General features: G+C 48.9%; 2 protein-coding genes and 2 pseudogenes across 2 annotated transcripts; all 4 read left to right on the top strand.

Moving 5' to 3' along the window:
- Window positions 1-25,914: 25,914 nt before the first annotated feature.
- On the top strand, window positions 25,915-27,434 carry LOC144130271 (uncharacterized; annotated as a pseudogene).
- Window positions 27,345-27,496, top strand: LOC144130683 (U2 spliceosomal RNA; annotated as a pseudogene).
- A 5,864-nt stretch (window positions 27,497-33,360) lies between these two features.
- LOC144129695 (uncharacterized) lies at window positions 33,361-38,254 on the top strand. The gene is made up of 4 exons (XM_077663795.1): window positions 33,361-33,451; window positions 35,195-35,341; window positions 37,000-37,124; window positions 37,334-38,254. Exons 1-4 carry the CDS (start codon window positions 33,361-33,363, stop codon window positions 38,252-38,254), a joined length of 1,284 nt encoding a protein of 427 aa, XP_077519921.1.
- Window positions 38,255-52,630: 14,376 nt separating this feature from the next.
- On the top strand, window positions 52,631-57,464 carry LOC144129694 (uncharacterized). The gene is made up of 4 exons (XM_077663794.1): window positions 52,631-52,658; window positions 54,413-54,559; window positions 56,211-56,335; window positions 56,550-57,464. The coding sequence occupies exons 1-4, from the start codon at window positions 52,631-52,633 to the stop codon at window positions 57,462-57,464; spliced, it is 1,215 nt and encodes a 404-aa protein (XP_077519920.1).
- Window positions 57,465-71,501: the final 14,037 nt, after the last annotated feature.

Here is a 71,501-nt window from a genome sequence, read left to right as displayed (position 1 = left end):
TTATAGCACGTAGCGGAAAGCACAATGTCAGCAAATTACCATGAATGAAGGGGAAGCCTTCGTAACGATAACACTCATGGGAAGTGATCTGTTACGTTTACAGTAATATTCGAAGCACTGGAGGTTATATTTCTCTTCTCCTTTGCACCTTTGGGGAGGAAATCGAGCAAATGTAATAGGGCTATTTTCATGGCGTCGCTGTCAATAAACTTGCACTTGTCACACTATCTGATAGCTGATGCAGAACGGGTTATAACATCCCCGCAAAAAGGCAAGGACAAGGGCTATAGTGCCGACATAAAATATTTTATTATACTGTTTTTATACAACATTTGGAAACAAAATGTGTACAATCAGAATCACATAGTGTCATTACCTTGTGTTCATGTTACATGTACAACCAGAACGATGCACTCCAAACGAAACGAATATGAATATAACTAAACACACTTCACAGCAACATGGCATACAAAAGAAGCAATACTTTGCGAAAACAATAAAGAACAAGGCAAAATTTTAATCGGTTGCCAAACAAAATGAGTCAGCAAAGAAGGACATACAAATGAACATAAATGATGGCATTGAATGTGCGTAGTACTACTGTCGTCACTTTTCTCGAGCCTGTTTGTGTGCATTGTGCACTTGATGCCAGTATCATACGATCTACGCCCGATACGCCCAATCAGTTTTCTTCAATTCGCTGCAAAAGTTTTTCCTGCTGCCCAGCAGAACTTAAAGGCGTGTGTGCATGTTCATTTTCAAAGCACTCCCCCCCCGCCCCCCCCCCCCCCCATGTACTTTTACTAGCTGTACTGATTGCGTTATAAATCGGTTATCCATGGTTTGTTTACATAAAAGAATTCTTACGCAAAAGACAAGCCAAAAGATCATTTTAAAAGTGACAACGGCAATACTTACAAAACACACATATCACATTCATATTACACCTAAAAATTGCTCAGGGCATATATGGCAGGTAAGCAGTCACATAATACAAATACACTATTTTTAGTACACACCGAACACTCCTTTAGGGGCAGGTTACATAAGGAATCAGGAACAGTACTCTTCATCTTCAAGCAGTGAGGCACTTTCTAACCTAGAGGTACACACAGCACTATAAATATAGGAGGAAACACGCAAAACTAAAAGGCACATCTCACCACATAACTGTTATCTCCTCCAATGGTTACAATCTTTGCTTTTCTCTTTCTTTCCTTACAAGGTTGCGAAGTTTTTCTATTGATTTGACTTTCGTAGACATTCCCATAGCCCTGAGATCCGTGCGCAATTCTCCTGCATCCATGTCGTCCACATTATGTAGACAGTTTCCTTCCTTCACTTTTTCTTCTGCGCAGCGTAGCCTCTTCGCCCGTGTCTCTTGAATAAGTCCCTCAAACCAATACTCTTGGTCCCGCTTTTTATATGCACGGCTTAGTCTGATATTCTCACTCACTTCAAGCCTTTTCGCCAGCTTGAGAGCGTCAGCGGCTGCATTCCACTTGTTAGACTTCCCATGGTGTAGATGCTTTAGCACGTCGTTTTTTTCTCTAACCCTTAGCTTAAAAACCAACCATGGCACTTGAACCTTTCGTGCTTTGCGGAATCGTGGTGCGCGAGAATATGAATGTACGGCCTAACTCTATCGCCACCATAGCCTTTGCAATCTTGGGCTCCTAATTCTAAGAACATGTGAAAGAATTATGAGGTTTCTCTTTCTATACTGCGACCTTCAACATCATTTTCCAGGTGGTACAAAATTTTCCGCATAAGATTCCAAAGAAGCAGTTTTTTCCTCTGTTTGAGGGTGCAATTTCCCGGCCAGGTTTTCAGGCAAAGCCTTCAGCAGGCGCTCACAATCGCCCCCCGATACCGACGTGAATGTTTTTCCCTTGTTTCCTTCATTGGCTTCCCAGACGTGAAATTTAATCCCACAGTTATTTTTGACATCAACGATGTCCTGAACGTGTATGGTCATACAACGTGGGTTGCGGACTTTTTCACGGTAATCTCTGTCTTCTGCTTCTGCATGAAAGCAATCCATCTAAAAGGCGGTTAACTATTCTTAACTTCATGTGCAATACATCAGGGATTATTAAATCAGAGACGAAGTTAAACAATGGCACGTTTTTCATCCCGTTCGCTTCTGGGCAGCAATCTGCTTTCATGTTCTCAAGAGTGCGGATCAAAGGAGGCTCGTTAAAGCTCCTGTTACTTGTCAGAACTGAGCGCCTTGTCTGTGGGTTTGCTCGACAAAATGGACAAGGATAGTGGGATGGAGCAGACTGCAGACCCTGAACAACAAGCAAAAATTTCAAATCTGACCCTAGACAGATGCGAATCGGAATCTCGTGGTCCCCTACAGATATGCTACCCCTTCGTGCCACAACATTAATTTCTTTTATCAAATCCCGGAAAGCCTCTCTTATTTCAAAATAACCCTCCGAGATCTCCGCCACACCAAGAAGGCGATGAAGGTTATGGCTTTGTTGCTGCCGCATTTTGCAAATGATGACGAATGATAATGTTGTCCAGGTCGTGCGTCTACTCACAACGCAGCCTTCACCCTCTATTTTTACAAGGAGTGAATCGGTGGAGATCTCTGTCACACTTATGCCTACATCTTTAGCTAGCTCTTGCGCAGCTAACGCCAAGCCTTCCTGAAATGAAACCTGAGCGCCAGGTGAGGTACCTGGTGTCTTGAAGAATGTAATCCTGCTATCTAAGTGCTCTCAGTAAGAATTTATTAGCCTTATGGTAGGCAGATTAGGGACGCTCGCGGAGAGGTATTCCCAGAAAACGTTACTGACAAAATGTACGTCCAAGAGGGCTGCAACTTCTCGCAAGCTTTGTTTGTTTGGAGAAGAAAGGGCATTATCGTTAACTTGACCATTGCTGCAGAAACCTCTTTTTACACCGCAATTACAAATAATTTCTCCATTTTCCTTGAATGTTACTTTATGCAGCAGGCCTTTTAAGTCAGTTACGAGAAGCTGGCATACATCTAAGCCGTAGCTCTCCAGTACAGCGTCAAGTGCTTGCGCGATGGAATATCCAGCGGAATTAAGCTTCCTTCGGTCTGTTTTTTTTTTTTTGCACCCCTCGCCGACCATTATTCCTTTGTTCAGTAGCATTGTAGTTTTTTTTCGGATTTCAGCTTTTCATTCTCCTGCTCTTGGTTAAGAAGCTTAGCCTTATAGGCAGAGACGGTGTCTCTGAGCTCATTTATGGCCTTTTCTGAAACTGTTCCTACTCTTTCGAGTTCTTTTTGCAGAGCAGAAATTATGATGTTCTCTATGGATCCTCCGGTATTCGTTTCAGGTGGGCTAGATTGAGACTCGAAGTGAATCTTTATAAACCTTTTATTTTTTAAGAAGGACGCTTTCGCACGGCCTGTCAAATTCCTGTAGCGCCTATCCGCAATATTGCACAGTGGCGAAAACCGGTCCTCAAAATATTTACCTATAATGGGAAGCCTTACATTCGGGGGCAATAATGATTGCACAGTTTCAAAGTATGTCTTTCGAAGAAGGTCCTTCTCGTGTCTTGTCTTTATAGCTGTCTCATTGGTCAGTGTGAATGTGACACTGCAACTGTCAAAGGTAGCAGACAAGATTATATGGTTATCTGGCGTTGCCATTTCGTGGAGCTATAAACAACAAACTAAATAAAAACTAGAAAATTTGACGAACAAGAAGTCATAGCAGTGGAATAGAGACAGTAACACTCAGTGAGCTAAACAGGTCACACGTTGTACAAAACAAACCAAAATAACGCAAAAACAAAACAAATAGAACAAAAGTACAACTCCATGGGAATAAAGACTTATCACTGGATTACGATGCGCCAGCAATGATCTTTGTCACGATAAAAACCTGCAAGGTCTCAAGAGGAAATCCGCAAGGAAACCTCTTGCAGGACTTCTGAAGTGTTACCCCACCCTTAATTCTGATTGGAAACTCAATCGGCACCGTGTTCCCAAGTTTCGTTTCCCGTATCGACCATGCAGACGGAAGTTGGAGCATGGAGAAGTCTTGTTCCTCACAGAGTAGTGCAGTGAATGGCTAATGACACTTAACACAAGTAAATGCAAATATATGTCGTTCCATCGTCGCCGTTACCCTCTTCTGTTCCAATACAGCATATCTAACGTTCCTCTCGATCTTGTCCAATCATACAAATACCTTGGTGTTCATATTTGTCATGATCTTACATGGAATACGCATATTTCAAACATCATATCATCCGCCAACAGAACACTAGGATTCTTAAAGCGTCACCTACGCTCTGCACCTCAGCATGTCAAGCTCCTCGCATACAAATCATTAGTCCGATCAAAACTAGAATACGCATCTCCCATCTGGTCTCCAAAGCAAGCATATCTCTGTAATTCAATTGAAGCAGTTCAAAACCGAGCAACTAGATTCATTCATTCATCGTATTCTTTTGATATCAGCATATCATCCCTCAAATCACAGTCCAGCCTACCTACCCTTGCTCATCGCTGCTACATTGCTAGTTTATGTTTGTTTCACAAGTTTTTTTACTCTGAGCTACGACAGGAACCCTACATCTGCGCACCACCACCACGCATCTCCCTCCGCACCGGCCATCGGCAGCAAGTGTCACGACCTCGCGCCCGCACCACTACATTTTCTTCATCATTCTTCCCCCGGACCGCGAACGACTGGAACGGCCTTCCCCGTGAACTTGCTTCTATCACATGCCAATCATTGTTCATCGAAGAAATCACGCGTGTACTTGCTTAGTGATAATCTTATATTTGTATAACTTTCAACTTATCTGTTAGTCTTTCTGTTTTTCATTTCTGTGTGCCCCACCCCTTATGTAATACCCTCTAACGAGGGTTTTTAAGGTATTAAAGTGAAGTGAAGTGAAGTGAAGTAGCCATTTTTTTTCTAATGGTTGGCCTTTCCCGTGAAAAGCCCATCGATAAATGTCCTGGTCAAGTTTCACCTTCAGGAGACCGCTTGATCGACGGCAGTTGGAAAACTCTTTTTGAATTTCGTACACGATCTCTTCAGAGGCAGACTGGAGGCGTCGATTCGATGGTTTCCTTGGGGATGTGAACTCGCGCAGACAGGCCTCGTTGAGATTCCTCTTAGGCTCCAGGGTACAATGCCATTTGGAGTACCCTTTCCAATGGATCAGGTATCCTTTGCGCTAAATGAAAGGCAAATGGAGACATTTTGTCAACACTTTAGGAAACGACTTCATTTATCTGAAGATAGCGGGAGGGGGGGCGGGGGTGAAACCAAAAGTAGGGAAACTGAAACTGAGTCTCAGGATTTTATTTGCTGTGGTACTTATTAGGTTTATAAGATCCGCAAGCGCACGTGCACCTTATTACGAGGAAAATTGGCATGTTATCTCTATGAAACAAAAAATGCTGCTGCTAATATGAAGGCGGCAGAGCGTCATCACGACAAACGCTAATAGAAATCGTCCTTGGCAATCGCGAGAAAGGCCAATACCTGTGCTACACGGGCAAGTTCGAATGACACCTGAGTCGAATGACATTCGTAACTTGGAATGGCATTCGGACTCGACGGACTTCCGCGGCGCTACACGGCACTTTCCAAACGCATTTCAAATTTCCTCAGCTCGTTTTCAGTGTACGATGACGACGGTGGCGGTGGTCACACTAGTGCGACAACGACACTATCACGGTCACCAGCAGAATATATGACTGTAGTGGGACAAGTGTTTGAGGCCAACAACACCGACGAATCCGACCGGCGGACTGTCAGCCTTCATGCCCTCGGCAGGCCGGCGGCTGAGCGAAAACACGCTGATGAGGCGACGGTGTGAATATATTCGCCCTTTTACCTTATCCATATTGTTAATAAGCGAAAGGAACGCGTATATTTCACATGTGCAGACTCCAACACTCACCAGCTATAAGCGCTTGCCAAATTAATTTTAATCGACGGCGACTCCCTTCCCTTCCGCGACGACTAGGCCTAGCGAGTCCGCAGGGTTACGTCTTCGAATTCGGCGGTTGTGAAGAGCGAATTCAGAAGTTTGAGCGAACGCAAATGATCGACGAGTGTAGTTTTGACAACAGTGACCTCAAATCAACTATTGCTCACATCGCAGGGCGCGCATACGATGAACGGGAAGCGCCCGTGTGACCCAAACCGCCGAGCACTGCTTTACGACCAGCAGCAGTCGTCGCCATTGCTATTTTGTGGATAACAAGTTATGCCTTTTCAATTACCGCGAAGGGTCCCCAAGCATACTTCTGAATAAAGCAGTTTAATAAAGTACTGATCGCGTCGGACGAAGTCGGGACAATTAGCGACAAGCGCCGATCGTTCACGATGGCAGTAGCCCAGCTGTGAAGTGTTTCTCAGGCGAGCGTCGGAACCGCGCTTCCTCCCACAGATTGTCGCACTGCCTTAACAATGATGATGATGATGATGGGTTTTTATGGCGCAAGGGCATCTATGGCCAAAGAGCGCCATGACACAAGGTATTTTTCAAATTCTCAAGGTGGGGTCAAAGACCCATTTCCCAAGCATTTCACCCTAAATAAGCCGAGCACCAGACCAGGGGAAAGCTTGTACCCATGGTATCACCGGTGGGTACCCGGCGGCACTGGGGATCGAACCCCGCACCTCCCGCATGCGAGGCGGATGCTCAACCACTTGGCCACCGCTGCAGTCACTTCCTTAACAAGCCACGGGTACAACCAGTACAAAAAAGATAAGAAGTCATGCAAACGAGCGCTAGCTGTTCGTACGCAGCGATGTAAACAATTGTATATACGCGCAGGCGTCCTCATCGGCACAGTGCTGGAGAAATTTCATGCTCACGCGGTAAATGTTCTTTGGTGCACTGTTATCTTCAAGCACTTATGTAGACAGAACACCAGCTATTTGCTAAGCAAAGAGCAGGAAAAAGCGAGCAGCAGGTATCAAAATGAGCAGCCAGAGAGCCGAAAGCACTCGCGCGGCTGTGGGCGGGGCGAAGCGATGGCGGCGGCAACGCCTGTTGGTCGGTTCGGGCTGCGTTCGCGTTTCGACGGCATTCCAAAATCTGGAATGTCTCCGCCGAGCTCCGTCGACTCGAATGTCATCCTAACCGAATGCTGTTGAGAAACTTCATGTAGCAGCGTAAGTTCGGCAGTCGAGTCGAATGACATTAGGTTGGAAGGCATTCAAAGCCCCCGTGTAGCAGGGGTATTATACTAAATTCGGTATACTAAGGTCGGTGCGACTTACTAATATCAAATACTAAATTGAACAACTATTTGCCGGCACGCAATACTACGCGAAAATGTTGTGACCCATAACAGAAGCGCGACAAACATTTTTATAACAACATTACAGAAAACGATATGTACATGAACTTGTACATTTTTGTGAATGATACGATGTTGCCTTGCTCGGGACTAGTCCGGTGCAAAGTGGAGCAAGTGCATTTGAATATGGGAATGCAGTTTGCACCTCGTTCCTAAACCGGGTGAAAACAGTCCCATATATTAGACTAAATGATGCGTGAGCGGAGTAAATATAAGTGACCCTCAATGTTGTTTTATTCCCTACCATATGCATACTGTCCTTAACAAGTCTGTGTGTTCGGTGATAGATGAATCATCCACACTTAAAGCAGATAATCTAATACAATACGTAATTATTTCTTGTTCTTGCGTTGCCGTTATTTTAAATGGAGCGAGTTTTCCAGGGTACCTTTTTAACAATCTCTGAAAGACCATTACTTAGGTTTCAAACTTAGTGCTGCGGATGGAATTAATGCACTGATGAAGTATATGGCTTCACATACCAAAATCAAACCACAGGTAATGACTAAATGTACCCAGCAGTGCGTTACAAATATAAAAAAAAGGTTTTAATGTTACAATATTCAAACAAAAAGTTAAAATTACCGTTTTCGCGATGACTCTCTCGACGGAGTGGTACATCAGTTGCTTCTGGCAGAAAGGTGAGGCTGCAGTTGCTGGGTGTGGACGAATGGTGTTCAGCATCTCGACGGTACTGTATTTATAGTACGCCAGCGAACAACCTAGCATAAAAACAGCGTCAAGGATTCGGGATCACGTGCAAGGCTCACGTGCTTTCCCTTTTGTCCCAAGACGCCTCCAGGAAACTAAACATCGCGAAAGAATTCCTTTTTTTGGAATTTTGCTTTACCTTCCGACGAAACCGGTTGTGTAAACCAAAGCATTGTCACTTTCTTTACAGCGGGGAGAGACCTATCCCTGGGGTAAACAGCGTGACGTCAAAGGGGAAAGGCCCGATGAGCAGAATCGTCAAGTTTCTCTTCTAAACTGGCTTTGCACGTGACGAGCACCTGCTACCCATCCATGTCAAAACGCGCTTTTCAGCCGCCTGAGTCGAAGCGACAAAAGCGGCTACGAGAAAAGCCAAATACCTATGTGTCCCCCTCATTCCCATCCCATCTTCCTTCAGCTGGTTGCCGACGCCATTTATTATTCGCCATTTTTTTTCTACTTTATTGCAGTGCTCCCTGTTTTCCTCTTTTTTTTTTACTTTGGTGCGTCTCTGTCAGGTACTCTGTCAGGCGCGTCAGTCCTATACTAGTACTGTCGAATGTGGGCGAGTAATTCTCACTATCCAAGCGGCTTTGCCTCCCAAAATCTCTCGCGGCGCACAGAAGAAGGCAGCTGGTCGGCCCGATGATTAAGTATCGCTGTTTAGTTATTGCGGCGATAAACTCATCCCCATGGCATAAAGTGGAGATGTGCTACTACCGGCGCATTTCGCGAGTGACTTTGGCAATTGGATCCTTTTAAAGACTTTGTATCCATTAAGGAATTTTGAAGACTTGGTTAACTTTCGATGTTTACAGCCTTCAATTTATAGTTCATTAATAGTCTTTTAAATGAACTTTATCACGGACACAATGTCCGCCTTGGCGCACAATCCACCTGCACGGACCACGACGATGCATCTTTTACGGCTTTTAAAAGAAAAATCTGTATACATTCGAAAAAAAAGCACGCGCTATTTTCTGCAGCCGACACGATATTAATGAACGTCCGTCACGTCTGCAGCTTGGCAGCGTTCATAACAAGGCACAAAACAAAGAAAAAATACAATATACACGCAAAAAATTTTGAAAAGAGAATGATACAAGCAAGAACGCGAATTCAGCTTCTCATAACGAGATGAAGGGTAAATGCTTACCCATGTATTCTTTCTAGTGAGGCTATCTGTTTAGTTATTTTTTTGTTAAAAGATTTCAAGAGTGAGTTATGAATGAATTCTTCTCACAAGCGAGACACTATCCTGAAATCGGGTCGCAAACAGTCATACATAGCAGTGCATTGACAAGGAATCACCGTTCGAAGTCTTTACTTTATTGTTATGGTGTCGCCGCCGGCAACTAATACAGCAAACGGTTTCATCACTTTTGCAGGAGCATAATAGTATGAATGCAAGCATGGAAATACTCAGAGAGTAGTTCTACCATCCTTCCGTTCCGCAACCAAGTGTGCTAACGACTATGCTACTTCCTGCCAAAGCATATATTGTTCTGCTTGTCTAGGACGCTGGAGAGTGTTTGCAGAAGGGCGTCGAATCAGATGGATGCCTCCCAAATGCCCTGCAGTGTCTGCAGCCTTTAAGATTCACAAGCAATTGTGTACTTAATTAACATCTTAACCCCACATCAGGGACACAAGCAGCAACACCGCGCTAAAGGCTTTCGCCTCACCGCACTTTAGTTCAACAAAGTGTCCCCTGAATTTTTTTTTCTGGTTCTAACGTGATAATTGTTTGCAGCCTGAGACTCCGATGCAAATGTTACATTTGCGCAGGTAAGAAGCGTATTACACTCCGCGTATTCTGTATAGCAACGTTGTGTCCATTTTCGGGCGGTTACGTTGTTGCATGTCAAAATTTTATCCACAGATTCCCTTCTGAAAGTATGCTGCAAATGTACAAACTGCATGCCGTGGGAGACCGAGACAGGCAACCATAGAGGGACATAAAGTCGGAACCCGTCGCATGGCGTTGCAGCGCTTCTAATATTGTCGCAACACTGAAGTCAGTGTTCTGAATAACTGTCCGGCCAAATGACGATGTACTAGAGCTGTAGTACACAAAACATGGTGAGGACGGTTAGTTTTTTCTTTTGCTTCGGGCTAGTCTGGTTTGGTTCATTGGGTTTTAACGTCCCAAACGACTCAGGCTATGAGGGACGCTGTAGTAAAGGACTCCGGAAATTTCGACCACCTGGGGTTCTTGAACGTGCAGTGACATCGCACAGTACACGGGCCTCTAGAATTTCGCCTCCATCGAAATTCGACCGCCGCGGCCGGGATCTAACCCGCGTCTTTCGGGCCAGCAGCCGAGCGCCATAACCACTAAGCCACCGCGGCGACTCTTCGGGCTAGGATCATTTAACAAACGAGCGCAAACAATGGTTCATGGATTTGTTTGATAACTACGTAACATAACCAAGAAACAATCCAACTCAAGCTCTGTGCAGCTTGTTGGGAGAGCAGTGGCGGTGGTTTCAATGTACATGCGGGATTACCCTTACTGTGGTCTGTCGGCAATTGCTCCATCTGAGCCCCTTAATTTAAACAATGTGTTTCTGCCACTGTCCCGCAAAGTCCCAGATTGCACAGGAGTGTCTCACTACGGTCACAAAAAAAAAAACATGGAGTGCGCCGCCATTCGTGGTTTCACCAGTTGATGTTAGATACGCTAAGTTCTGGACACGAAGTCCTGTATTTATTTATTTATTTATTTATTTATTTATTTACTTATTTACCCAATACTGCAGACCTCTTGCTTGAGTGCAAGCAGGAAGGGCACAAAGATATAACATACAAGGGCAATAAGTCAGTAACAAAAGCATGCACGACAAATAAAACTGAAGAATATCTATATGCAATAACTAAAATACATCATCAAAGGCCTTCAGAAAGTCAACAGCGGATATCACTCTCTCAGGGAGAGCATTGCAGTCTGTAACCGTCTTCGGAAAAAAAAAGAAAGAAAATTTATAACCGTTACTTTTCGCGAAATATAGCGCTGAACTAGAGTCGTGCTGATGAAGAGTTCCACGTGTTTCTGAAAACTGTACATGGCATTACGCCGATAGAGGAGCTGGTTCACTGATCCGCCACAAAGATATATAGGCGACAGCAATTACACAACCAAGACGGCATCTTGCAACTAACTCCCCAAATGATTGTTGAGATTGGCCTTTTGGACGCTTCCATTGCGTTCGCCCAAAAAATTCTTCTACAACCATCTGACATCCCTGCATTCGGCGTCCTTGATTTTTTTATTTTTATACATATTAATTTGGCTTCTAATCACGAGCCTAAATCCAGGAGTTCACTAAGGTGGCGCTTTGGGCTAGTTGTAATGCAGCGAAAAGATACGGCGCCGGTGAGACATGACACACTGTATCACTGCGTCCTGCTTCTGCTGGGATGTATCTCTTCTCTACCTTAAAACTCGTCAACAAGAACCACGCGTTTTCACTCCACACAGCGTCCCTATCGAACGGCCTCCACAAGCCCTTCAGCCATGGAAGGAAGGAAGGAAGGAAGGAAGGAAGGAAGGAAGGAAGGAAGGAAGGAAGGAAGGAAGGAAGGAAGGAAGGAAGGAAGGAAGGAAGGAAGGAAGGAAGGAAGGAAGGCCTCAGACGTTGCCCTCTTGCCTTTTCCGTCCCCTCTTTCTCTTCTAACTAGGCGCCTTTCTCAATATCCTGCTACTGAACATTCGTTCCTTAGCGAAGGCCTCATGCCGCATTGATAGTTTTTTTTCGCCCACAATGCCCTACTTGCTCCTTCCTCCTCCTACAGTGTGGAATCCGAACAATGGTTAACCGCCCAACCCAACCCCGCAGCTGTGCGCCCTCCCGTCTGCCTGCGTGCGGCTATGCGATTCAGGAAAGGGGAAAAGAAAAGAGAAAGAAGGAGTTCAGGGTGAAGCGGCCCGTGGTGGCAGTTTGCCGAACTAAACGGCCATGTTCCTGAAAGCTGGGCTTGCCAACGTGCTTATGTCGCAAGCCGAAAGTCATGGGTTCGATTACCACGCAAACCAAATTTTCGTTTCAGCTCAATTTTATTAAACCTTTGCTTCCATTGGGATTTTTCACTCAGACGACGACACCGACTTTTCTGTGACTTGGGACCCTTAACGCTGTCGCGTTCAAACGACACCCGCGGCGCCGTAACTGCGGCTACGAGGAAGGTGGTCAAAGAGCAAATACATGGCCGTTGGACAAATCGTGCATGAAGGCCCATCGGCGAGAGGAGGCTGGAAGTGGAAGGGGGGAGGGTGTACTTGGCGAGCGCATGGCACCAGCGTTGCGGCGGGCTAGAGTCGTCGCTCCTGTCTTATTCGTGATGGCATCGCATGCTTGGTTTATGTTATGCTCTTAAAAGGCTAAGAACACAATCGTAAGAACACTCGAAGATGTTCAGCAGTGTCATAAAGACTGGAAACGTCGCAGTCTTGCATGGGAGGCAACAGCGCTGCGCCAGCTTCTCAGCACCCCCCCCCCCTCCTCCCCCTTGAAAAGCAGCCACCGCAGCGCGCCGGTTGGAAGAGTATGAAGGCGCCCTAAAGTGGCTCGAAAATGGGTTCCTAACAAGATCTGTGGCTTTGGGTTCGTTGTTGCATGATCACTTCATCCCGACAACATGAGTTTAGGCTTTATTGTTACCAGTAGTATCCTATGTTCTTTATTTATTGCCATTATATTTTACGCCTTTTACGTTCTAGATGCTTTGCTATTGTCGGGTTTGTATAATTGGTAGCTTTTTAGAAGGACTGAGCGCCTGTTTTTGAATTGCTCAGGTATTTTGTTGCCAATAAACACTGCCTCATTTACTGCACATATGGCCTTGTTTCTTCTTCTTCTGCCCCAAAATTGTGATATGATCATTTGCCCAACGTTACACTGGAACGTACAGGTAGAAGCAATATGAGAGGAAACACGGGAGCGCGTGGTTTCCGGGCTTCGCAAAGCACTGCTGCCGACAGACTATATGAGAAAGGACGGCACCAAGGGCATGCGCGGAAAGTCTCAGCCAGCCATGCTTACTGGGCGTGCGCCTTTGCCGCCGATTTTCGCCGCCTTTCGGCGACAGCGGTCCGCAAAGTGCGGCGGCCACGCGCTCCCGTGTTCCCTCTCATATTGCTTCTAGAGTAAGCCCCTACAAAAATGTTATTGCCATTGATGCTAACGAGCGGAGCGCACTTGAAAACTTGACCGCAATTACCAAACTCGGCGGTATCAGCGTACGCCCTCTTATCCTTTAAGACAGCGGCACTAGGACCGGCGTACTAAATTTACAACGTCGACACCGCGATCTGTAACGCCTGTTTGTCCATCTTTAACAAGCCGGCGACCAACAGCATTTCGATAATCCACGTTTAGCACCTCGGAAGGCCTAAATGCGTCAAGCTGACCTCGAAGGGTGACTATATACCATCACACGTGAAGTCTGGGCATTTTCGGCACCCAGTTCGACATTTCGTACCTAAGCCGCTACAGTGAAGGAAGTGCATGAGGAGTGCTCACGTGAGCGGCGTCTGCAACAACTCCATCGTGTGCCCGAGATTCTCCGAGCCGCACAGCGGCGACATTTGCCGCGCGACTGCCTTGAAGTGCGCCAACTGCCGTGGCCCTCACGACTCTGCCTCGAAAGACTGCCCCCGTCTATATATTAAACGGGCGGTACTGGAACAAATGGTGCGAGACCATTCCACGCACATAGCCGCCGCGGTGGCTGTGGTGCTCGGCTGTTGACCCTAAAGATGCGGGTTCGATCCCGGCCGCGGTGGTCGAATTTCGATGGAGGCGAAATTCTAGAGGCCCGTGTTTGACCACCTAGGGTTCTTTAACATGCAATATCAGTGCATGTTAAAAAACCCCAGGTGGTAAAAATTTCTGGAGCCCTTCACTACGGCGTCTCTCATAGCCTAAGTTGTTTTGGGACTTTAAACCCCATAAACAAAACAAAACCATTGCATGCACAAAGAGGCCGCTGCAAAGGTGCGATGACGTCGTTTGCGCCGCCGAAGGTCCTCAAGGAATGCAATCAGCTTTGATGGGAAGGCCTCGAACACCACTTCAGCTTGCCGCCTCCTCCAACAACCGCACTAAATAAAGGAAGCCCGGCGTCTGGTGACGCCGCACCTACTGCCTCTGAAATTATATGGCCACCACTATATCGAAGTCTTGCACGCCCACAGGGTCAGGGACGGTGCCGCACTCACATCATCCGACGCATATACGACTGAACTAGACAAAAGCCATGATCGGGACCGTGGCCAAGATCTCCGAGTGATTTCGGTGCACACATCCTTTATGAATGCATGCGTGCTGTGCTTGCTAGTACACAACGCACTGCAAGTACTTGGTGCGCTACATCCACTTCTTGCGGCTCGGCTGTAGTTGAGTTCATCAGCCAAGGATTCCCACATGAATGGACACTGCGGTACCAAAGAAAACCGCACTGTTTTGCTACCTGAGAGCGACTGGCTTGGGGGTCACTTTTGACTGCGCTCCTCACCCCTTCTCTCTTTCCCTTTTCAATCCCATCATTCCTCTTCCCCAGTGCAGGGTCGCCAACCGGGACACCCTTCTGGTTAACATCCCTGCCTTCACTCTCCTCTTTATCTCTCTGCCTCTGGCTTCACAAGGTTAAAGAAGTAAATCGCGCTTACCAGATAGGTCAAAGCAGGGACAAACTTTTTATGTGGACTTGAATTAAAAATAATATGCCTTGACGCTTGCTGCCCTTTAACGCAGCGGCCTATGTGCATGTGAGCCGCCGAAGAAAAAAAAACACGGCAAGGCACGCAGCTCTTATGATTAAGAAGATGATTGAAGGAAGAAGATATTAAGTGAGAAAAAAAACGAAGTTTAATAAAGGAGGTCCGGAAAGTTCTACGAGCTCTTCTTTTTTCACCAAAATGCTGTCTGTTATTTAACTGTCAATATTCTTCTCTTGTTTTTATTCATTGACTTTTCAAAATTCACGATTGGTGCTGCAATTTTGTCATCATCTTCCATGGAAACTTCTTTGTTTATTTAACTACACCTTGGCCAATCCCCCGCGTGGGTATGTGCCATATACCTGGGGTGAAGAAGAAGAAGAAGAAGAGGTCCGCTCGGCCTTTTGGCTAAGATCAAAGTGTAGTGCTGGGGGCACGCCTTGCTACATCTTGCGATTCTGTTGTATCCCGTACCGTTGGGGAACTGCCCGGTCCGACTGCCCGGAGCAGCCGGAGCACCACCACGTCAAGCACCCGCCACGTACCTCTTCGACCAACTCCCCTTTATTCCAGTTCAATGATGAATATATATACAGATGTGCGAGTCAGCTGACCAGATAGGGCGCATGCCTAGCGCCACCTAGTTTATACAAACATAACTACAGAATACAATACCACATTATTCCCCCTCAAAAGAGTTAGCAGGGATGCAGCGATGGCGTAGAGGTAGAACATCCGCCTCGCGTGCAGGAGGACCGGGGTTCAAATCCTGGTGCCGCGCAATTCTCCACCGGGTTTTAAAAAAAAAAACCGCGTGTCGATGGAATTGCACAACCAGGCCTGGAGTGCGGCCTTATCTCGGTGACCAGAACCGACAACGCACTCTCTCACCAGAACAGGATTTGGCCACCCTGGTGTAGTACTTGGCCACAACCTTCTATGATCAAACCAATTAACCCTCGGCCCTCAGTCCCCAGCGGCTGCAGAGCAACTGACCACGGCGGCGGTCAGACCTGTGACGCAGCTGAGGGTGCTAAGAATCTCTGGCTCCGGACAGGCCGCCATTGGAATCTGAACCTGGCAACGTTTAACGCTAGAACTTTAGCTAGGGAGGCTAGCCTAGCAGTCCTGTTCGAGGAACTAGCGGGAATTAAATGGGATGAGATAGGGCTTAGCGAAGTTAGGAGGACAGGTGAGGCGTATACAGTACTAAAGGACGGACACATACTGTGCTATCGCGGGTTAGAGGATAGACGAGAACTAGGTGTGGGTTTCCTCATTAATAAGGATATAGCTGGCAACGTAGAGGAGCTCTACAGTATTAACGAGAGGGTAGCAGCTATAGTAATTAGGCTGAATAGGAGGTACAAGCTGAAAGTGGTGCAGGCCTACGCACCCACATCCAGCCATGATGACCAGGCCGTTGAAAGCTTCTATGAGGACGTAGAATCAGCAATGAATAAAGTAAAATCGCAGTACACTGTACTGATGGGTGACTTCAATGCGAAGGTGGGCAAGAAGCAGGCTGACGACCACGCGGTAGGTGACTATGGGATAGGCTCTAGAAATAGCAGGGGAGAGTTATTAGTCGAATTCGCGGATAGAAATAATTTACGGATCATGAATACCTTCTTCCGCAAACGAGAAAACAGGAAGTGGACCTGGAAGAGCCCCAATGGTGAGATTAAAAATGAAATCGACTTCATACTATGCACTAAACCTGGCATCATTAAGGATGTGGCCGTCCTCGGAAGGGTGCGTTGCAGCGACCATAGAATGGTAAGGTCTAGAATTAGCTTAGACTTGAAGAGGGAACGGAAGAAGCTAGCGAAGAAGCAGACCATTAACGAGTTAGCCGTAAGAGGGAAAGCAGAGGAGTTTAGGATAGCGCTGCAAAACAGATACTCGGCTTTAACTGAGGAAGATGATCTCGATGTTCATTCAATGCACGATAACCTGACATCAATAATTACGGAGTGCGCAGTAGAAGTAGGCGGTAGGACAGTTCGAAAAGATACCGGGAAGCTATCTCAGGTGACGAAAGATCTGATTAAGAAGCGCCAAAACATGAAGGCATCTAACACTACCGATAGAATAGAACTAATGGAGCTATCAAAGTTAATAAATAAGCGCAAGGTAGCCGACATAAGGAAGTTTAATATGGAGAGAATCGAGCATGCTATAAAGAACGGAGGTAGCCTAAAAACAGTGAAGAGGAAACTAGGCATAGGTAAAAACCAGATGTATGCATTAAGAGACAAGCAGGGCAATGTCATTAGCAATATGGATAAGATAGTTAACGTAGCCGAAGAGTTCTACACAGACCTGTACAGTAGCCAATGTAATCAGAGCGCTAATGATAAAGACAGCAGTGCACAGCAATACGTCATTCCGCCAGTTACGAAAGATGAAGTAAAGAAAGCCTTAGAAGCAATGAAAAGGGGAAAAGCAGCTGGGGAGGATCAGGTAACAGCAGATCTGTTGAAGGATGGAGGGGACATCGTGCTAGAGAAACTAGCCACCCTGTATACGCAATGCCTTATGACCTCGACTGTACCAGAAGCTTGGAAGAATGCAAACATTATCTTAATTCATAAGAAGGGAGACGCCAAGGACTTGAAAAATTACAGGCCGATCAGCTTACTATCCGTTGCCTACAAAGTATTTACTAAGGTGATCGCTAATAGAGTCAGGGCAACGTTAGACTTTAATCAACCAAATGATCAGGCAGGCTTTCGTAAAGGATATTCTACAATAGATCATATTCACACTATCAATCAGGTGATAGAGAAATGCGCAGAATATAACCAACCTCTATATATAGCTTTCATTGATTACGAGAAAGCATTCGACTCAGTGGAAACCTCAGCAGTCATACAGGCATTGCGTAATCAGGGGGTAGAAGAGCCTTATGTCAAAATACTGGAAGATATATATAGCAACTGCACAGCTACTATAGTCCTCCATAAAGTCAGCAATAAAATTCCAATAAGGAAGGGCGTCAGGCAAGGAGACACGATCTCGCCAATGCTGTTTACCGCATGTTTGCAGGAGGTATTTCGAGGCCTGAATTGGGAAGAGTTGGGAATAAGAATAAATGGAGAATACCTAAATAATCTGAGATTTGCTGATGACATTGCCTTGCTGAGTCACTCAGGAGGTGAACTGCAAATCATGATTAACGAGTTAGACAGGCAGAGCAGATCGATGGGTCTAAAAATTAACATGCAGAAAACCAAGGTAATGTTCAACAGCCTAGCAAGGGAACAACAGTTCACAATTGGCAGCGAGAGCCTAGAAATGGTGCCGGAATACGTCTACTTAGGGCAGGTAGTGACAGCTGATCCGGATCATGAGAGGGAGATAACTAGAAGGATAAGAATGGGGTGGAGCGCATATGGCAAATTCTCGCCGATCATGAGTGGCAGTTTACCAATTTCCCTCAAGAGGAAAGTGTACAACAGCATAATCTTACCGGTACTCACCTACGGGGCAGAAACGTGGAGGCTAACGAAAAGAGTTCAGCTTAAGTTAAGGACAACGCAGCGAGCCATGGAAAGAAGAATGATAGGTGTAACGTTAAGAGATCGGAAGCGGGCAGAGTGGATGAGGGAACAAACACGGGTTAATGACATCCTAGTCGAAATCAAGAGAAAGAAATGGGCTTGGGCAGGGCATGTAATGCGAAGGCAAGATAACCGCTGGTCTTTAAGGGTAACGGAGTGGGTTCCAAGAGAAAGTAAGCGTAGCAGGGGGCGGCAGAAGGTTAGATGGGCGGATGAGATTAAGAAGTTTGCAGGCAAAGGGTGGATGCAGCTGGCAAAGGATAGGGTTAATTGGAGAGACATGGGAGAGGCCTTTGCCCTGCAGTGGGTGTAGTAGGGCTGATGATGATGATGATGATGATGATGAAAAGAGTTAGCAACTAACACTGGAAAAACACAATAAACACTCAATGTCTTTCATAGTCTTTAAACCACACTGGTGGTCTTCTTTGTCTCGTCGAATGCCTCAGTCCTGGAACGTCCCTTTCAACTGGCGTTTGAACAGATGGCTGCTGGGGTGGGTCGTGGTTCTCCTGCTGTGGTTCGCCAAGTGGTTTTGCTGATTCAGGCGAACAACTTTTCGGAACTGTAGGTGGTGGAACTGGTTGGGGGCAAGGTACCAGCCGACTCCGATTCCATGTGCGGCCATCATTGAGCTTGTAGGTATCTTGACCACATTGGTCCACAATGGTGAATGGACTCGAGTAGCTCAGAGCGCCCTTAGGCACGTGACCAGGCAACTTGACTCTCACCGGTTGACCTGTTGTTAATGGAGAGTACTTTGCAGCTCGTCGACGGTCAGTGTAAGTCTTACTTGCTTGTTGCCTTTGTGCTACTCTGCTGTGGATGGACTTCATCGCTGCCTGCGGATCTTGAAAAAACTCTTTACCTGGCGCTCCTACAAGATCAAGTTTTGTTCTGGGATGACGGCCGTGAAGAAGGACGGAAGGCTTCACTCCTGTGGTCGCATGCGGTGTGAAACGGTAGACTCCCAGGTATTCGGTGATAGCTTCCTTCAAAGGCCGATGTTCTTGTGCGCAGACTTGAACGTACTCTTTGAGTACTCGATTAAACCTCTCTACCTGCCCGTTAGCTTGCGGATGATAGACTGCCGAATACGTATGAGCGATGCCACGTTCTTTGAGGAAACTGTCAAACTCCAAGGCTGTAAACTGAGCACCATGATCACTCACAATCTCGTCTGGATATCCTTCCCTGCTGAAGATGCTTCGCAGAAAGGAGATGACTGTTGCAGTTGTCACCCTTGCTGAGAAACAAACCTCAGGCCACTTGCTGTAGTAATCGATGGCTGTAATGGCAAAACGGCAATCTGCCGGCACTTCGGAAAAAGGGCCCACAATATCGATGCCTAGCTTCTGCCATGGTGCAGATGGGAATGCAACTGGCTGCAGAGGTGGTGTCACGGGTTTTGCAGACTTGTCAACAGATTGGCATACCGCGCAGGATGCAATGAATTGTTCTACTTGCTTGCACATAGCAGGCCACCAGTATTGCTCACGTAGTCGCTGCTTTGTCCTCGTTATTCCCGGATGAGACTCGTGGGCTGCGTCAAGAAGCCGAGCTACGAGGGACGAAGGTACTACAAATTTGTCACCACGAAGCAGGAGATCTCCAACGACTGAGAGCTCAGTTTGCACCCGGTAGAACGGAACTGCTTCGGCAGGCAACATCTTCACTGCGGGCCATGCCGATGTCACCCACTTTATAACCTGCTGCAGCAACGGGTCCTGCATCGTTTCAATGACAAACTCTTCATGAGTAATGCATGTTGAGACAACACAAACAGTCTCTTCTTCCTCTTCCTCCACACGACCTGGAAGGGGCATCCTTGAAAGAGCATCAGCAACAGTATTCTTGTCACCCTTGTGAAATTCAATCGTGAAGTTGTATGCCAACAGCCTGGCGTGCCACCTCGCAATCCGGAACGGTCGGCGACCTACTCCCTTTGTACTAAGGAGTGTGACCAGAGCCTGGTGATCGGTGCGTAATATGAATGAACGACCCCAAAGGTACACTCTCCAATATTCGCATGCCCACAAGCAAGCAAGGGCTTCCAATTCCCCTACAGAATACTTCTGTTCCTGTGAAGTAAGCCTGCGAGAAGCAAAAGCAATCGTCACCAGTTCATCATTCCTTGTCTGTTGCAACACTGCTCCCAAGCCAATGGATGAGGCATCCGTAGTGACAATAATGTCACCCGCAGGATCAAATAGCTGTAAACATCTTGTGGCCAGGGAACATTTCAGTTGCTCGAAACAAGCTTGTCTTGCAGGGTTCCATGTGAATGTGGCATTCTTACGTAGCAACTCTCGAAGAGGCTCGACAACCACCGCATAGTCAGGTATAAATTTGGCGTAGTAGCCTACCATGCCCAAGAATGAGCGCAGAGTACCGACATTTGTTGGGGCTGGCACAGCCTTGATGGCGTCAATGTTACTTTGTAAAGGGCGTATTCCCTTGTGACTGATCCTGTGACCAAGGAAGTCGACTTCTTGCACATTAAAAATGCATTTGTCATTCAACTTCAATCCAGCCTTTGCAATCAAGTGCAAAACTTGTTTCAAATTCTTGAAGTGCTCTTCACGTGTGCTTCCGTACACAATGACATCATCTATGTAGCACAAAGTGTTTTTGCAGTTCTGCAAAATAGTGGCCATCATTTTCTGAAACGCAGACGGTGCTGATGCAAGACCGAAACAGACGCGCTTGAATCTGTACAGTCCACTATCGGTTATGAAGGTAGTCAGTTCCCTGCTTTCAGGGCTTAGCAGAACTTGGTGATATGCAGCTGCTAAATCAATCTTTGAAAAGTAATTTGCGCCATGAAGTTTGTGCAATATTTCTTCCGTGTGCGGCAGTGGAAATTTGTCAACGACAATCGCTTTGTTTGGTTCGCGCAGATCGACACAAATTCTTATCTTGCCGTTTTTCTTTGCTACTACTACGATTGGAGACACCCATTCAGACGTGTCAATCTTTTCTATGACATCTTCTTGCTCAAGGCGCTGCAGCTCTTCGCGTACTCGGTCTCGCATTGAAAATGGCAAACGCCCCAACTTAGCAACAACAGGCGTGATTCCTTCTCTTATCTTGACCTTATGGACAAAATTTGTTGCAAGCCCTAACTTGCCATCAAACAAGTGCGGAAACTGGCAAAACAGTTCACGGTCAAGGCCTTCTGGCGCTTGCGTAATATGGGTGCATTGCAATGACGTACCGTTGATTTGCAGACGCAGCGTTTCGACAGCGTCGATGCCGAGAATGTCAGTACCGTCCTTGACGACGTAGAAGAGAATGTCGGCCTGCCGATCCTTTAAGATGACTGGCGCCGTGAAACACCCCTCGATGGTTATTCTGCGGCGAGAGAAATCGTAGAGTGACGCTGATGTTGGCTGCAAAGGGAAGCGTTTCAACCTTGAATACGTGGCGTTCGACAGAATGGAGACAGCAGAACCCGTGTCTACGAGGAAACGTATAGGAACATCTTGTACGAAGACTTCTGTGTGTATCCCTCCTTTGCACTGCCGGTCGAGAAGCAACACGTTGAGATCGCCGGATGCACTGCAGGTGTCGACTTCTCGGACAGCAAGGGCCCTTTCGTCAGGCATGCCGCTTCTACAGACACGCTGAAAATGTCCTCGTTTGCCACATTTGCTGCAAGTTTTACCCCGCGCCTTGCATGTCTTGGAATCTGCAAGATGCCCTGAAGACCCGCAACGGAAACAGGACTTCGGCTGCTGCGAACGCGGTAACTGCGTTTCTGAGCGGCATGGCATCCGATGTTTTTCGACCTTTTGAACGCTCGCAGCCGATGACTGCAGCTCAAGTGAGTATTTCGTGGCTTCTTCGATACTGTTTGCAATAGCCAGTGCGCGTTCAAGAGTGAGCGAAGTGCCTTCAAGCAGTAAGCGTTCCCGAAGAACAGGGTTGCACGTTTTCGCTACAAGTTGGTCACGAATAAAATCGTCAGCCTGCTTACCGAAGTCGCAACTTAATGCCAGCTCACGCAACGCCGTGACGAACGCTGTTGCAGTCTCCCCGGGCAGTTGGGTGCGTTGTCCGAACCGATGCCGCTCCACGACGACGTTCGTTTTAGAAGTGAAGTAAGCGTCCAACGTAGCCACCGCTGCATCGTACTCGTCGCTCGTACCGCTTCCTTCCTTTCCTTCTGTAGGCGGCGTCGACGATTTCTCCTCCGGCAACGCGTAGTACAAGCGTTGGCCTTCCACACCCAAACAGTGTAGCAGCAAAGCTTTACGGCGCGCAGGTGGGTGAGCGTCGCTCCCGGACGCCAGGAGATAGTTCTTGAAAAGGCGGTGCCACTGCGTCCAAGGAATGGCGGGCTTCCCGGGCGTCGGCAGGAACTCGGGCGGTTGATGCAGGCTCATTGCTTCCGCGTTCGGTTACTTCACCACTCGTCGCCAACTGTTGTATCCCGTACCGTTGGGGAACTGCCCGGTCCGACTGCCCGGAGCAGCCGGAGCACCACCACGTCAAGCACCCGCCACGTACCTCTTCGACCAACTCCCCTTTATTCCAGTTCAATGATGAATATATATACAGATGTGCGAGTCAGCTGACCAGATAGGGCGCATGCCTAGCGCCACCTAGTTTATACAAACATAACTACAGAATACAATACCACAGATTCCGTCTTTCGTGCTGCGACCTGTTTTACTGTTTTTGTGTGTTTTTTGTGATTCTGTTTTCAGACGCTGCCGGTGGCTTAGGCCTAACTTGGTTGCTGGTGACCCGCTGCACGTTGGTTCTCTTCGAGCTTTGGCCCTCACCTGGCGACTCGGTTCCTGCTGTCTGGCCGAATCATCTTGCATGCCCAATTGTTGCATGAGCAAGTGTGCACGATAAATCTCTGTATTTTTTTTTTACCTCTAAGGTTTTTTTCTTTTTTGCTCGTCGTAGCGACGAGAAGTGTGCACGTAATTTAGCAGTCTCCCTTCCACTAGTTCTGTTCTCTTACTCTCGTGGCGTGCCCCCAGGCTACTTTTTATCTCTCCTGACTTGCTCGCCTGCGGGGCTCTCACCTTTCTACACATTTGTGTCGCCATTTGCCCGTCTCTCTCGCTCGCTGCAGGCACGTTCTGACAAGCTTGGCCTAACACTCAGCTTGATTGCTAACCCTTTCTATCTCTAACCACCACCCTTGTTTCTCTCCTCCTTACTCTGCCGCCGGGGACTGCCTGCTACTAGGGGGGAAGGAAGCCACGTGTTCGGGACCGGCGTCGGAGCCCTGAGGGACATCCCTCTTTGCAGCTAAACGCCCGAACGGCTTCTATCATTCTTGCTTCCACAGGATGGCATCGCCAGCGTCAAGCACCACCTCCAGCCCAAGTCGACCCGGATCGCAGCCGCGCCTCGAGGGAAGCACGCTCACGGTGTGTTTTCCGCTGGCGCGCACGTTCCGATGCACCGAGAAGGGATGCGCTACCGCGTATGCCCCGGTCACGTGGACGTCCAGGCGGCAGTCCCTCCTTCGACACCTGGAAAGCGACCATGGCGTGCGCGTCGACCGGGTCATATACTTCTGCACCTTGTGCGAGAAGGATATTGGCCTTCGTCCGACTTTGCACGGATGCCTCGCTGGAGGGAGGTTCGAGGAGACCGCTCCTGTGGACCATCGCCACAAGTGCTCTGAGTGTGCAATGTCTTTTACTACAAAAAAGGGATTGAACAATCACCACATGTGGCACCGCAAGAAAGCGGCTTCCGAGGCTCTGCCGCCCCGTCCCGGGCCGTCGACAGCGACTCGCCCGAGGACGCGCCGCTCGCCGACACCATCTGAAGACTCCCTCCCGGAAACGGAGCCCACAGACTCGCCTCCACCAAGAAGACAGTCACCGTCACCGGTATTAACGCACTCTCTTTCTCTAGGTATCTTCGAAACAGCCGACGAGCCACCGAGCCCCGCACCAGCAACGGACATCGCCCCGTCACCGATGGAGCCCGACGTCATCATCTCAACGCAAAGCGAAGCACCCGCCCGGGAAGAGTCGCCGATCCCAACTCCCGCGGACGAAGAGGAGAGCCCGACGCAGCAACTAGAAGAGGAAGACGGCGGCCACGAAGACGAGGAAGCCACCGACCCTGCGGCAAGACGGACTAACGACGACAACGACGGCGCCGGGGACGAAGCAACCACCGACCCCCTGGCAAACCTGACCGAGGACAACGGAGTTCTCGTCGAGCACGCCAGGCGCCTCCGGCATTCGCTGCGGGAGCCTGTTTCTGATGAGGGTTGGGATGACTTCCTTTCCGTTTTGCAGGAGGCCATCGCGGAGGTTGCGAAGGAGGTAAAGCTGCCGACGGCTCCGGCCGGAGGTAAGCCGCGCCAACCGGTCAACCCCGAAAACGCTCAGCAGATTCAGAGACTCTACCGCAGGAATCGCCGCCGAGCGGTACGCCTGATCGTGGAAGGCGAATCTTCGCTCTGCCCGGTCCCGCTTCAAGACATCCAAGACCATTTCACGGCCACGTGGGGACCCAAGGAAGTAGACACGACCATCCTCCTAGACAAGACCAGCTGCATCGAACCGGCGGAATTCCCCCTCGACGCATTCACAGAAGAAGAAGGCCTCAGGAAGCTCCGCAAGTGTGAGAACAGCGCCCCCGGGAACGACCGCATCACCTACCAACACTGGAAAGCCACCGACCCGGAAGCCAAGTTCTTGACCGCCGTATTCAACACCTGCATCAAGTTCCAGAGAGTGCCCCAAGAATGGAAGGAGTCCCGGACGATACTGATCCACAAGAAGGGAGAGGAGCAAGACATCGGCAACTGGTGCCCCATCGCCCTCGGCTCGACGATCGCGAAGCTGTACGCCGGCTGCCTAGCGTCCAGGCTGCAGCGTCGGTTCGGAGAGCACGAGACCCTCTCGCGCTGCCAAAAGGGATTCCTGCCGCACGACGGGGTGTTCGAGCACAACTTCGTGCTGCAGGAGCGCCTTGACGCGGCGCGGGCTGGCCGTGGGGAGCTCTGCGTGGCGTTCCTGGACTTCGCCAACGCCTTTGGCTCCGTCGCCCACAACGCCATCGTCGACGCCCTGCGAGGAGCCGGCGCCGGAGACGACTTCTGCGCCATCGTAGCCGACCTGTACCGCGACAACACCACCCGCATCGTGGCAAAGGACGGAGCAACGCAGTCCATCGACATCTCCGCCGGAATTCGCCAAGGCTGCCCCCTCAGCGGACTACTCTTCAACCTGGTCATCGATCCAGTGCTACGAGAAGTTCAAGGAGACGAGCGACAACACAACATCCTGGCCTACGCCGACGACCTGACCCCGCTGGCCAACAGCCCGGAAGAACTTCAAGCCCGGATCGACAAAGTAACAGCCCTCTCTTCCAGGTTGGGACTTCAACTCAACCCCGGAAAATGCAAGACCATGCACCTCAGCGGCCGGACGCCCGTCGGAACCAGGCCGACAGTCTTCGAAATCAACGGGACGGCCATACCGACGATCAACGACTTTGAATCCCAATCTTTTCTAGGACGCCCCGTCGGATTCAGCGTGTTCCCGGACACCGCAACCGTCGACGACGCCATCGGCGTAGGCCGCCGCCTGCTGACCTCGATGCTCGCCCCGTGGCAGAGGTTGGACGCTGTCAAAACATTCGTATATCCAGCGCTCAACTTCTCCATGAGGTGCGGGTTGTTGGGGAAGGCAGAGTGGGAGCGCCTCGACGAAGCCCTGCGACCGCTAATCAAACGCACTCTTTACCTTCCAGCAAACGCCAGCAACGACTACATCTACGGCAGCGCAGCAGCGGGCACGGCGGGAATTCCCCTGGCAGCGGAGCTGAGCGACATCTGCCGCATCGACAGCGCTTTTAAACTCCTTTCTTCTCCAGACGCAGAGGTTCGAGACCTGGCGAAGCGAGCCGTCACCGAGATCACCACCAAGAGACTGGGCCGAGAAGTGACCGAGGCGGACGTCGCAGCCTACCTCAGCGGGGAGACGGAGGGAGACTTCAGGGCGCGGGCCTCGCAGCTCAAGTCCGTATGGACGGAGGCGCGAAAGGCGTCCCGGCGTCTCGAGGTCACGTGGGAAATGCGGGAAGATGGGCCCCACATCACCTGCGCCGACGTGACTCTGGCGCCGAAGCACCGAACGAAGGTGGTGAAGAAGCTGCGCTCGATCGCCACGGCCGCACGAAATCACTCTCTCCAGCAGAAACCCAACCAGGGAAAGTGATGGAGTGCGTCGCCGCCGATCCCAGCAGCTCTCATTTCATGCGTTCAGGTCTTTTCACCCGTTTCTGTGACTGGCGTTTCCTTCACAGGGCAAGGTTGAACCTCCTGCCACTCAACGGGGCCAGGCCGTGGGCACGTGCAAGCGACCAGCGGTGCAGAGCGTGCGGGCACAACCAGGAAACCCTACCCCACGTGCTCTGCCACTGCATGCGTCAGAGTGCTGCATACACGGACCGGCACAATAAAATCGTGAACCGGCTGAAAGCGGCCGCTGGGAAGCGATTCACAGTCACCCACGAGAACCGTCCCGTGGGAACGACTAACCTCAGGCCAGACCTCGTTCTGGCGCGAGGGGAGTCGGCGATCCTCATCGACGTCACTTGCCCCTTTGACAATCGCAGAACCGCCTTCGATGCGGCACGGGAGAGTAAGGTCGCCAAGTACGAACCCGTGCGCCAATACCTGCTGCGAAAGTTCCAGCGGGTCAGCGTCGAGGCAATCGTTGTTGGAGCGCTCGGCTCTTGGGACCCCAACAACAATAAAGTAATGAAGAGGCTCTGTAGCAGACGCTACTTGCGCCTCTTCAAGAAGCTGGCGGTGAGCGACACCATCGCTGCTTCACGCGAAGTCTACTCCAGACACGTGGCTGCAAAGTGAGGGGCTCGCACTTCGGTGGACCTCAGCAGCTGCGAGTTGGAAGACTTCGAACACGCACAACTGCACACTCACACCACACGGATAAAACTTACAGACGAGACTTCCGATAAAAAGGAACGAACAATAATTAGATATGCCGATGAGAAATAGGAAATGTCCCGAAACATTTCTGAAAAAGCCTCTGTTCTTATCAGCTTAATATCTGATACGGGTCCTATTTGGACCCAAGATATTAAACTTATTTTTGGAATGCGGCGGAGTGCTTGAAGCTTGCTTCACCTCCGCCACGGGTTGGCCCGGTATTGAAAAAAAGTGCCATATTACTTGAGGAGAAGAAGAAGAAGAAGAAGAAGAAGAAGAAGAAGAAGAAGAAGAAGAAGAAGAAGAACGCCATTGTTGCAACTACCGAGGTGACGTCACCTAAAGGTGATAAATACGGCCCTATTCTGCAGGTCATTCATTTCCTGGCGCCCACCAGCGAGCGGCTGAGATTCTCGGAGGTGAGTACACCGCGCCCACCAGTTGGAAGCGATTTTATGTTCTCTTATTACCGAGCTGGCTGGTTAGTAATGGCCTTTTACGGGGCCTACAGCGCCGGAAGGGAACTGTAGGTATTGAGGGGCGCCGAAGTAGAGGACCCCGATCTTGTTCGACCCTATCGAGCGTGTGCCGGCACCTCGGCACACGGGCGTTTTTGCATTAAAATGGAGGCGATGTGCGAAAGCCGCTGTGTGCAGAGGCAGGCATACGGGGTCGCCTGATGGGCTAGGTGATGGCTTTATTAGAGCTGTGGGTACTTAACCCTGACTAGGGTTACTCTACGGTTTGGTGCCCGTGCGTTGCTGTCAGCGTCGGTAGCGGTAAGCAGGCGCTTCGAAAAACCGTGAGAAACGGTGGAAGAATGCAAGCACGCTATAGATAGACCCGCTCATCTCGTTTGCCTTCCGGCACGTATTTTACTAGCGCGGTGCATGGGCTTGCAATTATGAGGCGTTTTTGCGACCGATGAGGCAAGTGCACGCGAATTGGTCGAGAGTGCTTAATCGTGCGACGGTTAGCGCAGTGTGGTATATCTCGCTTCGCGCTTCTTAGCGCCTCTCGAGCCGTTCAGCCCTGCCTAGACCAACGCCGCCTCGTTGCCGCTCGCTTCTGGGACGAGCACCTTGGACATAAGCAAATTCTGGGGCTGCCACGCTAAACATCAGTGTTCGCGGTATCATCTTTACTGAATTTTTCTTTCGCTGTTAACATAACTCAACCTCAACCTAGGGCCTTAAACAGGGTCGTGTAGCACGCTGTTGACTATCTGCAGAACGTTCCGCCCTCGTGTCCTTGTTTTGTTGTGCTCTAATGGTTTCAGCAGTGCAGTAGGGCGAACCGTACGCGTCGCCCACTCGCGCTTCGTGTCGCGATCGAACGGACGACGCCCAAGGCAATCCACCATTCCCCCGTTTTTGCACATTTATATCTCTTATCGCGTTACGGACAGCGTCCTGAACAAGCGCCACCGAGCTTCATATGACCTATAGAACAGCGAACTTCGCTACCTGCAGTTGTTGAAGTTGCCGCATTGTACTCGGGACCTCCTTGCTTGCGAGTTCGAAGGCTGGCCTGAACTCGGATCTCCATTCCCTGGACGCTCCTTCGCAGCTCCGCTTTCTAGCCTACCTACCACGACCTGAAGCAGATTTGCTGTGCTGCCTAGGCCTGGCGTTGCGTTCACGAACCAATACTCCTTTTCAATCGGTATTGCTGATAGCCTTGCCGGCGCTAGCTACAGATGTGACGAGACTGTGCAACACGTATACATTGTGCTATAGCCCTCCACGTATTAGCGAGACGATCGCTTTGCTGTGCACTGGACAGTTTTTATCCTTGCCCGCTGACGGAGACGATTCTCGGATCATGGCCGCAACGATTGTTGGCACTGAAAGCTTTCCAGAAACTGTCCCGTTTCTTGAGTGATTCGCGCCTGCACGACACGCTATATGGCTTTCCCGTAGTCAATCACGCTTGTCTCGAGTGGCTTGATCGGCGCCCTAAGCTGCGCCTGCGATGCCTGGCTGCAGCCTCCGGTGTCGAGGTCGGTTGGCCCACTAATGGCTCCACAAGCGTGTACATTGGCGGCCAACAGGTACAGGCCTGCGTGGTTCGCGGGCACCGGCTCTTTTCCCTTGAAAGATCACTGCCGGCTGAGCAGCGAACCTGCCACGCTGCCGCCACACATCTCATCGTGCGAGTCCATGGCGCACTGCGAGCAAACGCCGGGAACATTTTCTTTGTAAAGGTGTGCGAATATTCGGAAATTTCGAATACCGAGTCAGATGTCCTCCTATTCGATTATTCAAACGAATCAATTATTGCATGCTGGAATTATCCGAAACGAATTGAGTATGTCCTCGAATTCTTCTGGAACTGGCGCGAAGTTCGAATAAGGCCTGTCGTATTTTTCTTCCACGGCTGTTCCAAAAACAGAGGCCACACACCCCGGGTACCAGCTGCCGCGATCGGTATGCGCGGAATGGAGACTTCAGCGCCATAGTGCTGCCGGTGCGGTCTATTCGCGTGGCGGTGTTCATATTCCTCATACGTGGCCTCAGAGATTGGGCGATACGGCAGGGCCCAAGCAGGTTCAGCAAACCCGGCCTTTATGCCTGACCTCGGAGGCCATGCCTCATACGTGCTCTCGTCCGCCTCATGCACTGAGGTGTGGTGCTAGTTGATTACCTTGCGTTATGAACAGCAAAAGGTACTTCTTATATACGCGTAATGTAGCAATGATAAAGTTAATACACCGACTTCGTGTTGCGATCCCCCTCTTGCAGATCAGTGTCGAGTCTTTTAACCGATATAGCTATAACTGCGAAAACAGCGCCTCGCTGTTTCTTCCCTTGTGGCCACCGCAGCGGTGGCCTTGTGGTAGAGGATCCGCCTCGCTTTCGGGAGGTGCTGGGTTCGATTCCCCGCCGCCAGGTACCCACCGGGTACAATATTTCCCCCATCCTGGTGCTCGGCTCTTCTAGGGTGAGATGCCTGGGAAAAGGGTCTACGACCAAACCGTTGCCTTGAAGGATCAGAGTTAAGTTCTGCCGTCAAGCAACCCTAAATCCGCCTCGTGCGGTAGAAGCCCATCTTATGGCCGGGGGAATTCTTGTACCCATTAAAAAACCGGTGGGTACCCGGCGGCACTAGGGATCGAACCCAGCACGTCTCGAATGCGAGGCGGATGCTTTACCACAAGGCCGTATATTACCACAAGTAGCGTATACTCATAAAAAAATATTCGATTCGGTTCTCACTATTCGATTCGATTCGGTAGCACAGCTACACTATTCGATTCGGTTTGGAAAAAATACTATTCGCACACCCCTAGTTTCTTGCCATGCGCGTTCCGGCTCTCTCGCCAGTGCTCTTTCAGTGACAGAGCCGGCGCTCGCGACCCGGTAATCACTCAGGCCTGCATCTCGGTCGGCTACGAATGCAGCAGCATCCACGCTCGTGACTCTCTTGATGAAGCGGTATCTGACACATGGATTGCTGCCGCCAGGCGTCACATGCGCAGTGTGTCATCGACTAGGTACTTCCGAACGCAACGTCTTTGCTTCCTTACTTCGCTCTTCATTCGATCTTATAATTTTCTCGTTCTCATTTTATCCCCCTTTTCTTTCAGTGAAGTGTTGTAAGGCAGTACCTTCTCTTCTTTAACCTCCCCACTTCTTTCTGCCTTCTGTCCTTATGTTCGCAGGTATTAGGCGCGTGTGAAAACCATTGAGTTCTCATTCGCAGCTGTGGTTGAGCGTGGACATGTGTATAGACGCTGTCTGAGTGCCAGAATCGTAGGAAGGAGCGAATATTTAGTCTCGATGGTCGGGAAGAATGCCACCTAAGTTCATATTTGCTCAAGGCTAGGAATGTCCGCAACAACGAAGACGAGCAAAGCCGCTAACTGTGAAAGTGTGTAACTGTACATGCTTTGCAGCTGCCGGCGTTGGGTAAGTTGCACACGTGGGAATAGAGAGTTTGAATGCCTTCTTATTAACCTATGGTGCCCAACGTCACGGGTTCGAATCGGTTTCAGCGGCTGCATTTCGATAAAGCGGAGATGTCACCGCATGTTAAAGAACCCTATGCAGTCTAAATTAATCCGGAGCCCTCCATTACTGGGTCTCTCATACCCCATTAGTCTCTTCGGGACGTTAATCCTGAACGCCAAGTATCATAATCTAGGGTGCGAAGCACAGGCGGCTGCATCCAATGGCAGGGTGGAAATTTTAAATACCTTTTAGAGAGATCGTCGCGAGGAACTAGGGTGTTTCACTTTTCGGGAAGCGAAGGAATAGAACAAAAAAAACTGGAAGTTCAAATACAGGGTACTCCTTAAAGTTATGCACGTCAAATTTAAACTTTTTTTCTTTATCGCCGCCAGCTTCCTCCTCTTACTCGCGCGAGGAGAGTATCTTTCATACGCGCCCTAGACCCGATAGTACCGCTCTTGAAGGATTTGTCACGCAAGACCTCTTCTGCTAAGTTAGGGGCAGATCGCGACGATTTCGGCGCATGTCTGGAATTTTCAGTCGTTAAATACGTAGGCCGGGGCCGAGAGCGACGGATTCTGATCCCGACGGCCGGTCGTGCGCGTTCGCGGCGGCCGCCGCAAAGTTTGGACAACGCCTGTTTGTCGACCTTCTCTCCGCCTATGGTACCAACTAGTGACAATAGACGAGAAATACAGGAGTGATTTTTGCCTTGCATCAGAACAGAAGGCTACCGACAGGCCGATTCTTCATTGCGGGTAAAGCCGGCGGCCATTTTTTTTTCTCATTGCCCCGGACCAACGGAAGAGAGAAAATAATGTTTACCCACATACTTTCCACTGACGGGACGCAAAATTGTGGTCGTAGGGGCTAAGTACCAAGTATGTCCGAAACGTAATGCCAGTGAGTCGGTTAAAGAAAAATTGATCAGATCGGTTCAACACATTGAAAGGTTTCAAAAAAGGCTCCTCCTGCGTTGATATATCACTTCCTGCGAGATTTCCAGGTATCGAAGGTGTCACGGTAGGACTCCTACTGAATGTCCTTTAAAGCCTTGGTGCAAGCCTCTTTGAATCTGTCAACTGCTCCGAAATTATTTCCTTTCACGGGAGTTTCCGAGCGGGGAAGCAAGTCTGGGGGAGCCATGTCAGGACTCTAGGGCGGCTGGAGTACCGTGTGTACTTTTGAATCTGCCAGGAAGCGGGTCACGAGGAACGTGGTGTGGGCTGGTGCTATGTGATGGTGAAGTTTCAAAGAGCCCGCTATGCCAGGTCAGACGCGATGAACCCTTAGTTTGAGTCTCTTGAACACTTACACGTAGAATCTGACGTTGGCGGATCTGCATGTGGTTCGAACTCGTGGTGTGGGCTGGTGCGATAGGATGGTGAAGTTTCAAAAAGCCCGCTATGCCAGGTAGACGTGATGAACCCTTCGTTTGAGTCTCTTGAGCACTTACACGTAGAATCTGACGTTGGCGGATCTGCATGTGGTACGAACTCGTGGTGTGGGCTGGTGCGATGTGATGGTGAAGTTTCAAAAAGCCCGCTATGCCAGGTCAGACGCGATGAACCCTTCGTTTGAGTCTCTTGAGCACTTACACGTAGAATCTGACGTTGGCGGATCTGCATGTGGTACGAACTCGTGGTGTGGGCTGGTGCGATGTGATGGTGAAGTTTCAAAAAGCCCGCTATGCCAGGTCAGACGCGATGAACCCTTCGTTTGAGTCTCTTGAGCACTTACACGTAGAATCTGACGTTGGCGGATCTGCCATGTGGTACGAACTCGTGGTGTTGGCTGGTGCGATGTGATGGTGAAGTTTCAAAAAGCCCGCTATGCCAGGTCAGACGCGATGAACCCTTCGTTTGAATCTCTTGAGCACTTACACGTAGAATCTGACGTTGGCGGATCTGCCATCTGGTACGAACTCGTGGTGTGGGCTGGTGCGATGTGATGGTGAAGTTTCAAAGAGCCCGCTATGCCAGGTCAGACGCGATGAACCCTTCGTTTGAGTCTCTTGAACACTTACACATAGAATCTGGCGTTGGCGGATCTGCCATGTGGTACGAACTCGTGGTGTGGGCTGGTGCGATGTGATGGTGAAGTTTCAAAGAGCCCGCTATGCCAGGTCAGACGCGATGAACCCTTCGTTTGAGTCTCTTGAACACTTACACGTAGAATCTGACGATGGCGGATCTGCCATGTGGTACGAACTCGTGGTGTGGGCTGGTGCGATGTGATGGTGAAGTTTCAAAAAGCCCGCTATGCCAGGTCAGACGCGATGAACCCTTCGTTTGAGTCTCTTGAACACTTACACGTAGAATCTGACGTTGGCGGATCTGCCATGTGGTACGAACTCGTGGTGAAGGAGACCCCTAATGTAAAAAAAAAACAGCATGATGTTGAACATCTTCTCGCTCATTCTGGCCTTCTTGGTGCGAGGGGATACCGAGGCGTGCCACTCGGCACTTCGCTGTTTCGTATGCTGCATACTTTGGTGTCGTACAGGTATTCAGCACCCAAGACTTGTCACCAGTGATGACCTTTTCAAAAAGTGGGGTCACTTTTTAGCTCCTAACACGTTTAAACTCGGCGCGATTTTTGGCCGTCCGTTAAACTTTGGCCACAATGTTCGCACAAACTTCGCATCTGCAAATTATTCGTCTCAATCTCGTGATTTTGTTTTTTAGGAGGGGAGGGGGGAATTAATAAATTCTGTGCCACTGAACCGACACTGAAACGATGGTCTGAGCTCAAAAGATCTGTCAAACGCGCCACATTCTGGTCGGAGAGGGTCATTGATGGCCGTACAGCGCGGACTTCATCCACGGCCTTCTAAAAAGACCTTGTGGCACCAATAGACTTGAGTTGCTGACACAATTATTAACAAAGAACATCTTTATCATGCGGAACGTTTCCACTGCGCACTTGCAGAGTTTCATACGGCGATAGCCCTTCATTTTTTAAGGCGAAGCTTAGCCGTCCTCCCAATGTGGTCAAGCACCACTCGTTAGCCAGACCTCCCGGGAAAACTAGAGAAAATTGAGGCCGAAACACTTCTGCGCGTTTTCCAAAGAACCCTCACACCCTACGTTTAACAAATCCATCCTCATTCCATTGCCGCTCCATCCTGAAGCCTATCCTGTGAATTTTCTTCTGGCCTTATTTTGAGAAGTGGTCCTCCTCACTTCAATTCGGTGCTCACGTTTTTAATCTATGCTCCTGTTGCAAAACTGGTGTTACGAACTCGCACATGGCGACTGAAATCTATTCGCTGCGCCTCGTGCGCAGTTTTCACATACGTCAGACCTTATATCCGGGAAGCTGATCTCAGGTTGTGCCCACTGACGTGCTTGCGAAAGCACTTGGAGAAACGACCACCACTGCAGATTTCCTTGACGCTACTTCTTGCATGCAGGACAATGCGGTATATCGCAGGCTTGGTACGCCGCTTCACGCAGAGGCTTTCGCCTTGCGGTGCCACTGCTTGCCACTCTACTTTTATCTGGTCGCTAGGTTGATGTTCTGTACCCGCGCTGTTTTTAACGCCCTTTTTTCAAGCCCTCCATGCCTCTTGCTGCCATGCGAGCGTTTCGCTGGCGAACGATACAGCAGTGCCACTCTGTGCAGGTGGCGTGTGTGCTGTGCCACTGCATTGTGAGCATCGCAAGGAAATTTCCTCCAGGATGATTTTTCTTTCACGCACGCATACGCTCGTGGTGCCTGTAATCCGTCGGCATTAAGTTCAAATCAGGGGCTCACGGGCCACACTATACGAATGATGATGTTCCCAAGTTATTCAGGCAGCACACGTGTTGACGTTACTCTTCAAAAAGAAGAAGCAAGCTGCGAATTCGATGTGAACTTAACTTTATACATATGCGCCACTTCTTTATGCAGTGTTTCACCTCGATTCGCTTGCAGACAACCGTTACGGTGCAGTTTCGACCAAGCGTGCCTGCTTTTTTACAGGAACCGTGCTCGTGACAAAGTGCCCCTGTCTGCACCCCGGCGACGTGAGGAAATTCACCGCAGTGAATGTCCCGGCCTTGCATCACATCAAAGATTGCGTCGTGTTCCCGGCAAATGGTTTCAGGCCACACTCCGACGAAATGGCAGGCAAGCATGCAGCGAACCGCTTTTCTGCGCAAGCCGGTGCGCTTTCTTTGGTCGCCTTTAGTACGGCCGCGCCATCTCCGCACGCGTACAGTGCATGGTAAAGGCTTACTCGGTCACCCGTGATTGACTTTAAGAGCCTCCGCTAGGGTTCCAGTGCTGTCAGCTGCGCACACTGACCCTAGTCGGCGTCGCATAAGACTAGCTCTGACGGTAGAACGCGCTGCAGCAGGACACTAAAGCGGCGAGCGCATTTCTTCAATCCGCGTACCGTCCGGCGCACTCAAAAAGCGCGCAATTTGAACAGGTTTATTTCATTCTGTAGGGGGCTAGTACTGCTGCCGTTCACTTGTATTGCCAATTCATTATACAGCCTGTGTATGCGCAACATTCTGGCGATGCTGTCGACACGGAAAACTACCTGGAACACAGCTTAATTAGCCAGAGGGGCAAGCGGTTTCTGGCGCGCACCCGTAGTGCATTTCCACGCTGTCTGCCTGCGCTTATAGCCACGAGCTCCCGCACTCTGTCCAAGCCACACGTGGCGCGCGCGTCAGCCAACTGGGCTACTTCGACAGCACTTTGGCAAGAAACGTGATCAGCCAATCGCGCGCAACTAATCGTTCAGAACGTGGTCTCTCGTTTGTCGCCGCCCAATTGGCTGACGGCAGCTTTTTTTATTTTTTTTACGTGCGCGGCGGAACAATTTCAGCGCCGCATGGGCACTGCGGACTGCCTATACTCCAATTCTGCGTTGTGAAGTTTGCGGAAGCTGGCAGGTATATTCGGTCAATAATACCTCCGCTGGGTACACAGTTCTGCAAAAAAAAGTAAAGTAATTCTACAGAAAAGTACGTGGCTGTGTTTACTGTGCGGGTATCGCATACATCGTTCGCATGCGTTTTAATTTCCTAAACAAGCGCGCTGTGATGCCTAGGGCTTGCCCTGTGCTGGAGACCAGAAGTACCGAAAACTTGTAACCATGTAATCAGTCACGTATGCAGGTAGCTCCAGTATGAAAGCAAGCAGTCGGTTTGTCCACGAGAAAAAGTTCTGCTGCTGCTTCTGCACTGCAAGTAATGCATCGGGAATTACACTGCAATGCGCATTACCCGCACTTCTCGGCATATTCCTCAAAACGATGTCTGTAATCGCCAGCATACTAGAAGGCTTTCTGCTACACCAGCGAGGGGTGTGGTCGTTCTGGATTGTCAATACTAATTATTTGAGAGTGAACTACTTCGATATCTGAGCGTGTAAAAACTCAATTGCAGTGCAATGCTTTCCTCGGTAAATGAGCTCCCTGCGTTGCCGCACTTTGAGCATTTTGCGTTGCTGGCTTGTATACAAAGTTCCGAGCCTTCGTTTAAGTTTTTTTGTGGCCTGACCCTTACGTCGACCGGCCATCAGTATCGCCCGACAGCTTCCAGCTACGTCATCTACCGCAGATAAAAAAAGGCACGGCAAAGCCATATTCAGTCGATTGCTTCAGTCTCTCTTCCGAGCTCGTCACTGGGCTCCGGAGCACAGGCTCTCGGTATTAAGAGATGGAGGGAATATGGGGAAACGCCCATGATGAAGAGAATTGAAATACAGAAGCCACCAACTCCATTTCGATAGCTAGAGTCGCTGCGTACATATTAAATACCATCTTTTTGCAGGTTCCGACTTGGATGGAGACGAGTACATTGTCATTTGGGACAGGAATCTGCTCTTTCCGGGACCTAACCAAGAGCCCATGATTTACGGACAAAAGGTTCAACAGCAGCGTTCTGAACTGAGTCTGGTAATTACGAAAAAGATGGCTCTTATTTAACTATTGGATTCAAATGCACCGAAGCCAACTACGACTGCTTCCTACGAACTGTAATATTAATTTACATGCAAGTTGCAGTGGGTGGAGGCTAACATTTACTTCTTCCGGTTCTACTCATTACTCCGTTCCAACGGCTGAAATTGGGTATTGATACCAACTTTATCTTGTACTCCTTCCAGGTCGATGGTATGACGAAATTCATCTCGGACTACATCAAGAACGACAACGTGTGCGTCATGTCCAACGCGCACCTAGCAATGGCAGACAAGCTTAAGGACGGCGTGTTTTCGAAACAGTGTCTCTCCATAGCGGCCAAAATCTCCACCTGCCTAGACTTTGCGAAGACCGGGGTGGCGGCCGTGTTGGAGAAACACGAAAGGCCCCGAGAATACCCGGACTTCATGGCAAAGGGATGTCACAAGAACACTTATCGTTCAAACAGGGTTCTTGGCCACCTCTACAGATTCCAAAGGTTCTTGGAATCTGTAGTTAGCACCAGCTTCAACAGCCACCTAGTCGACGGCAGAAGCAACATAAAGCTGCTCGAATTCCACGGCTGGATGAGCTACAGGAGCGTTGTGGAGGAATTGCGAGCGGCGTACGAGTTCGATATGGACCGCATACTGAAGCAGTACGGCATCAAAACTGAAGCAGAAGTTGTGTCCGGCTTCATCAACGACACCTCCAGCTTCAAGAAGAGCCACTACGAAAAGAGCAACGTGGAAGTTCTCGTCACTAAGCAGTACCGTGCCATAGCGCAGTCGACAAGAGAGAGATTTTTCGAAAAAGTTGAAGAGGCGTGTTACCTGGAAAGCGCTTTCTCTACCGAGGAGAAAACGACCATTCTGCTAAGAATGGCGTCCGCATGCTTCATGGTGACGTACTCTAATGCACACAAGACCTGCTCCAGCTTTCCCTGGATATTTTCGGACCTCATTCTCTTGGTTATGGCGAGTGCGTCTCGACGCGAGATGCCATACCGGCAAGGCATCCTTCTGATCGCCTGCCTGGACAGTCAGCTGCCTCCTGCTTCATCACAGCTGTCTGCCAAAAGCATCGCCCTTGAAGTGGTACTAAAATGGGCTGTAAAGGAAGACTAACAGCTGCAAGACGCAGGTGTTCGCTGCTCCCGCATCTGTAGACATTGTTTGGAGACTCTCTTCATCAACTCAGCAAGAGCTGAAGACGCTATAGCTAATGGCGAGGGGGCACCCTCTCCTGGCTGTTACGTGACATCCTTTTTCCGTTACGTCGGCAGTACGTCTGTCGTCTTCCCCAAATGCAACTCCTGCAGCTGGTCATCGCAAACACACACGCTCACAATGGCCGCACGTTGCCTTCACAATGGCGGCACGTCGCACGTTGCCTTCATTGCACTTCAACCGCAAGTCCGTTTTCTCAGATTAATTTTCTACGACGAAGCCTAACAGATGCACGCAGAAGACGGCTTATGTTGAAAACAGGTTTTTTGCGCCGCTATGAAAACACTCTCGAAAAGAGGTCCTGTTGTGAAAACATTGGCTAGCGGACTGAGGCTTCCGCTCAACCCTTGTTTATTTTGTGTGTATTCCCAGATGTGGTCTTAGAAGCTGACGTTAAACGGATTACTGTCGTGTCTATTTTCTTCTGCTGTTCAGGGTAACAAAGTCACATTGGTAACAATGCGTGAACATTTTCTCGTTATAATAGTAAGAAATTCGCAGTAAGCGTTGACTTCACTTCTGTTGCGATCCGCGGGGATTAAAACTAACAATTTCTCAATTCATTAGTAATACGGTAACTCTTGCCATGAAGTGACAAATATTTTTTTCGTTTTCTTTTCCGAATTTGTACTCTACAATGTGGCATTTATGTTCCGGTCATATACACGTCTAGATCCAGTATAGCATTGTCTACTTATATCTGCCAATTTTGTGCAGTATGTTTCATAGCTCTTCCGTTTTTACTAGCTGTAGGTGGTCCCAATTCCAAGCTACGGGACCCCTAATTGAATAATCTTGTAAATTTTTATTGCGTTCTGAAATAAACATTCTGGAGAAAGCATATGGAAAAGGAAAGGTTCTGCTTCATGGCCCGGCTATTGATTTTCACTCTATCGGGCTTCGGTCTCGGCGGAGTTCTTTGGCACTGCGCCATTGTATGAAAGCTCGAGCACCTTGCATCCTGGTGGCACCTTTTTTCGATGCTTCCCAACGTCGCAACGCCGCGACCCGCAGCGGTGGCTCAGCAGCTTTGGCGTTCAGCTGCTGATCGAAACTCTCGGGATTGAACCCAGTTTAGTGAAAAATAAAACACGTGCACGCAAAACAGGAAACGTCCACAAGCTTTCACTTGTTTTGAGTTTCTCCATATTTTTTTTTGGTCTTCCCTCAAATCTTGTAGCATCCCAGTTGGACACTTTGTGTACTATCACTCTCAACTGCTAAATATGCTGTCAATGCTGTGCGCTTAATTTTTTTTTTAACGTGGCCTAAATGTATCAGTTCATTTTTTGTCGTGATATGTGCTCAATTGCATGCTGCCATAAATTTCAAATCTGGCTTCGAACCAAGATGCGAAATATTTTCCTTTTGTTTTTGCCCATTTTTATTTTGCGCCATCTTAGTTGCATTCGCACGCTTCTTGGCTTGTGCTGTGCCCCCTTCGACCAGTGGCAACAAAGGACGGGTTCGCGTGTGTGCGTATATGTGTGACTTCTGGCTGATTGCAGAAGTGGTAGTTCTCAAACCTTAGCACAAACGCCCCTCTAGTGCGCGGAAATGCTTTGAAAGCTGTCCGCGCACTATTCAGCTTTCACGAGCATCGGTCGCCACCGCACGCTCGATCGTCGGCTGACAAATTATCTTACGCCCAGAATAAAGCGTTGCGGTGGCATAGTCACTATGGCGCTGTTCTGCTGAAAAATGAGTATGCACATGTGGCCACGGTGACCGAATTGCCATGGAGGTGAAACGTGAAAAAGTTCGTCTCATGCTGGCATTCTCGTGCAAGTTTCAGGAAACAAGACGAAAGAAAGAAATCCGAAGCCCTGCGCTCCACGGTGAGTCGCGTGTCCCAGGCTTAGCTTTAGCCCGTTAAAAATCAATTATGTAAGCAAAGTGCACAAGGACAAACCAAAGTGAAGAAAAGATGAAGCGAAATTTTCAACACCGCAACATTGGAGTGCACCCAGCACGGCCCCATTACAACGTTTCGAGACGTGATCTGAAGGAAAATGGAATGTTTGTTTTTTTTCCTCTGCCGTGCTTGTTTCGTATAGGCGCCGCCTCGGTTCCGAAACAAGCGCGGCTGCGCGCTGATAGCGTACGGAGCGAACGAAGCAACAGCAAACACTATGCAGAAGGCAGCCTTACCAGGGTTTCTTGACAAGAGTTCGCTAAAGCCAGATACGTATATTCAACCGACTGCGAATAGTTTTTTTTTTTTTCAAGCTCATGCGTCGACATTAGCTTTCAAAAACATTACCGCGCACTAGAGGGGCGTTTGTGCTAAGGTTTGAGAACTGCCACTTCTGTAATCAGCCAGAAGTCATTGATCATTCCTTTGCCTTGAGTCCAAATGCCGTTACCTGCTAGGAAATCTTCAAGCCGACTCTAAGAAAGCACACCGAGGTCACGCCACCCAGCGTCCGATTTATGGCTTTACAGAAAAAGCACTACAACTACTTGCAAAATTTTTGTTGTTCAAAGGACTGTTCAGCCTCTGGAAGAGGCGCGAGATAGGCCGCCATGCGCAGTTACCATGTTCGACAGTCTCTTTTCCAACAGCGCTGTACAACTGTCCATGTCATTCCTAGCTCTACGCGTGAGCGCGCCTTCCTAAGTTTCGATGCGCATGCTATAAGGGCGGCGTGAAAATGTTCATGGAGGGATCGCAATAATGCGACCTGATTATGCAAGGCATAAGCGGTTTCAGGGGTTAAATTAAGTATCCGTCCAATGAAAGAAAGAAAAGGTGCGGTGGAAAATTTTTTAAGATGGCATCTTGAACTTTGGTGTGAGAGTGCTCCTTCTATCACACGTTGCGTCTTGCACTCTGGGCAACCTATTAGATAGGTCCTGCTTGATGAAAGCCGCCCCGCGGCTACCATGAGAATATTGGACCTCTATTGTACTAGTGCCTTGGTCAGAAGTAAAAGTGAAATTATACCAGAGTTCGAAAAAATATTGCACGTCTCTGTGTACCGCGGCCATCAACATCCCTGACACCGAGCAGGTAGGCCGCTTCGTGCACCTGTTGATCCCTTGTCAGAAGATAAGCACACAGCAATAAGTGGGTATTTAACTTAGCAGAACTAGAAGGTGCCATTCATCAAGTGCGGCTTTCAAAGACACCTGGACCTGACGGACTTTCAGGTAAAATTTACGGGGCATTGAAGTCTATCTCATATCTTGTCCAACGTAGCGTTCTCATCAGTAGCTTTATTATTGAAATTCTCTGAGCCTTCCACGAGAATTCATCTGAAGGGAAAAGAAGTGCTCCTTATGACAAACATGACGGGAGCCAACAGCCGCCGAAACCAAGAAGCATACGGGTTGTTTTCTTATTCCAATTTTTTCGTTAATTGAAGATTAATAGTGTAAATATTCAATTCCTTAAATATAATTGATAAGAAAGCAGAAGGAAAACAACCACATGCCGCCGGTGTGATCCGAACCCACGTCATTCGAATTTCGCGTCCGGTGCTCTACCAAGTTCCAACTGAGCTACTGCGACGGTTGTATAATCTTCTGCTTTCGGGGCTGTTTGTGTGTAGTGTAACCGAACCTTCAGAGTAGCTCCGTTGGTAGCTCAGTTGGTAAAGCACCGGAAGCGAAATTCGGATGTCGTGGGTTCGGATTCCACTGGCGGCATGTGTTTGTTTTTCTTCTACTTTTTACCAATTGTCGATCAATTAGTGATCGAATATTTACACTGTGAATCTCCAATTATTTACCCCACAAATAAAAAAAAAAACATCCCCACGCTCATTGTTTTCGGCGGCTGTTGGCTCTCGTCATGCACAAGAATTGATGTTATTCATTCCGAAAATCGACGATAATGGGTGTTTTATAGGCGGCTAAGGCCATCATGCGCCAAACGCAGACGATGATAAAAGAAAATTGTGAATTATAGCGGCCTACAGACAGATGGCGCTATTTAATGCAGACCGCATAATTTTCGGTGAAGTGCTGTCGATTCGGCTGCATTTTACACTACCGACTACTACTGTACCTCAGTCGTTGCGTGGTTTGAGAGGCCGTTCATCACTAACAAACACACATGGTGCCCATGGTGCGGTTCAGCGGCAACCCTCGCGGACACCTGGAAAGGCTTCAAATTGACCCCGAGAAAGCATGTGAAGCTGGCATCAGCCCAAGCGCAGCCAATGAGTAATTATTAGTCCCTTATTACAAATTTACTCCTCCTTTGAGGATTCCCCTAAACATTTGACCAACACTGTTTCCACTTCGAGTTGCTGATCGATTCGCTCTCGCCCGGTTAGCTCAATTGGTAGAGCGACTGCTCCAGTGAAGCGGTGGGACGTCCCCCGGTTCGAAACCCGGACCAGGTCGAATTTTTCTTTAATTGCGAAGTTTCTGAGAAAGCTCTATAGCTTTCCTTTGTAGCCGTATGGCTGCGCTTGGGTGGATGCCAACGAGTAATTACTCTCTTATTATTAATAACTGCTGTACGTGATTGATTGTAAACAGTTATTGTTAAGAACCAGTGTCCACCCTTTTACTATGAAAAGTCGCTATAATTTGTTGCTTATTTGGAACGGCTGTTTACAAGCAATGTGCAAAGTGGCGACATTCCTGGTTTTGCTGTCTTGGGTAGTGTACTTAATTAGCACCTCATGCAGTTGTTCTCGCGTTTTGCTGTGGAGCCGGATCCAGCACCAATAAAGCTGTTCATTTCGCAGAACAATTTGGTTGGGTTGTTCGTGCTCTGTTCCAAGAGTTGTGGTCTATGGTGTGAATTAAAGGGGGTCTACGCCGGCTGGTTACGCTGGTGTTATATGGAGTTCGTGTGTGCCGCCAAACTACCTTGGCGTCCCATTAAACGCGTGCAAGCTTAGCGCACACTGCTGAAAGCACCGTGCATAATGACCCCTTAGCACTAGGTTCAGACTCTTGTCCTCCCACAGGGTGTATAAATATTTGGAAAGATACCTCCTGTGTTATGTTTTCGGAAACCAAAATTCATTATATTGAGAAAATTATTCGTGGTGGCAGACTTTGCAGTTACTGCTTTATCAGATTATTTGCGACTTTTGTGTAAGGCTCGTCATTTGAGCCTGTAAGAGCGTGATTATCTTTTCAGGCATTTCAGCGCTGGGGAGCTTGGTTAATAGCCCATCTTTATGTGCCGCAGAATGTTTGTGCGTTTCATGTTTTTCAGACACACCTCGCACCCGATAGTCCATGTGTTCACGGAGCTCAATCTAGTTGTCGCTTGTCAGACCCTGACTGTGTCTTCTATGTTTTAGCACCTTCCTCGTTTATGGGGGCTTGTGCTTGAGGTGCATTTTTTTCTGTTTCTTTTCTGGCGGTGCATTTCTTTTCACGAAATTTTCGTTTTCAGATTTACGAACATGGTTGCACGAAAATTTCATTTTGATGCTTTGCACGTCGGCTTCGGAAAAGAGCTATTCTTGTGCGCCTGCAAATTGTCGCCTCTGTTATCTTCAGCTAAACCAAAAAAAGCACTGTGTTTAGCAGTTTTATAGATGCTATTTTGTCCTGGGATGCTTTCCAGGAGACTTTCAAGAAGTACATTAATTTCAATTCCGTGCGACGCCGTATACACCGCGTGCTGCGCTGCTTTGGTAGACTTCTTGTTATGTCCTCCCTTATTGGACTGCACAACCTATAAAAAGGTCTTACTAAGGGCCACAACTATGAGTATGCTGCTTTATAGAAGTCGTAACTTAACCAAACGATTGTTTACGTTAGCGAAATGTTTGACCAAACTGCCTGGAAACCGAGCTGGTACTTGCCTATCACTTGCTTAACCTTGCCATCATATTATTGTGCAGTTAGCAAGCCAACGCGCTTATGTCGCAAGCCGAAAGTCTTGGGTTAGATTGCCACGCAAACCAAATTTTCGTTTCAGCTCAATTTTATTAAACCTTTTCCATTGGGATTTTTCCCTCAGACGACGACATCGACTTTTCTGTGACTTGGGACCCTTAACGCTGTCGCGTTAAAACGACACCCGCGGCGCCGTAACTGCGGCTACGAGGAAGGTGGTCAAAGAGCAAATACAGGGCCGTTGGACAAATCGTGCATGAAGGCGCATCGGCGAGAGGAGGCCGGAAGCGGAAGGGGGGCGGCCGGGTGTACTTGGCGAGCGCATGGCACCAGCGTTGCGGCGCGCTCGAGTCGTCGCTCCTGTCTTATTCGTGATGGCATCGCATGCTTAGTTTATGTTATGCACTTAAAAGGCTAAGAACACAATCATAAGAACACTCGGAGATGTTGAGCAGTGTCATAAAGACTGGAAACCTCGCAGTCTTGCATGGGAGGCAACAGCGCTGCGCCAGCTTCTCAGCACCCCCCCCCCCCCCCCTCCTCCCCCTTGAAAAGCAGTCACCGCAGCGCGCCGGTTGGAAGAGTATGAAGGCGCCCCAAATTAGCTCGAAAGTGCGTTCTTAACAAGATCTGTGGCTATGGGTTCGTTGTTGCATGCTCACTTCATCCCGCCAACATGAGTTTAAGCTTTATTGTTACCAGTAGTATCCTATGTTCTTTATTTATTGCCATTATATTTTACGCCTTTTACGTTCTAGATGCTTTGCTATTGTCGGGTTTGTATAATTGGTAGTTTTTAGAAGGACTGAGCGCCTGTTTCTGAATTGCTCAGGTATTTTGTAGCCAATAAACACTGCCTCATTTACTGCACATATGGCCTTATTTCTTCTTCTTCTGCCCCGAAATTGTGATATGATCATTTGCCCAACGTAACACTAGAACGTACAGGTAGAAGCAATATGAGAGAAAACACGGGAGCGCGTGGTTTCCGGGCTTCTCAAAGCACTGCTGCCGACAGACTATACGAGAAAGGACGGCACCAAGGGCATGCGCGGAAAGACTCAGCCAGCAATGCTTATTGGGCGTGCGCCTTTGCCGCCGATTCTCGCCGCCTTTCGGCGACAGCGGTCCGCAAATTGCGGCGGCCACGCGCTCCCGTGTTTCCTCTCATATTGCTTCTAGAGTAAACCCCTACAAAAATGTTATTGCCATTGATGCTAACGTGCGGAGCGCACTTGAAAACTTGACTGCAATTACCAAACTCGGCGGTATCAGCGTACGCCCTCTTATCCTTTAAGACAGCGGCGCTACGGCCGGCGTACTAAATTTACAACGTAACCACCGCCATCTGTGACGCCTGTTTGTCCATCTTTAACAAGCCGGCGACCAACAGCATTTCAAAAATCCACGTTTAGCGCCTCGGAAGGCCTAAATGCGTCAAGCTGACCTCGAAGGGTGACTGTTTACCATCACACGTGAAGTCTGGGCATTTTCGGCACCCAGTTCGGCATTTCGTACCTAAGCCGCTACAGTTAAGGAAGTGCATGAGGAGTGCTCACGTGAGCGGCGTCTGCAACAACTCCATCGAGTGCCCGAGATTCTCCGAGGCGCACAGCGGCGGCATTTGCCGCGCGACTGCCTTGAAGTGCGCCAACTGCCGTGGCCCTCACGACTCTGCCTCGAAAGACTGCCCCCGTCTATATATTAAACGGGCGGTACTGGAACAAATGGTGCGAGACCATTCCACGCACATAGCCGCCGCGGTGGCTGTGGTGCTTGGCTGTTGACCCTAAAGATGCGGGTTCGATCCCGGCCGCGGTGGTCGAATTTCGATGGAGGCGAAATTCTAGAGGCCCGTGTTTGACCACCTAGGGTTCTTTAACATGCAATGTCAGTGCATGTTAAAAAACCCCAGGTGGTCAAGATTTCTGGAGTCCTTCACTACGGCGTCTCTCATAGCCTAAGTCGTTTTGGGACTTTAAACCCCATAAACAAAACAAAACCATTGCATGCACAGAGAGGCCGCTGCAAAGGTGCGATGACGTCGTTTGCGCCGCCGAAGGTCCTCAAGGAATGCAATCAGCTTTGATGGGAAGGCCTCGAGCACCACTTCAGCTTGCCGCCTCCTCCAACAACCGCACTAAATAAAGGAAGCCCGGCGTCTGGTGACGCCGCACCTACTGCCTCTGATATTATATGGCCACCACTATATCGAAGTCTTGCACGCCCACAGGGTCAGGGACGGTGCCCCGCACTCACATCATCCGACGCATGTATGACTGAACTAGACAAAAGCCACGATCGGGACCGTGGCCAAGATCTCCAAGTGATTGCGGTGCACACATCCTTTATGAATGCATGCGTGCTGTGCTTGCTAGTACACAACGCACTGCAAGTATTTGGTGTGCTACATCCAGTTCTTGCGGCTCGGCTGTAGTTGAGTTCATCAGCCAAGGATTCCCACATGAATGGACACTGCGGTACCAAAGAAAACCGCACTGTTTTGCGACCTGAGAGCGACTGGCTTGGGGGTCACTTTTGACTGCGCTCCTCACCCCTTCTCTCTTTCCCTTTTCAATCCCATCATTCCTCTTCCCCAGTGCAGGGGAGCCAACCGGAACACCCTTCTGGTTAAGATCCCTGCCTTCACTCTCCTCTTTATCTCTCTGCCTCTAGCTGCAGAAGGTTAAAGAGGTAAATCGCGCTTACCAGATAGGTCAAAAAGCAGGGACAAACTTTTTATTTGGACTTGAATTAAAAATAATATGCCTTGACGCTTGCTGCCCTTTAACGCAGCGGCCTATGTGCATGTGAGCGCCAAAGAAAAAAAAAAAGGCACGCAGCTCTTATGATTAAGAAGATGATTGAACGAAGAAGATATTAAGTGAGAAAAAAAAAAACGAAGTTTAGTAAAGGAGGTCCGGAAAGTTCTACGAGCTCTTCTTTTTTCACCAAAATGCTGTCTGTTATTTAACTGTCAATATTGTTCTCTTGTTTTTATTCATTGATTTTTCGAAATTCACGTTTGGTGCTGCAATTTTGTCATCATCTTCCATGGAAACTTCTTTGTTTATTCAACTACACCTTGGCCAATCCCCCGCGTGGGTATGTGCCATATACCTGGGGTGAAGAAGAAGAAGAAGAGGTCCGGACGAACGCCATTGTTGCAACTTCCGAGGTGACGTCACCAAATGGTGATAAATACGGGCATTTTCTGCAGGTCATTCATTTCCTGGCGCCCACCAGCGAGCGGCAGAAATTCTCGGAGGTGAGTACACCGCGCCCACCAGTTGGAAGCGATTTTATGTTCTCTTATTACCGAGCTGGCTGGTTAGTAATGGCCTTTTACGCGGCCTACAGCGCCGGAAGGGAACTGTAGGTATTGAGGGACGCCGAAGTAGAGGACCCCGATCTTTTTCGACCCTATCGAGCGTGTGCCGGCACCTCGGCACACGGGCGTTTTTGCATTCCAATGGAGGCGATGTGCGAAAGCAGCTGTGTGCAGAGGCAGGCATATGGGGTCGCCTGATGACCTAGGTGATGGCTTTATTAGAGCTGTGGGTACTTAACCCTGACTAGGGTTACTCTACGGTTTGGTGCCCGTGCGTTGCTGTCAGCGTCGGTAGCGGTAAGCATGCAGGCGCTTCGAAAAACCGTGAGAAACGGTGGAAGAATGCACGCTATAGATAGACCCGCTCATATCGTTTGCCTTCCGGCACGTATTTTACTAGCGCGGTGCACGGGCTTGCAATTATGAGGCGTTTTCACGACAGATGAGGCAAGTGCACGCGAATTGGTCGAGAGTGCTTAATCGTGCGACGGTTAGCGCAGTGTGGTATATCTCGCTTCGCGCTTCTTAGCGCCTCTCGAGCCGTTCAGCCCTGCCTAGACCAACGCCGCCTCGTCGCCGCTTGCTTCTGGGACGAGCACATTGGACATAAGCAAATTCTGGGGCTTCCACGCTAAAGATCAGTGTTCGCGGTATCATCTTTACTGAATTTTTCTTTCGCTGTTAACATAACTCAACCTCAACCTCCGGTATTAAACAGGGTCGTGTAGCGCGCTGTTGACTATCAGTAGAAAGTTCCGCCCTCGTGTCCCTGTTTTGTTGTGCTCTAATGGTTGTCAGCAGCGCAGTAGGGCGAACCGTACGCGTCGCCCACTCGCGCCTCGTGTCGCGGTCGAACGGACGACGCCCAAGGCAATCCACCATTGCCCTCGTTTTTGCAGATCTATATCGCTTATCGCGTTACGGACAGCGTCCTGAACAAGCGCCACTGGTGCGCCCTCCTCCGCGTCGCAGCGTCGCCGAGGTTCATATGACCTATAGAACAGCGAACTTCGCTATCTGCAGTTGTTGAAGTTGCCGCATTGTACTCGGGACCTCCTTCCTTGCGAGTTCGAAGGCTGGCCTGAACTCGGATCTCCATTCCCTGGACGCTCCTTCGCAGCTCCGCTTTCTACCCTACCTACCACGACCTGAAGCAGATTTGCTGTGCTGCCTAGGCCTGGCGTTGCGTTCACGAACCAATACTCCTTTTCAATCGGTATTGCTGATAGCCCTGCCGGCGCTAGCTACAGATGTGACGAGACTGTACAACACGTATACATTGTGCTATAGCCCTGCACGTATTAGCGAGACGATCGCTATGCTGTGCACTGGACAGTTTTTATCCTTGCCCGCTGACGGAGACGATTCTCGGATCATGGCCGCAACGATTGTCGGCACTGAAAGCTTTCCAGAAACTGTCCCGTTTCTTGAGCGATTCGCGCCTGCACGACTCGCTATATGGCTTTCCCGTAGTCAATCACGCTTGCCTCGAGTGGCTTGATCGGCGCCCTAAGCTGCGCCTGCGATGCCTGGCTGTAGCCACCGGTGTCGAGGTCGGTTGGCCCACTAATGGCTCCACAAGCGTGTACATTGGCGGCCAACAGGTACAGGCCTGCGTGGTTCGCGGGCACCGGCTCTTTTCCCTTGAAAGATCACTGCCGGCTGAGCAGCGAACCTGCCACACTGCCGCCACACATCTCATCGTGCGAGTCCATGGCGCACTGCGAGCAAACGCCGGGAACATTTTCTTTGTAGAGGTGTGCGAATATTCGGAAATCTCGAATACCGAGTCAGATGTCCTCTTATTATATTATTCAAACTAATCAATTAGTGCATGCTGAAATTATCCGAAACAAATTGAGTATGTCCTCGAATTCTTCTGGAACTGGCGCGAAGTTCGAATAAGGCCTGTCGTATTTTTCTTCCACGGCTGTTCCAAAAACAGAGGCCACACACGCCGGGTACCAGCTGCCGCGATCGGTATGCGCGGAATGGAGAGTTCAGCGCCACAGTGCTGCCGGTGCGGTCCATTCCCGCGGCGGTGTTCATATTCCTCATACGTGGCCTCAGAGATTGGGCGATACGGCAGGGCCCAAGCAGGTTCAGCAAACCCGGCCTTTATGCCTGACCTCGGAGGCCATGCCTCATACGAGCTCTCGTCCGTCTCATGCACTGAGGTGTGGTGCTAGTTGATTACCTTGCGTTATGAACACCAAAAGGTACTTCTCCTATGCGCGTAATGTAGCAACGATAAAGTTAATACACCGACTTCATGTTGCGATCCCCCTCTTGCAGATCAGTGTCGAGTCTTTTAACCGATATAGCTATAACTGCGAAAACAGCGCTTCGCTGTTTCTTCCCTTGTGGCCACCGCAGCGGTATCCTTGTGGTAGAGCATCCGCCTCTCATTCGGGAGGTGCTGGGATCAATTCCCCGTCGCCGGGTACCGACCGGGTACAATATTTCCCCCGGCCTGGTGCTCGGCTCTTCTAGGGTGAGATGCCTGGGAAAAGGGTCTTCGACCAAACCGTTGCCTTGAAGGATCAGAGATAAGTTCTGCCGTCAAGCAACCCTAAATCCGCCTCGTGCGGTAGAAGCCCATCTTGTGGCCGGGGGAAATATTGTACCCATTAAAACACCGGTGGGTACCCGGCGGCACTAGGGATCGAACCCAGCACCTCTCGAATGCGAGGCGGATGCTCTACCACAAGGCCGTATATTACCACAAGTAGCGTATGCTAGTAAAAAAAAAATTCGATTCGGTTCTCACTATTCGGTTCGATTCGGTAGCACAGCTTCACTATTCGATTCGGTTTGGAAAAAATACTATTCGCACACCCCTAGTTTCTTGTCATGCGCGTTCCGGCTCTCTCGCCAGTGCTCTTTCAGTGACAGAGCCGGCGCTCGCGACCCGGTAATCACTCAGGCCTGCATCTCGGTCGGCTACGAATGCAGCAGCATCCACGCTCGTGACTCTCTTGATGAAGCGGTATCTGACCCATGGATTGCTGCCGCCAGGCGTCACATGCGCAGTGTGTCATCGACTAGGTACTTCCGACCGCAACGTCTTTGCTTCCTTACTTCGCTCTTCATTCGAGCTCCTATTTTTCTCGTTCTCATTTTATCCCCTTTTTATTTCAGTGGAGTGTTGTAAGGCAGTACCTTCTCTTCTTTAACCTCCCCACTTCTTTCTGCCTTCTGTCCTTGTGTTCGCAGGTATTAGGCGCGTGTGAAAACCATTGAGTTCTCATTCGCAGCTGTGGCTGAGCGTGGACATGTGTATAGACGCTGTCTGAGTGCCAGAATCGCAGGACGGAGCGAATATTTAGTCTCGATGGTCGGGAAGAATGCCACCTAAGTTCATATTCGTTCAAGGCTAGGAATGTCCGCAACAACGAAGACGAGCAAAGCCGCTAACTGTGAAAGTGTGTAACTGTACATGCTTTGCAGCTGCCGGCGTTGGGTAAATTGCACACGTGGGAATGGAGAGTTTAAATGCCTTCTTGTTAACCTATGGTGTCCAACGTCACGGGTTCGAATCGGTTTCAGCGGCCGCATTTCGATAAAAGCTAGATGTCACCGCATGTTAAAGAACCCTATGCAGTCTAAATTAATCCGGAGCCCTCCATTACTGGGTCTCTCATACCCCATTAGTCTCTTCGGGACGTTAATCCTGAATGCCAAGTATCATAATCTAGGGTGCGAAGCACAGGCGGCTGCATCCATTGGCAGGGTGGAAATTTTAAATACCTTTTAGAGAGATCGTCGCGAGGAACTAGGGCGTTTCACTTTTCGGGAAGCGAAGGAATAGAACAAAAAAACTGGACGTTAAAATACAGCGTACTCCTTAAAGTTATGCACGTCAAATTTAAACTTTTTTTCTTTATCGCCGTTAGCTTCCTCCTCTTCCTCGCGCGAGGAGAGTATCTTTCGTACGCGCCCTAGACCCGATAGTACCGCTCTGGAAGGATTTGTCACGCAAGACCTCTTCCGCTAACTTAGGGGCAGATCGCGACGATGTGGGCGCATGTCCGGAATTTTCAGTCATTAAATACGTAGGCCGGGGCCGAGAGCGTCGGATTCTGATCCCGACGGCCGGTCGTGCGCGTTCGCGGCGGCCGCCGCAAAGTTTGGACAACGCCTGTTTGTCGACCTTCTCTCCGCCTATGGTACCAACTAGTGACAATAGACGAGAAATACAGGAGTGATTTTTGCCTTGCATCAGAAGGCTTCCGACAGGCCGTTTCTTCATGGCGGGTAAAGCCGACGGCCACTTTTTTTTCTTATTGGCCCGGACCAACGGAAGAGAGAAAATAATGTTTACCCACATACTTTCTACTGACGGGACGCAAAATTGTGGTCGCAGGGGCTAAGTACGAAGTATGTCCGAAACGTAATGTCAGTGAGTCGGTTAAAGAAAAATTGATCAGAACGTTTCAACACATTGAAAGGTTTCAAAAAAGGCTCCTCCTGCGTTGATACATCACTTCCTGCGAGATTTCCAGGTATCGAAGGTGTCACGGTAGGACTCCCACTGAATGTCCTTTAAAGCCTTGGTGCAAGCCTCTTTGACTCTGTCAACTGCTCCGAAATTATTTCCTTTCATGGGAGTTTCCTAGCGGGGAAGCAAGTCTGGGGGAGCCATGTCAGGACTCTAGGGCGGCTGGAGTACCGTGTGTAGTTTTGAATCTGCCAGGAAGCGGGTCACGAGGAACGTGGTGTGGGCTGGTGCGATGTGATGGTGAAGTTTCAAAAAGCCCACTATGCCAGGTCAGACGCGATGAACCCTTCGTTTGAGTCTCTTGAGCACTTACACGTAGAATCTGACGTTGGCGGATCTGCCATGTGGTACGAACTCGTGGTGTGGGCTGGTGCGATGTGATGGTGACGTTTCAAAAAGCCCGCTATGCCAGGTCAGACACGATGAACCCTTTGTTTGAGTCTCTTGAGCACTTACACGTAGAATCTGACGTTGGCGGATCTGCCATGTGGCACGAACTCGTGGTGTGGGCTGGTGCGATGTGATGGTGAAGTTTCAAAGAGCCCGCTATGCCAGGTCAGACGCGATGAACCCTTCGTTTGAGTCTCTTGAACACTTACACGTAGAATCTGACGTTTGCGGATCTGCCATGTGGTACGAACTCGTGGTGTGGGCTGGTGCGATGTGATGGTGAAGTTTCAAAAAGCCCGCTATGCCAGGTCAGACGCGATGAACCCTTCGTTTGAGTCTCTTGAGCACTTACACGTAGAATCCGACGTTGGCGGATCTGCCATGTGGTACGAACTCGTGGTGAACGAGACCCCTAATGTAAAAAAAACAGCATGATCCTGAACTTCTACTACTCGCTCATTCTGGCCTTCTTGGTGCGAGGGGTTACCGAGGCGTACCACTCGGCACTTCGCTGTTTCGTATGCTGCATGCTTTGGTGTCGTACAGGTATTCAGCACCCAAGACTCGTCACCAGTTATGACCTTTTCTAAAAAGTGGGGTCACTTTCATACAAGTCCCAAAGCTCCTGGCACGTTTCAACTCGGCGCGATTTTTGGCCGTCCGTTAAACTTTGGCCACAATTTTCGCGCACACTTTTCGCGTCTCCAAATTATTCGTCTCAATATCGTGATTTTTTTTTGGGGGGGGGGGAATGATTAAATTTTGTGCCACTGAAGGGACACTGAAACGATGGTCTGAGCTCAAAAGATCTGTCAAACGCGCCACATTCTGGTCGGAGAGGGTCATTGATGGCCGTAGAGCGCGGACTTCATCCATGGCCTTCTAAAGAGACCTTGTGCCACCAATAGACTTGAATTTCTGACACAATAATTAACAAAGAACATCTTTATCATGCGGAAAGTTTCCACTGCGCACTTGCAGAGTTTCATACGGCGATAGCCCTTCATTTTTTAAGGCGAAGCTTAGCCGTCCTCCTAATCTGGTCAAGCACCACTCGTTAGCCAGACCTCCCGGGAAAACTAGAGAAAATTGAGGCCGAAACACTTCTGCGCGTTTTCCAAAGAGCCCTCACACCCTACGTTTAACAAATCCGTCTTCATTCCATTGCCGCTCCATCCTGAAGCCTATCCTGTGAATTTTCTTCTGGCCTTATTTTGAGAAGTGGTCCTCCTCACTTCAATTCGGTGCTCACGTTTTTAATCTATGCTCCTGGTGCAAAACTGGTGTTATGAACTCGCACATGGCGACTGAAATGTATTCGCTGCGCCTCGTGCGCAGTTTTCACATACGTCAGACCTTATATCCGGCAAGCTGATCTCAGGTTGTGCCCACTGACATGCTTGCAAAAGCACTTGGAGAAACGACAACCACTGCAGGTTTCCTTGACGCTACTTCTTGCATGCAGGACAATGCGGTATATCGCAGGCCTGGTACGCAGCTTCACGCAGAGGCTGCCGCCTTGCGGTGCCACTGCTTGTCACTCTACATTTATCTGGTCGCTAGGGGATGCCCGGTACCCGCACTGTTTTTAACGCCCTTTTTTCAAGCCCTCCATGCCTCTTGCTGCCATGCGAGCGTTTCGCTGGCGAACGATGCAGCAGTGCCACTCTGTGCAGGTGGCGTGTGCTCTGTGCCACTGCTTTGTGAGCATCGCAAGGAAATTTCCTCCAGGATGATTTTTCTTTCACGCACGCATACGCTCGTGGTGCCTGTAATCCGTCGGCATTAAGTTCAAATCATGGGCTCACGGGCCGCACTATACGAATGATGATGTTCCCAAGTTCTCCAGGCAGCACACGTGTTGACGTTAGTCTTCAAAAAAAGAAAAAGGAAGCTACTACTTCGATGTGAACTTACCTTTATACGTATGCGCCACTTCTTTATGCAGTGTTTCACCTCCATTCGCTTGCAGACAACCGTTACGGTGCAGTTTCGACCAAGCGTGCCTGCTTTTTTACAGGAACCGTGCCCGTGACAAAGTGCCCCTGTCTGCACCCCGGCGACGTGAGGAAATTCACCGCAGTGAATGTCCCGGCCTTGCATCACATCAAAGATTGCGTCGTGTTCCCGGCAAATGGTTTCAGGCCAAACTCCGACGAAATGGCAGGCAAGCATGCAGCGAACCGCTTTTCTGCGCAAGCCGGTGCGCTTTCTCTGGTCGCCTTTAGTACGGCCGCGCCCTCTCCGTACGCGTACAGTGCATGGTCAAGGCTTACTTGGTCACCCGTGATTGACTTTAAGAGCCTCCACTACGGTTTCAGTTCTGTCAGCTGCACCCATTGACTCTAGTCGGCGTCGCATAAGACGAGCTCTGACGGTAGAACGCGCTGCAGCAGGACACTAAAGCGGCGAGCGCATTTCTTCAATCCGCGTACCGTCCGCCGCACTCAAAAAGCGCGCAATTTGAACAGGTTTATTTCATTCTGTAGGGGGCTAGTACTGCTGCCGTTCACTTGTACTGCCATTTCATTTTACAGCCTGTGTATGCGCAACCTTCCGGCGCTGCTGTCGACACGGCAAACAACCTGGAACACAGCTTAATTAGCCAGAGGGGCAAGCGGTTTGTGGCGCGCACCCGTAGTGAATTTCCACGCTGTCTGCCTGCGCTTATAGCCACGAGCTCCCGCACTCTGTCCAAGCCACACGTGGCGCGCGCGTCAGCCAACTGGGCTACGTCGACAGCACTTTGGCAAGAAATGTGATCAGCCAATCGCGCGCCTCTAATCGTTCAGAACGGGGTCTCTCGTTTGTCGTCGCCCAATTGGCTGACGGCTGCTTTTTTTTTTTACGTGCGCGGCGGAACAATTTCAGCGCCGCATGGGCACTGCGGACTGCCTATACTCCAATTATGCGTTGTGAAGTATGCGGAAGCTGGCAGGTATATTCGGTCAATTGTACCTCCGCTAGGTCTACAGTTCTACAAAAAAAGTAAAGTAATTCTACAGAAAAGTACGTGTCTGTGTTTACTGCGCGGGTATCGCATACATCGTTACCATGCGTTTTACTTTCCTAAACAAGCGCGCTTTGATGCCTAGGGCTTGCCCTGTGCTGCAGACCAGAAATACCGAAAACTTGTAACCCTGTAATCAGTCACGTATGCTGGTAGCTCCTGTATGAAAGCAAGCAGTCGGTTTGTCCACGAGAAAACGTTCTGCTGCTGCTTCTGCACTGCAAGTAATGCATCGGGAATTACACTGCAATGCCCATTACCCGCACTTCTCGGCATATTTCTCAAAACGATGTCTGTAATCGCCAGCAAACTAGAAGGCTTTCTGCTACACCAGCGAGGGGTGTGGTCGTTCTGGATTGTCAGTACTAATTATTTGAGAGTGAACTACTTCGATATCTGAGCGTGTAAAAACTCAATTGCAGTGCAATGCTTTCCTCGGTAAATGAGCTCCTTGCGTTGCCGCACTTTGAGCATTTTGCGTTTCTGGCTTGTATACAAAGTTCCCAGCCTTCGTTTAAGTTTTTTTGTGGGCTTACCCTTACATCGACTGGCCATCAGTATAGCCCGGCAGCTTCCAGCTACGTCATCTACCGCAGATAAAAAAAAGCACGGCAGAGCCATATTCAGTCGTTTGCTCCAGTCTCTCTTCCGAGCTCGTCACTGGGCTCCGGAACACAGGCTCTTGATAATAAGAGATGGAAGGAATATGGCGAAACGCCCATGATGAAGAGAATTGAAATACAGAAGCCACCAACTCCATTTCGATAGCTAGTGTCGCTGCGTACATATAAATACCGTCTTTTTGCAGGTTCCGACTTGGATGGAGACGAGTACATTGTCATTTGGGACAGGAATCTGTTCTTTCCGGGACCCAACCAAGAGCCCATGATTTACGGACAAAAGGTTCAACAGCAGCGTTCTGAACTGAGTCTGGTAATTACGAAAAAGATGGCTCTTATTTAACTATTGGATTCAAATAAAATGCACCGAAGCCAACTACGACTGCTTCCTACGAACTGTAATATTAATTTACATGCAAGTTGCAGGAGGTGGATGCTAACATTTACTTCTTCCGGTTCTACTCATTACTCCGTTCCAGCGGCTGAAATTGGGTATTGATACCAACTTTATCTTGTTCTCCTTCCAGGTCGATGGAATGACGAAATTCATCTCGGACTACATCAAGAACGACAACGTTGGCGTCATGTCCAACGCGCACCTAGCAATGGCAGACAAGCTTAAGGACGGCGTGTTTTCGAAACAGTGTCTCTCCATAGCGGCCAAAATCTCCACTTGCCTGGACTTTGCGAAGACCGGGGCTGCCGCCGTGTTGGAGAAACACGAAAGGCCCCGAGAATACCCGGACTTAATGGCAAAGGGATGTCACAAGAACACTTATCGTTCAAACCGGGTTCTTGGCCACCTCTACAGATTCCAAAGGTTCTTGGAATCTGTAGTTGGCACCAGCTTCAATAGCCACCTAGTCGATGGCAGAAGCAACATAAAGCTGCTCGAATTCCACGGCTGGATGAGCTACAGGAGCGTTGTGGAGGAATTGCGAGCGGCGAACGAGTCCGATATGGACCGCATACTCAAGCAGTACGGCATCAAGACTGAAGCAGAAGTTGTGTCCGGCTTCATCAACGACACCTCCAGCTTCAACAGGAGCCACTACGAAAAGAGCAACGTGGAAGTTCTCGTCACTAAGCAGTACCGTGCCATAGCGCAGTCGACAAAAATATTTTTCGAAAAAGAAGAGGCGTGTTACCTGGAAAGCGCTTTCTCTACCGAGGAGAAAACGACCATTCTGCTAAGAATGGCGTGGGCATGCTTCATGGTGACGTACTCTAATGCACACAAGACCTGCTCCAGCTTTCCCTGGATATTTTCGGACGTCATTCTCTTGGTTATGGCGAGTGCGTCTCGACGAGAGATGCCATACCGGCAAGGCAACCTTCTGATCGCCTGCCTGGACAGTCAGCTGCCTCCTGCTTCATCTCAGCTGTCTGCCAAAAGCATCGCCCTTGAAGTGGTACTAAAATGGGCTGTAAAGGAAGATTAACTGCTGCAAGACGCAGGTGTTCGCTCTGCCCGCATCTGTAGACATTGTTTGGAGACTCTCTTCATCGACACAGCAAGAGCTGAAGACGCTATAGCTAATGGCGAGGGGGCGCCCTCTCCTGGCTGTTACGTGACATCCTTTTTCTGTTACGTCAGCAGTACGTCTGTCGTCTTCCCTAAATGCGACTCCTGCAGCTGGTCATCGCAAACACACACGCTCACAATGGCAGCACGTTGCCTTCACAATGGCTGCACGTCGCACGTTCGTTGCCTTCATTGCACGTCAACGGCAAGTCCGTTTTCTCAGATTAATTTTCTACGACGAAGCCTAACAGATGCACGCAGAAGACGGCTTATGTTGAAAACGGGTTATTTGCGCCGCAATGAAAACACTCTCGAAAAGAGGTCCTGTTGTGAAAACGTTGGCTAGCGGACTGAGGCTTCCGCTCAACCCTTGTTTATTTTGTGTGTATTTCCAGATGTGGTCTTAGAAGTTGACGTTAAACGGATTTCTGTCGTCTCTATTTTCTTCTGCTGTTCAGGGTAACAATGTCACATTGGTAACAATGCGTGAACATTTTCTCGTTTGAATAGTAAGAAATTCGCAGTAAGCGTTGACTTCACTTCGGTTACGATGCGCGGGCATTACAACTACCAATTTCTCAACTTGTAATACACAAACTCTTGCCATGAAAAGACAAATATTTTTTTCGTTTTGTTTTCCGAATTTGTCGTCTAACCTGTGGCATTTATGTTCCGGTCATATACACGTCTAGATCCAGTATAGCATTGTCTACTTAAATCTGCCAATTTTGTGCAGTATGTTTTATAGATCATCCGTTTTTACTAACTGCATTAGGTCCCAATTCCAAACTAGGGACCTCTGATTGAATATTCTTGTTAATTTTTAATGGGTTCTGAAATAAACATTCTGGAGGAAGCATATGGAAAAGGAAAGGTTCTGCTTCATGGCCCGGCTATTGATTTTCACTCTATCGGGCTTCGGTCTCGGCGGAGTTCTTTGGCACTGCGCCATTGTATGAAAGCTCGGGCACCTTGCATCCTGGTGGCACCTTTTTTCGATGCTTCCCAACGTCGCAACGCCGCGACCCGCTGCGGTGGCTCAGCAGCTTTGGCGTTCAGCTGCTGATCGAAACTCTCGGGATTGAACCCAGTTCAGTGAAAAATAAAACACGTGTACGCAAAACAGGAAACGTCCACAAGCTTTCACTTGTTTTGAGTTTCTCCATTTTTTTTTGGTGTTCCCTCAAATCTTGTAACATCCCAGTTAGACACTTTGTGTACACTCACTCTCAACTGCTAAATATGGTGCCAATGCTGTCCGCTTAATTTTTTTTAACGTGGCCGAAATGCATCAGTTTATTTTTTGTTGTGATTTGTGCTCAATTCCATGCTGCCATAAATTTCAAATCTGGCTTCGAACCAAGATGCGAAATATTTTCCTTTTGTTTCTGCCCATTTTTATTTTGCGCACTCTTAGTTGCCTCCGCACGCTTCTTGGATTGTGCTGTGCCCCCTTCGACCAGTGGCAACAAAGGACGGATTGGCGTGTGTGCGTATATGTGTGACTTCTGGCTGATTACAGAAGTGGCACTTCTCAAACCTTAGCACAAACGCCCCTCTAGTGCGCGGTAATTCTTTGAAAGCTGTCCGCGCACCATTCACCTTTCACGAGCATCGGTCGCCACCGCACGCTCGATCGTCGGCTGACAAATTATCTTACGCCCAGAATAAAGCGTTGCGGTGGCATAGTCACTATGGCGCTGTTCTACGGAAAAATGAGTATGCACATGTGGCCAGGGTGACCGAATGTCCATGGAGGTGAAACGTGAAAAAGTTCGTTTCATGCTGGCATTCTCGTGCAAGTTTCAGGAAACAAGACGAAAGAAAGGAAGCCGAAGCCCTGCACTCGACGGATTACTTGAGGAGAAGAAGAAGAAGAAGAAGAACGGTGAGTCGCGTGTCCCAGGCTTAGCTTTAGCCCGTTAAAAATCAATTATGTAAGCAAAGTGCACAAGGACAAACCAAAGTGAAGAAAAGATGCAGCGAAATTTTCAACACCGCAACATTGGAGTGCATGCACCCAGCACGGCCCCATTACAACGTTTCGAGACGTGATCTGAAGGAAAATGGAAAGGTTTTTTTTTTTTTTCCTCTGCCGTGCTTGCTTCGTATAGGCGCCGCCTCGGTTCCGAAACAAGCGCGGCAGCGCGCTGATAGCGTACGGAGCGAACGAAGCAACAGCAAACACTATGCAGAAGGCAGCCTTACCAGGGTTTCTTGACAAGAGTTCGCTAAAGCCAGATACGTATATTCAACCGACTGCGAAAAGTTTTTTTTTTTTTCAAGCTCATGCGTCAACATTAGCTTTCAAAAACATTACCACGCTCTAGAGGGGCGTTTGTGCTAAGGTTTGAGAACTGCCACTTCTGTAATCAGCCAGAAGTCATTGATCATTCCTTTGCCTTGGGTCCTAATGCTGTTACCTGCTAGGAAATCTTCAAGCCGACTCTAAGAAAGCACACCGAGATCACGCCATCCAGCGTCCGATTTATGGCTTCACAGAAAAAACACCACAACAACTTGCAACCTTTTGGTGTTCAAAGGACTGTTTAGCCTCTGGAAGAGCCGCGAGATAGGCCGCCATGCGCAGTTACCATGTTCGACAGTCTCTTTTCCAACAGCGCAGTACAACTGTCCATGTCATTCCTATCTCTACGCGTGTGCGCGCCTTCCTAAGTTTCGATGCGCATGCTATAGGGACGGCGTGAAAATGTTCATGGAGGGATCGCAATAATGCGACCGGATTATGCAAGGCATAAGCGGTTTCAGGGGTAAAATTAAGTATCCGTCCAATGAAAGAAAGAAAAGATGCGGTGGAAAAGTTTTGAAGATGGCATCTTGAACATCGGTGTGAGAGTGCTCCGTCTGTCACACGTTGCGTCTTGCACTCTGGGCAACCTATTAGATAGGTCCTGCTTGATGAAAGCCGCCACGCGGCTACCATGGGAATATTGGACCTTTATTGTACTAGTGCCTCGGTCAGAAGTAAAAGTGAAATTATACCAGAGTTCGAAAAAATAGTGCACGTCTCTGTTTACCGCGACCATCATCATCCCTGACACCGAGCAGTTAGGCCGCTTCGTGTACCTGTTGAGCCCTTGTCAGGGGATAAGTACACGGCAATAAGTGGGTATTTAACTTAGCAGAACTGGAAGGTGCCATTCATCAAGTGCAGCCTTCAAAGACACCTGGACCTGACGGACTTTCAGGTAAAATTTACGGGGCATTGAAGTGTATCTCACATTATGTTCAACGTAGGCAACGCCTCCTCTAATTATATGCCTGTCAAATGGGCGGCGAGAGCCCTGCCGAACCCTCTCCTACCACCCTCTCAAGCGGGCCGCTAGAAGCGCTGACGTCTGACACTACGTTCCCCTCGTGGTGCTGCGGTGTGCCGTGCTTATTGTGTGCGATTGCTTCTTCCAAGCTTTTCGAGGCTTCTCTAACGCTTAATACTGCAATTATGCGGTATTGCTGCGTGCCATTGTGCACGCAGAGTCAGCGTAAAAAGGAGCCAGGTGTCTCGTTTCACGAGATACCTGCCGACCTCAACGCACGTGCACGGTGGCTCAAAGCGATTTCCAGAAAAGACTGGGAGCCAAATTCTACTTCCAATTATTCGGTAGTGTGCAGCCTGCATTTCAACGCAGCGGACTTCAAAGATAATTGCAAGAACTGGCAGCTGAAACCAGGCGTTGTGCCGAGCGTTTTCTCTGGCTACCCTTCTTACATAAGAAAGGCTCCTGCAACCGCAAGAAGTGATGCCAGCATTCGGAAACGTAAGCGAGAGCATTCAACAGACGGTTCGTCAAAGCTATGCTCGGTCGACGGGAGTATCAGCGGAACGGCTACATCAAGCATTGCCTCTCTAAGCAGCGAAAGTGGACGTATTCCGTACAACAGAAGGCAAGTTGGATATGAGTGTGCCTTGGCCAACGGAGATGAAAGTGCAGAGTTGTGTTCCTCAATCAGCACAGCGACTCCGGACGCTGTGCACGCTCAAGGCAGCGGCAAGGACACAGGTGAGGCAGATGCTAAATTCGCAAGTCTTATAGAACTGCCACAGACCCAAGTTTATGCAGCGCGCTCCTACGGTGTGCAAACGTCAAAGACATCATGCTCTTTTAGCGTTTTAGTCGAACGGAAACGATGGCGGGAAAAAGAGCGCACACTAAAAAAAAGGTGTGAAATGCTTCAGAGGACTGTAGATTCCTACAAGAAAGAGCTTCAAAAACTCAAAGAGCAAAGCTACGTGAACGCATTTTTGGAAGTTGCTTCCGATGCGGGAGAGGGAAATATGAAGGTGACATTTCTTCTGGACCAGATAAAAAACTACAAGAAGAAACGGCCAGCGTGGTCAGAGCAAACAGTGAGACATTGCATCATTTTAAGGAACTTGTCTGCCAAGGCTTACGAACATCTAAGGTCCGAGGAGCTGCTGAAGCTTCCGTGCCGAAATACCCTGCAGAAATATATTGGCACTATATCTGGAGAAATCGGATTTAGTGAATTGGCGCGCTGTCGGCTACAAGCAGAACTTGAATCGCTACATAGTCCCGAGGCTAAAACATGTGGACTTGTTGTGGACGAAATGAGAATTCAACAGAAGCTGGAATATTATAGGCAAAGAGACGCTTTTGTTTGGGAACTTGATTACAGTTCTGACCTACAGCACCTTGTTCCTGAATCAGAAAACTGCACTCTGGCTAACTCTCTCTCTTGCTTCCTGCTTTGCGGCCTGCATGGGAGATTCAAAATACCAGTTGCTTACTTTTTTACAAAGGGATGCACCGGCGAACAGCTCGCCACTTGCATTCGCCACGTCATCCGAAGAGTAGAAGATGTGGGATTTGATGTCTTGCGTCTTGTCACCGACAACCACCGGATCAATGTCGCTGCGATGGATGTATTGTGCAGAGGGGAGGCGAAAGCACTTGCTCCTCATCCCTCTAATCCCACGAAACCTCTATTCCTTGCCTTCGACCAAAGTCACATTGTGAAAAATATAAGATCGCAATTCCTGGCGAAAGATATTGGTGGCTCGCAAGAAATATCTTCCAAGTATTTGAAGACATTGTACAGAATGCGACAGGACTCGACAATACGGCCGATACGATTCCTTACGCGCAAGCACTTGTATCCCTCAAACATTGAAAAAATGAATGTGCGGTCAGCCGTGCCATTGTTCAGCGCTCCAGTAACAGCAGCGTTAGGCTACCTGAAGGACGAGGCTGGCCGTACTTGTGATGCAGAGTTCGCTACAGCAGGGCCAACAATATACTTCATGAAAGTCATACAGAAGTGGTTTACTCTCATGGATGTAAGCAACTGCCAAAAACACATTCATCGAAATGATCCTGACGCACGTCAATTCACATCAGTTGATGATGAGAGACTGAGATGGCTTGAATTTGAATTTCTTGCTTATATGAAGGAACTCAGAAAAAAGAGCAAACCTGAGAACTTTCTCACAAAGGAAACCTACCATGCACTCGTGATAACAACGAAGTCGAGTGTCGAGTGCATTCGACATCTGCTTCTTGGCTGAAAGTTCGAGTTTGTGTTGACGAGAAAAATGTGAAGTGACCCAATTGAGTCCTTGCTTGAATTCCTGCTCAGAAGTGCCGGGTGCAATGATGCGCTGGATGTGAAAAGTGCTGTACATGGGCTGGAGAAGATGCTCAAGACTGGGATTGTTGCTGCTTCGAGTGATAGCAACGTGCAGAGTTCATCCTCTTTCTCAGCCAAAAAACTAATTCCAGCTAGCCAGCACTACCACCCACTCAATGAGGAGATGGAGAAGATTCTTAATGTGGCAGAGGATAAACTGCATGACCAATGCGTCAGCAAAATGCCGATGGTTTCAAACCCGGACGTGGCCAGTGTAGCTTTAAAAGGAGGGTTCATCGTTCGTGCAGCAAGTGAGCTAATCCCATGGGGAAATTGCATTTCGCTCCTGCAGGCGCCTGAAAGCAACAATCCCCTACACGGTCTCATCGCTCACCAGGACCGAGGAGGGCTTTACTACCCGAGCGAGGAGCTGGTAAATGTTCTGAAAGGGCTTCGGAGATTTGCTGATACCGTGCTCAACAGTAGAGGCTCTATTTCTAAGCCGTTAGAAGTCTGCGTCGATAGAAGCGTCCGGGATCTCATGGAACTTCCTGTGCTCCATTGCGAAAAGTGCGACGAAAAGAAAAGAAAGATGGTTCTGCATCTCATCGCAAAGAAGTTTATGAAGCCCATTTTCACGAACTATGCCGTTGGAGGGACGGACAGAAACAGGGCGACAAAGCTTCTTGAGCGGGAACCATTGTCCCGAAAAGTGTTGAAGCTTTAGCTGGCCAACTCTGTGAAGCCGTGATGATGTTCTCCATGACGAAGTAGAATATGCGCAATCATTTTACTTGCCCACAGTAAGGGTGAAATAAACACAGTTTATACGCGTACTTGAGTCTCTACTACGCGACGTGGTTCGTTTTTGCATGTTTATCGAACCAGACCGCTCGCTCTTCTTCCTGCATGTTGCCGCGCCGGTACTGCAAGCTCTTTATAATTTACTTGGCATTGATGCGAAATATATTTAACATCTACATGTGATAATCCGCTTGCAGCCACAACAAGTGGTTAAATTTTAATGCCCGAAATGTTGAACGAGAAGTCGTTGCGGCGCCCCGCCCATTGGAACGGCCCCTCCCGACACATAGAAGCGCCGCGCGAGACAGTGTCAGAGCGTGGCGCCACCCCTCGGTGAAAGCGCGCAACTCCGCGGCGGAGCGCCAACAATGGGAGAGCGAGCCGTCTGCCAGGCATCTAGTTAGAGGAGGCGTTGACGTAGGGTTCTCACCAGTAGACTTATTATTGAAATTCTCTGAGTCTTCCACAAGAATGAATCTGAAGGGAAAAGAAGTGCTCCTTATGACAAACATGACGGGAGCCAACAGCCGCCGAAACCAAGAAGCATGGGGGATGTTTTTTTTATTCCAATTTTTTCGTTAATTGAAGATTAATAGTGTAAATATTCAATTCCTTAAAGATAATTGATAAGAAAGCAGAAGGAAAACAACCACATGCCGCTGGTGTGATCCGAAACCACGTCCTCCGGATTTCGCGTCCGGTGCTCTACCAAGTTCCAACTGAGCTACGGCGACGGCTGTATAATCTTCTGCTTTCGGGGCTGTTTGTGTGTAGTGTAACCGATCCTTCAGAGTAGCTCAGTTGGTAGCTCAGTTGGTAAAGCACCGGAAGCGAAATTCGGATGACGTGGGTTCGGATTCCACCGGCGCCATGTGTTTGTTTTTTCTTCTACTTTTTATCAATTATCTATCAATTAGTGATTTAATATTTACACTATGAATCTCCAATTATTTACGCCACAAATAAAAAAAAACATCCCCACGCTCCTTGTTTTCGGCGGCTGTTGGCTCCCGTCATGCACAACAATTGATGTTATTCATTCCGAAAACCGACGATAAAGGGTGTTTTATAGGCGGCTAAGGCCATCATGCGCCAAACGCAGACGATGATAAAAGAAAATTGTGAATTATAGCGCGCTACAGACAGATGGCGCTATTTAATGCAGACCGCATGATTTTCGGTGAAGTGCTGATGATTCGGCTGCATTTTACACTACCAACTACTACTGTACCTCAGACGTTGCGCGGTTTGAGAGGCCGTTCATCACTAACTAACATACAAGGTGCCCATGGTGCGGTTCAGCGGCAACCCTCGCGGACACCTGGAAAGGCTTCAAATTGACCCCGAGAAAGCATGTGAAGCTGGCATCAGCCAAAGCGCAGCCAATGAGTAATTATTAGTCCCTTATTACAAATTTACTCCACCTTTGAGGATTCCCCTAAACATATGACCAACACTGTTTCCACTTCGAGTTGCTGATCAATTCGCTCTCGCCCGGTTAGCTCAATTGGTAGAGCGACTGCTCCAGTGAAGTGGTGGGACGTCCCCCGGTTCGAAACCCGGACCAGGTCGAATTTTTCTTTAATTGCGAAGTTTCTGAGAAAGCTCTATAGCTTTCCTTTGTAGCCGTATGGCTGCGCTTGGGTGGATGCCAACGAGTAATTACTCTCTTATTATTAATAACTGCTGTACGTGATTGATTTTAAACAGTTATTGTTAAGAACCAGTGCCCACCCTTTCACTATGGAAACTCGCTATTATTTGTTGCTTACTTGGAACGGCTGTTTACAAGCAATCTGCAAAGTGGCGACATACCCGGTTTTTCTGTCTTGGGTAGTGTACTTAATCAGCACCTCATGCAGTTGTTCTCGCGTTTTGCTCTGGAGCCAGATCCAGCACCAATAAAGCTGTTCATTTGGCAGAACAATTTGGTTGGGTTTAGTAAGGCAGAAACTTGGGCCAGTTGGATATTGTTTGAACGCATATTTTCTAGCGCTTAGTGAACACAAGGGACAAGAACACAAATACACAGGACGTACGCTAGTCTTCAACTGTCGTTTAATCGAAAAAACGTTCAATATAAGACATTTCAAATGCTGATATTCACACACCCGCAGTAGCAACGCCACGTTTCAAGAACAACAATTCTTTCTTTTTTTGTGATAGTTAAACAGATGCGGTGCTGACACATTTTGAACCTTCTTTATCAATGCACATAGCTTCGAAAATTTCCCGTTCCGATTGCGTTTTTGTGTTCCTAGAATGCTTGTTTCATGCAACATTGGTGTGCAGGGTACAGGGTTCTTCGTGCTCTGTTCCAAGAGTTGTGGTCTATGGTGTGAATTAAAGGGGGTCTACGCCAGCTGATTACGCTGGTGTTATATGGTGTTCGTGTGTGCCGCCAAACTACCTTGGCGTCCCATTAAACGCGTGCAAGCTTAGCGCACACTGCTGAAAGCACCGTGCATATTGACCCCTTAGCACTAGGTTCAGACTCTTGTCCTCCCACGGGGTGTATAAATATTTGGAAAGATACCACCTGTGTTGTGTTTTCGGAAACCAAAAATCATTATATTGAGAAAATTATTCGTGGTGGCCGACTTTGCAGTTACTGCTTTCACAGATTATTTGCGACTTTTGTGTAAGGCTCGTCATTTGAGCCTGTAAGAGCGTGATTATCTTTTCAGGCATTTCAGCGCTGGGGAGCTTGGTTAAGAGCCCATCTCTATGTGCGACAGAATGTTTGTGCATTTCATGTTTTTCAGACACACCTCGTACCCGATAGTCCATGTGTCCACGGAGCTCAATCTAGTTGTCGCTTGTCAGACCCTGACTGTGTCTTCTATGTTTTAGCACCTTCCTCGTTTATGGGGGCTTGTGCTTGGGGTGCATTTTTTCTGTTTCTTTTCTGGCGGGGCATTTCTTTTCATGAAAATTTCGTTTTCAGTTTTACGAACATGGTTGCACGAAAAATTCATTTTGATGTTTTGCACGTCGGCTTCGGAAAAGGGGTATTCTTGTGCGCCTGGAAATTGTCGCCTCTGTTATCTTCCGCTAAACAAAAAAGAAGCACTGTCTTTACCAGTTTTATAGATGCTATTTTGTCCTGGGATGCTTTCCAGGACACTTTCAAGAAGTGCATTAATTTCAATTCCGTGCGACACCGTATACACCGCGTGCTGCGCTGCTTTGGTAGACTTCTTGTTATGTCCTCCCTTATTGGACTGCACAACCTATAAAAAGGTCTTACTAAGGGCCACAACTATGAGTATGCTGATTTATAGAAGTCGTAACTTAACCAAACGATTGTTTACGTTACCGAAATGTATGACCAAACTGCTTGGAAACCGAGCTGGTACTTGCCTATCACTTGCTTAACCTTGCCTTTATATTAGTGTGCCGTTAGCAAGCGCATGCCCAGCTTTCTGAGACATCTACTACTTGCGCCATCTACCGGCAGTGGCAGTGACAGGGAGCGTAACTTAATGGGAGGGTGTACAAAAAAAAAACGTAAAACGTGAACAAAAGCACCTACAAAAAATGCTTCGGGGATTTGTGTGATACACACTTAGCTGAGGAATATGCCGAAGTTTCAGTCCTGTGCTATTAATACACGAGCTTCCCAGCGCGTTTGAATATTATATGATGCTGCCTACGGGAGGGGGCCAAAGTTTTGGCATTTTTCCAGACTTTGAAACTGTATAGCACCGTAACACGGATAGATATCGAAAATGCTTCCCGGTTTTAGGTACCTGTGACGTAGTGCAAGTCATGCACACGCGCCTAGCCGCACAGAAGCGGCCCCCATTTCTGTTATCTAACCGCCTGCCTATATAACCGCTCGCACGGCAATCCGGGAGGCCCGGGTAATTTCATCGGACCAGAGCCATGACAGACGCCGAGCAGCACCGCGCCCAGCCTGCAGCCCCCGTCACTTCGCTGCTGCCACCACCGAAGGCCCTGGATACAACGGGAGATGTCTGGCATAGCTGGGAAGCATGGAAGCAAGAGTTCGAGCTCTTCTCAACTGCAACCTACCTGGACCAACAACCGAAAGAGGTACAGGCAGCCACTTTTCTCATCAGTATTGGAGAAGACGCACGCAAAACGTACAGCACTTTCGTATTTGATGCTGGAGAGGATAAAAGCGACATTGCTGTACTGAAGCGAAAGTTTGAAGCGTTCTACAAACCAGCACTAAACCTAGCTTATCACGAGTTTCGATTTGGAAAGCGTGACCAGAAGGAGGACGAACATTTTAACGATTGGTTAACGGAGCTGCGTGTACTAGCAAAAAGCTGTGAATTCGGTGAGCTGGAAGAACGCATGCTAAGAAGCAGAATCATTCTGGGAATGAGAGACAAGAAGCTTCAAGAAACGCTTCTTTCTGAAAATGCTTCCTTGGCCAAAACTGTTGAAATGTGTCGAGCTCGGGAACACGGCAAAGAGCAAAGCGAAGAAATACACTCCAGCAAGAACTGTCAAGTGGAAGTCAATGCGGTCCTCCAAATGAAAAGTCGCTGTAACAAATGTGCTCGTGTTCACAACAGTGAAACATGCCCTGCAAAGGGACGCACGTGCTTAAAATGTGGCAAAAGAAATCATTTTGCAGCTGCGTGCAAAACGAAGAGCGCTAACCTCTGCGTGAAAGAGCAAAAAGTGGCGTCACTGGAAGCGAATTCAGACGGACAGGCAGATAATTTTTGGTTGCAAACTTTATCGCCAAGCAGCAAGAAAGACGACCGCTGGACTGCAATCGTGAAAATAGAAGAAACGCCCGTTGCCTGCAAGCTTGATACAGGAGCCAATTGCTCGGTCATATCACGCAGCCAGCTGCAGAAGATAACTCAAAAGCAACCCGAAAACTGCGCTGTCGTGCTGAACACATTTTTTGGCTTTCAGAAAAAAGCAACGAAACGTAGTCACCTTCATGTGACCGGACCCGAGGGAACATTTGAAACATTCTTCGTAATGGAAGACGACATACCCGTGACTCTTAGCTGCTCAGTTGCCGAGAAGCTAGGCTTGATTCGCCGAATTGCTTCACTGGAGCACCAAGAGCTGTACGACGTAGTCAAGCCGTATGAAGACGTCTTCTCCGGATTAGGCGAGCTCAAGGGTGTCGTCTACCACTTGAAGCTCAAGCCAGGTTCCCAAGGAGTGGTCAAAGCAGCACGCCGGATTCCGTTCGCACTCGAGGACAGAGTAAAAGCGGAACTGGACCGCATGGAAGCAGCCGGAGTAGTTTCCAAGGTGACCGAGCCAACCGAGTGGTCCAGCCACATGGTTACCGTCATAAAGAACGACAAGGTACGCATATGTCTCGATCCATCTGATTTGAACAAAGCGCTGCTGAGGGAACATTATCCTATGCCAACGCTAGAAGACATTGCACCGTCTCTGTGTGGAGCACAATACTTTTCGACTTTGGATGCCGCTACGGGATTTTGGCAGATGAAACTGGATGAGGAAAGCTCCAGAATTTGCACAATGAGCACTCCGTACGGTCGTTACAGGTTCCTACGTATGCCTTTCGGCATTTCTTCGGCTCCCGAAATATTTCAGCGCGCCATGCACAAAGTACTAGAAGGTCTCACTGGCACAGCAGTCGTAATGGACGACATTCTAGTCTGGGGTCGCACTAAAGAAGAGCATGACGCAAATCTTGTCAATGTGCTGACAAGATGTCAGGAGCACAACTTGAAATTGAACAAAACAAAGTGTAACTTCTTGCAGGAGTCCGTCAAGTACCTAGGCCACGTGTTGACGCGCGACGGGTTGAGCCTGGATCCAGGGAGACTGGAAGATATTTTCCACGTGCAGGCCCCTTGCAACCGGAAAGAGCTACATACATTCTTGGGTATGGTGAACTTCGTTTCCCGCTTCATTCCTAATATGTCAACGCTCACAGCATCACTCCGAGAACTTTTAAAAAAGAATGCTGCATGGGTTTAGGAAGACAGACATCAAAAAAGCTTTGAAGCACTGCGCGAAGCACTAGCAACGGCTCCCATATTGGCATATTACCAGAAGGGCAAACCAATCACCCTATCTGTAGACTCCAGCCAAAACGGAATTGGCGCTGTGATAATGCAGGATGGACACCCCTTAGCTTACTCATCTCGCTCGCTGACAGAAGCACCGCAAAGGTACGCGCAGATAGAGAAAGAGATGCTAGCAATCGTCCACGGCTGTGAAAAATTCAAGGACTACATTTTCGGGCAGCCAGAAGTCATTGTGGAATCTGATCACAAGCCGCTCGAAATGATTTTCAAGAAGCCATTATGCCAGTGCCCTCTCCGCCTGCAGCGTATGCGTCTAAACCTACAAAAATACCATATAAATGTCAAGTATACTCCGGGAAAACAACTGTTCATCGCTGACGCGTTATCACGTTTTCCTAATAAAGCACAGCTCGTAGAACATTGCGCGCATTTCCACGTTAACACTATCGCTTGTCTTCAAGCTTCAGACAGGCGCCTGGAGCAAGTTCTGCGGGAGACGGACCGTGACCCAAGCATGGTGAAACTTCGCCAGTATGCAAGCACAGCGTGGCCCATTGACAAGGCTGACGTCACTACCGAGCTACGCAGCTACTGGAGCTTCCGCGACGAACTGCATACTGAATCCGGCCTTGTGTTCCGGAGCAATCGCCTTATCATTCCTGCCAGACTGCGCAGTGAGGTACTGGCTTCTCTTCATGCTGCGCACACAGGAGCAGAAAAAATGAAGGCACGCGCCCGAACCGTTGTCTTCTGGCCAAGTATAAACAGCGATATTGAGGAAGTCGCTCAACGCTGTCAAACATGCCAAAAGTACAAATCAAGAAATGCGCGACTACCGCTGTTAAGTCACGAGATACCAACTCTGCCCTGGGAGTCAGTAGGAGCTGATATTTGTCATCACAACGGTGCCGAGTACTTAGTCGTTGTTGACTTCTACTCTTTCTTTTTTGAAATCAGGCTTGTGCAAGCGCCGTCAGCCAACAAGGTTATTGCAGCATGCAATTACATCTTCGCAACACATGGCTTCCCAAGGCGACTTTGCACAGACAACGGACCACCCTTCAGTAGCCAACAGTTCAAGGATTACGCCGATAAGATTGGCCTGCAACACGTCCGGTCTAGTCCGTACTATCCCCGCTCGAATGGAATGGCAGAAAGAGCAGTACAGGAAGCTAAGAAGCTGTTAAGGCGGTTCCGTTTCGGCAGCACTGAGTTTTGTGCCGCATTGCTTGAGTGTCGAAATTCACCTCGGGACTCTTCTCTGAAGTCCCCTGTGCAGAGGCTCATGGGCCGACAGACAAGAACGCTGCTTCCTGTACCAACCAGCCACAAACAGTGCCACCCAAGACCGTGCGACGAAGGCTAGAAGACATCAGGAGCAAGCAACGCTGCTTCTACAACAGAGGTACACGGCCTCTTCCAGAGCTTCGCACTGGCTCGACCGCAACTATGTACAATGTGCCCTCAAGATCATGGTCCCCTGTCATGGTCGTACAGCGGGCTGAGACTCCTCGTGCCTACATCGTCAAAACGGA

Source organism: Amblyomma americanum, chromosome 4, assembly GCF_052857255.1.
Source record: "Amblyomma americanum isolate KBUSLIRL-KWMA chromosome 4, ASM5285725v1, whole genome shotgun sequence".
In the NCBI taxonomy this organism is placed as follows: domain Eukaryota; kingdom Metazoa; phylum Arthropoda; class Arachnida; order Ixodida; family Ixodidae; genus Amblyomma; species Amblyomma americanum.
The sequence above is the reverse complement of the archived record's forward strand: the minus strand, read 5'-3'. Positions and strand labels throughout refer to the sequence as shown.

What these genes read in the sequence shown, in the direction of transcription:
- LOC144129695 (XM_077663795.1), top strand. Translation starts at nt 33,361, where the DNA reads ATGAACCCTTCGTTTGAGTCTCTTGAACACTTACACGTAGAATCTGAC. An exon ending in ACACTCCGACGAAATGGCAG is followed by an intron (nt 35,342 to 36,999) that starts GCAAGCATGCAG and finishes ATCTTTTTGCAG; the next exon opens with GTTCCGACTTGGATGGAGAC. An exon ending in AGCGTTCTGAACTGAGTCTG is followed by an intron (nt 37,125 to 37,333) that starts GTAATTACGAAA and finishes TACTCCTTCCAG; the next exon opens with GTCGATGGTATGACGAAATT.
- LOC144129694 (XM_077663794.1), top strand. Translation starts at nt 52,631, where the DNA reads ATGTGGTACGAACTCGTGGTGTGGGCTG. An exon ending in AAACTCCGACGAAATGGCAG is followed by an intron (nt 54,560 to 56,210) that starts GCAAGCATGCAG and finishes GTCTTTTTGCAG; the next exon opens with GTTCCGACTTGGATGGAGAC. An exon ending in AGCGTTCTGAACTGAGTCTG is followed by an intron (nt 56,336 to 56,549) that starts GTAATTACGAAA and finishes TTCTCCTTCCAG; the next exon opens with GTCGATGGAATGACGAAATT.